Below are 70,396 nucleotides of genomic sequence, written 5' to 3' on the forward strand. Positions count from 1 at the left end.
ACCTCTACATCTAATTCTCAAAACATTCAACTTTCACCAGAAAAGAACAATAAAAAAAATAAAAAAAATAAAAAACAGAATCCTATGTCCTCGTGTATCTCCTTACTAAATAAAATAAAAACAGAAAAATCGCGCGATTTGCCCAGCATCAATTCAATACGAAAAGAAGAAAGACTAATAGTAAACCTATCCTAATTGAGCAATCACGCAATAACGGATATTCATCTTCCCTTAAATTACTAAAAGAATCACTTTTTTTTTGGCCAATTTTATGTTCTTATTGGCTTTCTTTTCCTTTTTCCCTTTTGCACTTTTTATTTATTTATATATTTTTATCTACCTGAAGCTTCTCAAAATGCTTTTTTCCGGGGGTCTTGCCTACAAAATCCTCCCCTCTCTATCCCCTTTCCTCTCTTTCTTCTTTCTGGTGCAGGGCGGAGACTCCCCCGTCATCTGGCTTTTCCCTCCCTTAATTATCGGCGGCGAATGGCTTCGAATCAAGCCAGTCTTCTCCTCCAGAAGCAGCTCCGAGGTCCGATTCTCGAATCCTTCCCGATTTCGTCCCCTCTCTTGTAGGGTTTATCCTTTTTCGCTTTCCCTTTTTTTTTCTCGGGGAGGTTGATGATCGCCGTGATCGCCCGCAGATCTTTGCAGGAACCCGGTGGATGGGTTCTCCGCGGGGCTGGTGGACGAGACCAACGTGTTCGAGTGGAGCGTCTCCGTAATCGGCCCTCCCGACACCCTATAGTGAGTTGGGAATGGATTCCTGTGGATTTTGTTTTGAGCTTGGAGTGGTGCTCTTTGATGGTGTTTTTTCTTTTCTTGGTTGGTTTTGTTCTGGAAAGGTGCTTGCTTTTTGCGTTGCGCGTTTCGAGATGGTTCGAAGAAAAAGTGGGTCGCTTTCTATATTGACCGTAAAAAGAGGTTTTTCAATTGGGTGGCTGTTTAGTGTCATGATGCTTCGGCTCCGACTATTCTTCTGTGCGTGTGCGTTCTTGAATCGAAATTTGGTAGCTGACTGAGGAGATGTGTGTTTTCTAGTTGTTTGAGTGACAAAAATTGGCGGTGGGTTGCGTTGAACTGTGGAAAAGAAGCGTATGGCTTGGATACCGCATGCTCGGCTAATGGTTTGATTGATGGATATTACTTGATTTATTACTTTGATTATACGTGGTGATGGGGTTATATGAATTTCCTTGCGTACTTTTCCCAACTTTGATGGGTCATTTCCTTGACTAGATATATAATTTGTACCACAAAAGGTAGTGCTTGTGTTTCAACAATCTTATATCTTTGTTCAGTGAGTGTTTTCTTTGGGAAATTTGCTCAATGCTCACAACAATTTGGGCAGAACAAGGATTTTTGCATTTGATTTATTTTTCGGAGATTATTGTTATTATTTTATTTCCCTTTGGTTTGTCACTATCTGGCTTAATCATCAAACAAAGTATTCTACATTTATGAAGTCAGACTATGAGCTTGCTGAAGAACAATAATTTACAGATGCCTCATAGGTAATCTTGTTTTTAATAGTCTGTTGTTATGTCCAATTTAGCCCTTGTTTTTGTTGTTCTTTTTAGACTGTACTACTTTACTTGTTTGTTTGTACTTAGGTTAGGTTTTCATGAGGATTAAGTCTGTATGCACGGGAATCCAGTTCTTTAAGCATTTTTGTGAGAGTAAATATCTTATACTGCCTGTTTAGTTTGGGTCTTAGTCTTCAAATTCATGTTTATTCAACTCATATCATGGTTTTGGTGCCAAGAACACCAGCCTATAGCTTGAGATCCACGTGTGGCTTTTAGAAGGAGTATTAATATGTTTTGTATTCATCAATTTTGTTACCTTGTATTTATATGAAATGGAGAATTCTTTTTATGTCCTTTAATCTGTTTTACTCAGTGAGCTTGTTACTCTGTGGCTTCTCACGTCCTCTGCTGACTTAGGGCACTGGCACATTTATCTAGCATCTTTTGTTATCCCAACTGCGTTACATACTGAAGAAAACTCTTGACATTGTTCTGCTATTCACATTCTTATGGCAGTGAAGGTGGTTTCTTTAGTGCGATAATGAGCTTTCCACCCAACTATCCTGTCAGTCCTCCAACAGTGAGGTTTACCTCAGAGATGTGGCATCCAAATGGTGAGAGTCTTCTCCTACCATCATGAATGTGGCAATGCTTTTACTGTTATAAGCTGTCTAATTGTCTGAACATTGCCATCTATGACTGTAGTTTACCCCGATGGAAAAGTTTGCATTTCGATTCTCCATCCACCTGGTGACGATCCAAATGGATATGAGCTGGCAAGCGAACGTTGGTCTCCCGTTCACACGGTATGTCTTTGAATTTAACATGTTCTCTTTGTGCTTCATAACCTTCTTTCTCATTAAATTTACCTATGCTTACTTATATTCTGTTAACCACCTTCCATGGTATTGCCCAATGGAGAGGCATCGACTCTGAATGCATGACTCAGTTGCGAATCTCAATGAGTGAGCTTTATATCAGTCTTTCTTATGGTGTGTTTAAGGATCTTCTTTACCTAGGGTTTTATGCGATCAAATGCTGCAATTCTTTCGGTATGTCTGTTTCGCGGAAAAATGAGTCATTTGGAAAACATTTTCTGAAAAATAATTGCTTGAATTGATAACAAAAATGAATGAATGTAATTTTTTTCATCATCCACAAAAATAGTTAGGCATAAATTGTTATCGATAATGAAAATTTTTTCTGTTAACTATTTTTTCTAAATGATATAAGCAATCATTTGTTGGAAAATGTTTTTCAAATCAGTTATTTTCTGCGAAACAAACACACCCTTAAAGAGCACCCTGCTGGTGTTGCTACTTAATTTTCTGTGGGAAAGGAAAATAGCTGCTTGCTGGAGACATTTTCAATTGCTTTTATCTGTACTTGATAGGAATCTCTAATTGAGTAGGCCAATGAATGTCATAACAAGCTGAAAAATGACATATGATGCTGCAACAAGACCCAAAGCTTTTGATGGGAATGCATCGTTAAATTCATGGCTTCACACTGACATCGACATGGCGTAATTGCCTCAAAATTCTTTTACCTAAATGCTTTTTCTCTCAAAATAGCTTACGTGCTGAAGTCCATCATCCATCTCATGATGAATGTGGTCTACCAAGAAACATTTGCTACCGTGGATATAGGACTGTTGTTTAAGTCCTTGACATGCATCAGATGTATGGGGTGTCAGAAACTCTCCCTGCGCGACAGTTTTTGATCTGTTCCATTAAAAGATCTTCAATTTGGACTTGAGATGCTTTCCTGGCTGTACGTCAGATTTGTCAGAATTCAGAATACCTATCTGGGAAAGGCTATGGAGTTGTCTGAGTGAGGGTACTATTTGGAAACAAGCCATGTTTGGGTAGCTCAATTCTATCATCCCTAGATTTGGAAGGAACGCGAGGGTTTAGTGGCTCATATGATTAAAAGGTAGTGAGCCTACAGTTTAAAGAGGGGGATCCCGTTTAACACTTGCATTTGGTGGAAGCAGGGGCTTAGTCATCCATGGCAAAGTGTATTCTGCGAAGATGGATGCCATAGCGAGCTGTTTTGTGGGTGCTTTGCAAATATGCTCAAGAAAAGTACTGAGGAACACAAAACACTGTAACGTCACTATTTTGATTCATGCAAAGCACCGTACTTTTGCCATATTGTGGATGACAGAAACAGATGTGAAAATCATTTAGTTTTGCACCAGTTGCATTTGTGGAAACTTAGCAAAAAACACGTCCAGTGGAAATGGTGGAATATATGGGGAGTGTTATATTGGGGACTTTGGGGCATCTATTTTCCTGTGGAGGAGAGAAAATTAAGTTTTACCGATGACCTATTTTCTTGAATTGGATAAAGTATTTAACATTTTACGCTCAATTATTGAAGGTTCGTGTTGCATTTGCAAGAGCAGATGATACTGAATTGAAAGATTTCGACAAATTTCCTACAATGTTTGTCATGGTTCAGGCCTAGGAATACTTTCAAAAGTTTGTGTAGCCTTGATTTCCTGTTTCCCTGGTCGACTTGGAGACACCAAAGTTAGGATTCACTGCTTTTATTACTGCCTTGTCCTCATTCTCCTTGCTTTGGATCAGAAAACACTTAATAGCTATAGATGATTAATGTTTTCATAATGCCATGTAATGACTGATGTCTCTCCATTTGGCAGGTTGAGAGCATAGTTTTAAGTATTATATCGATGCTTTCCAGTCCCAATGATGAATCTCCAGCAAATGTTGAAGCTGCGGTAGTTTTTTAATGCTTTTTTTCTTATTCAATATGTTAAGACAACCATGTCCAGTTTGGTAGACATTGACCTGCATGGAGGAGCAAAGTTTTTTCTGTTCTAAGGGTGTCTAATGGGTAATGTGGTCATAGTATTGGTAGTTGACTTGCATGGAGGAGCAAAGTTTTTTCTGTTCTAAGGATGTCTAATGGGTAATGTGGTCATAGTATTGGTAGGAGGGATGGTAAAACTTCTTGTGTGGTGGGGCCCAAATCTCCGTGATTTATGGATGGACTAAGTTGCTGTACGTTTTGGTTGAAACTTTTATGTATCATATTCAAAAGGCTTTCAGCTAGATTTTCTATTTTTGAGGCTAATATGGTAGATTGAGATATGCTTTTTTGAATTTTTTGAGTGATGTTTGGGGGTTTGTGGTAACTCTACTTGCCAAATTATTCAGAACTTATTTTTGCGTCATTCTAAACTTGTGCTGCAGAAAGAATGGAGGGACAACCGGAATGAGTTCAGGAAGAAAGTTGCTCGCTGTGTTAGACGGTCACAAGAAATGTTATGACCTCTTACTTTGCTTCTTCTTCTTCTTGGTGCTGTTTAGTTTTGTCTCCTGTAATGTAAGACTTCTTCCTGGCAGGGAGGACTTTCTGGTTGCAGCCAATTCATAAGCCTGTGTAGAATCTTTCATTCAATGTAACATTCATGCAGTTTACTCACATGTTGAGCAATCGTCACATGCAGTGATGCTTGCCTAGGGTACTTATACTGGTCTGTGGCTCAAATTGTGCAATTGTGGATGATTTCCCCTATTATGGTTTTGGTTTCCTATAAAATCCGGATTGAGTTTGGGAATCTGCTAGGTTCAATATGTCCCAGGTGTTTTGCCACTGACCAAGAAGAACTGTTGAGGTGACGGCCAACTAGTGTCACCGTTGCCTCTCTTGTATTCTATTTGGGATTCATTTGGTTTCTAGGTTGGGTAATATAATTTTGTTTTCAATTTTTAGGACATTTGCTCACCTGATACCTAATCTGAATATCTTGGTATTTGCTGCCTAATCCTGTAAACTTGGACATTAGATTTTTCGGTCTTCATATTGTTTTTTCGAAGTGAAAAGCCAATGCTTGAGAATTTAAAGTAATTGCATTGCATTGCCCTTTACTATTTTGTGCTTGGTCCGCAACGCTTTTGCCTGCCTAGAGGGGTGGATTCCTTATCTCCCTTGCCGTTGTGATCGTTAGAGATCTATGGAGCTTTATAGCTGTTGCGATGATGGGAGTGGCTGAGAGTTCAAGAGGAACCACTGGCGCGTTTATAGGTATTTTCTGTCATCCCGTCCTAATGTTATTAACACATTTGCAAGCTCAGAAACACCAGCATAAGTCAATTTATAGAAACACAAGAATGGTGGCCATTGTGAGCTGAAAGCAGTTTACTTGCCCCTGCAGATGTTTTTTCGCTGTGTCGTTGTAGTCTCGCAGATTTGCTTCTCGATCTAGTTTTTCATGTGATGTTGCGACTTTGAGATGATTGCAGAAGAGGTACCATTAGCATCCGTCGGGATGTTGCAACTTTTATTTCAATTGGTCGATTTTTAATTTATAGATAAGATCCGATTCCTTCAGTCTATTCATTCACAGCTATAGCGGTGTTTGCCGGGTCTCAGCATTATTCTCGGATCCCTATTGACAGTAGTCAATAATATGATCAACTACTAAGTTGACTGGACCCGAAAGAGATAAAAACTTTTTTGCAGGGTCAAATGCGGCTTTTTAATCAGTGGCGTTAAGGAAAATTCTTCCTTTTTTGTTCACATTAATTAAAGTCCCGCTGAATTTACAGGATGAAATTTTGCGTTCTATAGATCTAATTTTTGTAGAGTTTGACAAGCTTCAGTTCATATATATTTATGATGATCATAGGGACTGTAGATAACGATGCCGTGGCTGGACCAGATATAAGAAACTGGGCTTGTGTTGTGACAACCCATCTATTCCTCTTTCCATTCATTCCTTCCACCATTCCATTTCCACCTCATTTCGATTCCTCTTCCAAATGCCTCCATTAGGAAGAAGTCGAGTTTAAATTTATCCGACGTTTAAGTGAATTTTGAGCTTATAGATATATATCATCTCACAAATTGAAAAATGAAATTCCTTTTACGATCAAAAACTTAAGCTAGAGATTGAGTTTTGAGGCAAAAGTTTGGATAGTGAATCTTGCTTGAGCTTAAGAAATAAAATTTGTGAGTTCAATGAGATTAACATGGAATCTTCAATTCTCAGTCAGAAAGTTTGTGTATTGGCTCATGTCAACATGACCTAACTCTGCATTCTTATTCTCTTCACTGACTTGCTGAATGTCATCAATATCATGTATTTTAATTTCTCATTGAGAATGCCAGTTTTTTTTCTCTCTCTTGTGACGAAAGATCGATCATTGTTTTCAAAAGAAGTAATGTCAAGAATAGTCCTTGTATTATTTGTCAATTTAGTCCTTGAACTTGGCTTAAATTTAATTTAGTCATTGAACTCCTTGAATCAAACTAACTTAGTTCTTTTAAGTCAATTTTGGTACGAGCTATGTAATCAATACCTAAGCTTTAGGCTCCCATTGCTCATCTTCTAGGACAAGACTGGGGCTTCATAAGGGGTTGACGATGGATGGATGAAACCTACCTTTGGCAATTCATTTAGATTTCGTTTGTTTTGCGGAAAATATAGTGTTTTTGGAAAATATTTTTTAGGAATCCAATTTTCCAGGAAAAACATTTCCTTCATGTACTTTCAATAATTATTTTATTTTATTTTTAATATTGATTTTTAGATATTTTTAGGCCATGTTTGGTTCAATTTTGGGGATGAGCATTTGGACTCTAAAGTCCCTTGGCTAAATACAAATGTGTTTGGTTCGAGCTTTTGAGCGATTTTGGCAAAATACAATTGCATCTCCAAAGGGGCCCTTAGGCCAAAGTAGGTCGAGGTCCTTTGGAAACTTGCATTTCGGAATGAAAATTCCGGTGATTTGTTCATTTCACGGTTCTTGTTCATCCATGAGGAAAACCACCGCACGGAGGCCGATGACCATTGGCCAAGGGGGTTGTGCACGCCGGCGACCGCTGCTTGAGGGTCGCCTGACCCTAGCGATTGTCGCCGGACCTCAGGCGACGCCTGGGTCACGCGAACCCAGGCGACCGTCGCCTGGGGTCGCTCAACCCGGCGACCCTCCGGAGGCCGAGATCCGGCCATCTTGATCGCCAGATTCGGCAGTCCGGCCGCCGGATCCAGCGGTCTGGTGGTCGGACTTCAAAAAAAGAAAAACGTATTTTTGCTTTTTTAATTTAATAAAAATTAATTACAAATTCAAATTTTATCAAACGGTATTTTGGCCAAAGTTTTTTTTTTTTTCAATGCAAATTTTACCAAACGATGTTTGCATTTCGGAAAAATCCCTTCACCCAAAAGTATTTGCAATGCATTCCCCAAAAGCCGAACCAAACGGGCCATTATTTTTCTTTTTTCTTCTTCTTCCTCGCCGGCCACAAAGACGACTAGCGATTGACTATAGGTGAGCTCGAGTCTCACCAATCTATGGTGAGGGTCCATCTTGCTTAATCTAACAAAGCCTAGATCCAACAAATTGGGTGAGTCTTGCCAGCTCACCCAATCTAGCTAGGCTCACCTTGCCCGACAGCCTTAAGTGAGCTTAGGCCTTACTAAATCCGATGAGGTCAAACCTCACCACAGGCTGGTGAGGCTTGACCTTGCTGGAGTCTCGCGAGATGCAACATTGTTGGCATGTGGCGAGGCTTGAGCTTGCCTATGGCTGATCATTGGTCGCCGTTGTGGTCGGCAACTAGTTGAGGAAGAAGAAAAAGAAAAAGAAAAAGTAAAGTAAAAAATAAAGAAAAGAGAAGAAAAGTAAAAAATAATTGAATACTATATATTTAACAAAATAAAAAATAAATGAATAGAAAAAAACATAAAAGGAAAAGGTTTTAGTAAATGAAAGTGAAATGAACAAAGATACGAAAAATGTTTTCCTAAAGTTGTTTTCCACGAAATGAACAGATGTTTAATTGCTTCCTTAGCTCAGCTAGGTCCGCAGGTGGTTTGGCTCCAAGCATGAGCTCAATTTGATGATCTCATTAATCCCAATGCAAAGTTCCTTCAAAAGTTTATTTGGCATGACAAATTCTTCGTTGAGTACCGACGGCGCATCATGGGGTCGCAACTTTCTCTTGGCCTACGCCCTTGGTCGGCGCAGTGCATGGTCGATGATCCCCCATGAACAGCAAAGAGTCCGCCACTGACATTACTGCAGCACTCGGCTTGTCTTGGGAACTCGATCCTTAGAATGATTGACAAGTCATCCGAAGGCACATCCATGAATGCTGGCTCAGCAGGAAGCGCTTGTAAGGCCCCCATCCTGGAGCCATTTTCCTCCATGCTCGCTCTCGCTATCCGAATCGGCATGACAGCGCGACGCTCTCTTCTGAACCGCCTTTCACTGCACATTTTTCGGGAATCCCGCAGCTCTAGGAGATCCATTGCACGTGAAGTAAACTAGCTGTTGCTTGCCAATGTTTATTAGGGTGTTTCCTTTCTTGCGGTACTGATTCCGAGGTGTGAATCGTCGATCGAATTCACTGCTTGCTACTCGGGCTCCCGACTCTCGCGTTGGTCCTGCTCGAATGACTTCCCACCGCTCGAGTTGGAGACACTTGATTTCTTATGTTCCTTGTCGATGGAGTAGTCCGTCGAGCTGATCGCGGCTTGGGCCGAAGGTAAGTCTCACCTGCTGCGCCTCCAGCTCGATTCTGGTCCATGGCTTCAAGCCTTCCAAAATGTAAAACAGCCCATCCGGCTTATAAACATGTATCACGAATGTCCCTCATTAGTGCCCGGAACTCATCACCTGTGAGTTTCATCTCACATAATGCCATTTGAGCATTACAACTCACATGCCTCGTGTTGTTGTTTCATGTGAGATTTTATGAAATTATTGCCAACAGTCATAGAAACTTAACCCATTAAATGAAAGCTTAGTTTAATAGTTAATTATTCTATCACTCTCTTATGCTTAGTCTGATCTTTTTACTTAGTACTAAGGTGTGGGCATATTTAATCGGGCATGCAACTAGAGCCTAAAAATATTTGAATTAATGATCTCCAACTCTAATACCATTACAAGTGAGCATCGGTCTTGGGTTGCCAAGGTAACTATAGACCAACCCTAGACCGGCCTAACTAGCCACATAATATATAGCTAAACCCTAGCACCTCCGCCTCTACTCCTTCTTATGTGGTTCCACCTTGTAAATATAAAGTAGAAACACAACCTTGATTCAACCAAAAAAAAAAAAAACATAAAGCCTTTTTTCTCACCTCACTCTGTTCACTCATCTCTCTTGGCCTGTCTCACAAACGCAACTCAATAATGACAAATTGAGATTTCCATTGTTGTCTTATCTTAGATTTATGTTCAATATGTACTAATATTCACAATTTGATTGTTCAATGTCGCATTATTAATAAATATGAAATTTGAAAGAGTATGTTTGTCCTTTCAAGAAATATAAAAAATGTAACAAAAAGAAAAATAAAAATTGATTGGTCTTGAGTTGATCCTAGAACTAGATAAGATCCATTGAGTTAGTCTAATCCTTGGTCCTAAGCTCAATAGGAGACCAACATTGTGCAGGTTGGTTTCTAAAGTTAGTTATTGAACAGGCCCAACTTGAATCATATTTACCTCTATATATCATGTGAGATTTTGTAGAACCACTCTCAATTATTTCAAAAGCTTAAATTATTAGATGAAGGTACACTTTAATATTTAATTAGTGGAACTCAATAGACTTTGTTTGCCATTGATGCTTGTTGACACCTAATTTTGGCAAATCTAGGAAAATAAGGAAAATAAAAATTGCATTGGAACAAATAAAAGGAAAAAATGAAAAAAATAGGGAAAATTGATTTGATTGATTATGCATGGAAATTTGAAATTCTGATGAGCATTCGGATTTTGTTAAATGCGAAGCAATTTAAAAAGGCAAAATTTTTGCAAAATGGAAGAAATTTGAGCAGGATCGAGCTGATTGCAAAATCATGCTCTAATTTACTGATTTGATTTAATGTGGCAAGAGATGGAAATTTGGAAAATGCCATAAAAATACAGCAGTCTGGAACCACTATAAAATAGTGCTGCATTTTTCAAGAGAGAACGGGAGGAAGGCCACACAATTGAGAATATACGGCCACGGCCACGGCCACAAATTCGTGAAATAAGAAATCACGTAAGAGAGAGGGAGAGATGAAGATCTCGGCCAGCTTTCAGCGGAGACAACTCTCCACGCCAGCGCCCTCTCCGCGAACAGACCAGTGGTTGCACCTCCGACGCGATTGCCTCTCACCACTTCTAGCAACTTCGCAACAAAGTAGCCAGTCGCGGCTTCACGTTGTCCCCTCGGATCTCGCTATGCTCCAACGGTAGCCGTGACGTGTCATTGCTACTGCTCTCCATCGCTCCCATCTCCAACTGGCAAGCACCGCCATAGTGTCATCGATAAGTTGACTCATCCAAGTTAAAAGTTGAAGACCGTGAGTTCAAGGGGTGGATTTTGTTCCCTACTATCAAAACTGTCGACCAAGGTTGAGAATTCCAAGTCAAGGAAACCCATCACGTGATCTTGTAGAGGATAAAAAAAACAACAAAGAGGGATGTGGCTCTTGGAGATCTGCCAATCGAGGACACGCCCTGTCACCTCTCTTCATCACCAGCTGTTCAATCCGAGTCTTCGCAATAGCTGGTCATCATCTCTATCCTTGGATGCGAACTTGCTCGACCGTGTCTATCCTTGGCGTGTCGCCTTTACTGCCCCCGCCGTGTTCAAATAGCCCGTGACGACCCGTTGCTGCTTTGATCTGTGCCACGCCCAACGACGAGTTGCTGTCCATTCGAGCCGTAAAGCTTCCGTTCCCATTCGCATCCGAACCAAGTCGATCCCGAAGTTCTTATTTTTGCAGGTTCGTTGACCGTGAGCCCACGGTCATCCTTTACCGAGAGATCCCACCATCACCCACAACGCACCATTATCAATCTGATGTCAACTGGGTGAGACTCTGAGGATTGCGAAACGTGGAGAACAAGAGCTAAAGAAAAGAATATAAATCCTTCGGAAAATCGTGCATGATCCACGCTGGACAAACGCCACAGGCGGCCTTCTCTACAGCTCAAGAAATTTCTGCTTTGTAGGTTTCCTTAAAACCCCACCGAGCTCACTCCTTGCCGTGACGACTCTTACGTGAAGCGTCGTCCCTGTTCGCCGTCGAAAAACCGGTCGCGATCTCGGTCCAATTGCACTTGGTCCAAATTTGGGAAGAATATCATCAAATATATGTCTATTTATATCTAGTTTCATATCCGTGAGTGATAGACATAACTTTCAATTATGATTTATTCTTAATTTGCAACTGCACTATGATTTTTTATTCCATCTATAAAACTTTAGATGAAATAATTAATCAAGCGGGAATAAAATTGATATTTTGATCTTTAAGGCTTAAGATCAATTTATCGATTTTGTTAGCGAGATATTATCCTTTGATCTAAACAATGTATGATATCTTTAGTGATTTTGAATGGTCTGATCTTGTCTTGATTGCTTTATCTTGAAATATGTTTGGGTTAGAATATTGCATGATCTAGGGTTATTTGCATGTTTAGATTCAGCATTTTGTTTATCATGAATTTTCGAAATAAAAAATGAATCTAGGATGTTAGATTTTTGTTTCATTAGTTTAAATTGCATGTTTAATTATTTGACATTTTAAATTAATTAAAAAAACAAAAACAAAAACCATCATGTATATGTCATGTAGAATTATGGCATATTTTGTACGTCATTGCATATTAGGGTTAAATTGCACTTAGTTTAATTTTAGATAATATATTTCTTAATTTATTATAAGTTTAGATAACTCTTTAGATAGATTGCATTTTAGTTAGGATTTCTAAGTTAGGGTAACATCCTAGTTTGAATTAGGATTTGACTCAATTTCATTCCGATACAAATTAAATGATATTTTAATTTAGGTAGATAATTTTAACATTTTTCTAATTTCGAATTTCATAAAAAAAATACAAAAAATGTCATAGGCTAAATTAGTTTTATTATTTAGGATAAAATGCATTCTTTTAGGAAAAAAAATGTCATATGCATGTCATTAGGGTTAGATTCATTGAAATGCATGTCATTTAGTATTTTTGCTAGGCTCATTTAATTAGAAATTACATGTCATTAGAATTAGGTCATTTAGTTAATATTGCATTGCATATTACATGATTTTCATTAATTAAGTGAAAAAAAAATTGCGTATTAATTAGAAACCATATCCGGATGTTAAATTGGTGGATTGCGCACCCGCATGATAACCTTGCATGTTAGGGAGATAAATTAAAATCAATTCAAGCTACTTGCAACATATTTTTTCAAAATAAAAAGGAAAGGTACCGAAAGGGCGTTAGAGGAATCTAGCATAACCAAGTCCCCGAACTCACAATCTCTAGTTAGTAGGAGTAAAGTAAATCTCCCATTACTTTACTTGATTTCTAATCGACCAACCAAAAATATATTAGTGGCGACTTCTAGATAAAATTTATTTGCATGTTAAGAACTATGAACTTAAATCGCGAATTGATATGGCAGTGTGAGCCCGAGATTAAATCTAGGCTTAATAATCCATTAGCTTTTTAGGTGGTTCACCCGAAACGTGCATTTATGCACTGAAATAAGCCCCTTCGTTCTTGCACCTTCATGCGACATCTTGAAGTTGTATGCATTAGCCGTCGCTCTCGTGAGCACAACTTATACAATCGGTTCGCACAACACCTATATAGTCTCTCAGGCATCTTTCTCAAAAGATACCATTTCGATGGCCCATAACACGACACATCCCTCAATAAACTCGACGCGCTTGCTGAGTTCCACGAATGATGTCCCTAAGCCATCTTGGGCATTCATCGTAATCTACAAATCATTAAATTTGTTGATCTAGCGTGGAGTACGATTCCAAGAAATCTTTTGCCAAACTCAATCTCTTTATACAAAACGTCACGATTTAAACCGAGACCGAGGGAGAAGCGCTATCCTGGGTTGCCCTCCAAGTATTCCGTCTGCCCAATCAACCGCCAACCAGAAAAGCAACGAGCGAACTTATAGCCCCGTGCATATCCAATGATGATTCGATCCCTTCAAATATTTATTTGCTCTATAATCTTTCTTCACTCAAATTTATCTAAATTCATTATTTTTCTTTATTTGCCTTTTTTTTGTTTTTTTGGTTGGCTTTCTTTTCGGTCTCCTATATTTGTTCTCTTTTCAAGCTTCTTCTCAACTAGCACTTTAGGTCTTCGTCTCCAAAACCGGCTCCGTCCCCATCGCTCGACGACGGCGAAGAGGACTCCACCGCCGGTTCTTGCTTCCCCTGGATAATCGGCGGCCGATGGCTTCGAATCAAGCCAGCCTGCTCCTCCAGAAGCAGCTCCGAGGTCCGATTCTCGATGAAATCCCCTTCCTGATTTCGTCCTTTTATTCTAGGGTTTTTGCTTCGTTTCTTCATTTTTCGCCGCCGGTGATCGCGTCGGTGTCTGTGATCGGTGGCTGCAGATCTTTGCAGGAACCCGGTGGATGGGTTCTCCGCGGGGTTGGTGGACGAGACCAACGTGTTCGAGTGGAGCGTCTCCATAATCGGCCCTCCCGACACCCTATAGTGAGTTGGGAATCGGCTCTCTGTGATCTGTCGAGCTCGGATTTTTGTTCCCTTTTTTTTTTTTTAAACTTTTTGATGTGGCAGCGTGAATGGGTTGGTTTTGTTCTGGCAAAGGTGCTTCCTTTCGTTGTGTCCGGTTCCGAATTGGTCTAGAGAAGTGGATCATCTGTTTCGATGGTTATAGAAAGATGGTGTTTCGATAGGGAATCTGTTTATTGGGAGCTGGAGTTTGTCTCGATTGTCGTGATGCTTTGGTCCGACTATTATTTGTGCGTTCTTGAATCAGAATTTGGCTGCTCTAGTTGTTTGAAAGACGAAACTTGGCAGTGGGCATGGCGTTAAACCGTGGAGAAGTGTGTGACTTGGATACCGCATGCTTAGCTAATTGTTTAATTGATGGATATTACTTGATGCATTACTTTGACTGCACGTGGTGATGGGGTTGGATAAATTTCCTCGCATACTGTTCTCAACTTTGACGGTCAATTTCTTTGACTAGATGTATGATATGTGCCATGAGAGGTAGTGGTGTGTTTCAACAATCTCATATATTTGGTCAGTGATTTTTTTTTTTTTTGTTGGGAATGTGCTTAATACTTGTGACAATTTGGTACATTTATCTAGCATCTACAGTGTCTGGACTGTATTATGTATTGAAATTTAAAACTTGACATTTTTCTTCTATTCATGTACAATATTATTATGGCAGTGAAGGAGGTTTCTTTAGTGCGATAATGAGCTTTCCACCCAACTATCCTGTCAGTCCCCCAACAGTGAGGTTTACCTCAGAGATGTGGCATCCAAATGGTGAGAGCCATTTCCTACCATCAAGACTCTGGCATTACTGCTGTTAGTCATACTTTATTTGGCTATTCTAACTGCCTTCCTTCTGGAACTTTAGTATATACTGATGGAAAAGTTTGCATTTCGATTCTCCATCCACCTGGTGATGATCCAAATGGATACGAGCTGGCAAGCGAACGCTGGTCTCCTGTACACACAGTATGTCTTTATGTATTAACATGCTCTCTCCATGCTTTGTAGTCTTCATTTTCAGAATTTTTGCCTATTCTTGCCTTTATATATCCTTAACTACGGTCCACATTATTGCTTGATTGAGAGTCATTAAGTGTGAATGCACGATGTGGTTGTGAATCTCAATGAACTGAGCTTTTTGAGTCTTTCTTGCGGCGCACTCTAGGATCCTCTTCACTTAGGAATATCTACCCTCAAAAGCTGTATTCTCTCTGCTTATTTTCTTGTGGAAAGCAAAATAGCAAGTTGTGAATCTTGATGAGCTGAGGTTTTATCAGTCTTTCTTGCCAGGCACCCTAGGATCCTCTCCACTTAGGGATATCTACCATCCAAAGCTGCATCCTTTGTTGCTTATTTTATTGTGGGCAAAATAGCAAGTCGCTGGAGACAAATAGAACTGGTTTTTTTCAGTTCTTATAGAGACCTCCCAATGACTGGACAAATTAATGCTATTCTCATTTGAAAGACTAGTAACCTCTTAAGGACTTCTCCTTTAGGCCATAACAAACTGAAACTGTCATAGATCCCTGCAACAAGACTCAGGCTTTTAATGGGAACGCTTTTTAATTTTTTTTTTTTTTTTTAAACTCCCATGGTAGGAAGGCTTAATTGCCTCAAAAGCATTGTACTTTTAACAGGTTTCTTGAATTTACCTTGAACATTAGAACTTGCATTTTTTCCATGAATTAAGGTGTCCATTGCAATTTCTCTCCATTTCTTAGACACACAAACATGTTTTATTAGATGCTATATTGCCTGAATTGGTTTAGTCAGATCTGCGACCCACGAGTAGATTCTCATAGATCTTGGTAGCTCATGACTAAACAGGTGTTGAAAACTATCAAGCTGTAGTCGGTATCACTTGCATTATTCTTGCTTTGCAAACCTTGTATCTTTTGACAGTTTTTCCTTTCTACCCTAAGCACCTGCCCTTTGGGATTAATTTCTGGTTATTTAGTTAGTCAGGTTGGGTCTGCGGCTCATATGCAATGAATACTTTGAATCGGATACTTATACCTCAAACTCTAGAAACTTCCTTTTTACCATGAGATATGATGTATGTCAATTTATTCCATTTCTAGTGCACATTGCAAGCATATTTACTAGATGCCCCATGCCTGAAGCATTTCAGTTGAACCTCGGGCACTTGAATAGATCTTCATCGATTTTGGTAGTTAGTGAAGACAGGTGGGAAAACTATTCAAAATGGAGTAGGTATCACTTGCATTATTCTTGCATTTGCACTATCTTCCAGAGAATGGGGGTGTTTGGGGTTCTTCAATACCTGCTTTAGCTCTTTATTTCAAGTTACCATTTGCTTTTTGGTATGTTCATTATATAATCAAAGTTCTATTGTTCTAAAGTTTGTGTCACATTAGAATATGACACCTTGTCAGCCATCACATCAGCAATTAACGGTTGCATTAACCATTTGCTCAGGCTGCATTTGGGAATCATTTTCCTAAAGGCCTTTAGTCCTCAAAAGGCCCTTGGGCAAATGCCAGGGTGTTTGGCATTTTCTCTTTCTGGGCAGCATTGGGAAGATGCATTGCACGTCCAAAGTCCTCTAAAGTCCCTTAGTCCAATGCAAGTTCTACTCAGCTTTGGGCTTTATTATTTCCGGAATGCTAATGCATTTTTTCCTTCCAAATTTGCCCACGCTAAACTTCTGAAATTCCAGTCTTATCCTCACCATTTTCACCTCTTGTAATGTCACCGGCGAGCTCAAATCTGACTGCTGGCAAGGCTCGCCTGAGGTCGCAACCTCAGCTTGAGCTTGTTGGTGCCAAATCTGGCTCGTTGGCATCCGGCTGTTGCTGGCAAGGGCAAGTAGATTTTCTTTTTATTTATTTATTTAGTTAAAATATATCTAAAGTCCTCTACAAGTCTAGTTTTTTCCTAACAGTATCTAAACTAAAGTTGATTCCCCAGGCAATTTTCAATTACGCTTGGCCAAACACCATTTGCATACCGAAAAACCCCTTTAACCTAAAGTATTTGCAGTTCCCCCAGTAGCCGAACCAAACTCAGGCTCATTGTGGTTTAGGATAAAAAACCAGGGAGTAGGATTGGAAGATTTGAAGTTTAGATGAAAATTGAAGAAGCCCTTAAAGTGTAGGGTCTTTTAGTTAACTGAGCCAATAGTGCATTGCTTGAAATATCATCAGCACATTTTGCAATGGTTGGATGCTTGGGATTGAATGAACCCAAAAGATGAATTTTGCTTTTTCTTTTAATTAGCTGCTTTTCACTGCTGATCTTTCAAGTTTGAATGAGAAGTAGACGCTGGTGATGTTGTGGCATGCCAATGCTGAAGTATATTTATCATCTCATAATGAATGCAGTCTACTAAGAATTGTATGCTGTAGTGGAAGTTGGACTGGTGCTTTCGGTCCTTGATATACATCCAATAAATGAGGCGTCAGAAGCTCTCCATGAGCGACACTTCATCTGTTCTGTTAAAAAAACATGAGTATTTGTGCATAAGATGCTTCCATGTTTGGACATTAAATTCAACTGAATGTCTATATGGGAAAGGATTTTGACTTGTCTTGAGTGGGGGCACTTTTTAGAAATAAGCCGCGGTGGGTTTCTTAACTCTATGATCCTTATAGATTTGGAAGGAATGGGAGGGACTCTCACATAAAAAAGGTAGCGAGGTTCTATAGAGTGGAAGGGGGACCCCCTTACAGACATGCGGATGGTGGCCCCAATGGCTTTCTTATCCTTGGGAAGTGCACAAACCTGGGCACTATTGCTAACTCTTTCCATGGGTGCCTGGGAAATATGCTGTGCTTTCACAATTACTAAAGCGATGGGACACTGTTGCTAACATCAAGTTGGTTCATTAAAAAGCACCATGCTGTTGCCATATTGTGAATCACGAAAAGCTGGAACAAGAAAGATGAAAGTTGTGTTAATTGGTACAATTTTGCGCCAGTTGCATTGCTTTGAATGGAGAAACTTAGCGGAAAGGGCGTCTTGAACAAATGATGGAATATGTCAGAAGTGTAGTTTCCTGGGACTTTGGAGCATTTGTTTTCCGTTGGAGGAATAAAGATATAAGTTTGCATAGAAGGATTTGACCCGTAATCTGGTGACCTAGTTTTTTGGAGTAGAGAAGATATCCATAGTTTCACATTGAAGTGTTGAGCGTCCATCTTGGAATTGCAAGAGCAAATGATTGTGAACTTAAGGTTTCAGAAATATCCCACAATAGTTTGTCACGGTTCAGACCTAGGAGGCTGGGACTATCCTCAAAAGTTGTATACCAATGTTTTCCTCTCTTGGCTGATTAACTTGGATGCGACGGAGTTAGGGTTTTGACTGTTCATTTAGGCTTTATCCTCTCCTTCTTGCTTAGAATCACAAAACACTAAATTGATCTCTATACTTGGATTTTCATGTTTTCATACTGTCATGTAGTGACTGATGTCCCCTCCATTTGGCAGGTTGAGAGCATAGTTTTGAGTATCATATCGATGCTTTCCAGTCCCAATGACGAATCTCCAGCAAATGTTGAAGCTGCGGTATGTTTTTTAATTTCCTCTTCTGCTTATCCAAACTGTAAGACTACTATACAGCTAGGTAGATATTGATCTGCATGTAGGGATGAGGGGTTTTCAAATCCAAAGACATTAAATCGGAAATCTAGTCATAAGTGGTAGGAGGAAGATGTTGGAAGCTATATTTTCTGATTGTTGTGGTAGCAGTAAAATCCTGTTTCTTTGCCTTTGTCTGAATAGGTGGAGTGATCTTCTTTGCATTGAATAAGAATTGAATAATGTTTAGCTTATAGAAACCTTTTTCCCCCCTAACTGGAAGGTGCATCTGTCCTGGTTGGCAAAACCTCAGGTTGTGTCCACAAGTCCGATATACGGATGGACTAGGTTGCTACATGTTGTGGCTGAAGCTTTTGTGAACAAATTTAAAGGCTTTTTGCTAGATTTAAATTTCTGTTTTTGAGGCTATATGGTAGATCTGTAAATGCAATTTTTTAATGTGATGTTTGCGGGCATGCAGTGGGCTCTACTTTCCAATTATTGGAAGTCTTATTTTAGCATCCTTCTAAACTTGTGCTGCAGAAAGAATGGAGAGATAATAGGAATGAATTCAGGAAGAAAGTCGCTCGCTGTGTGAGACGGTCTCAAGAAATGTTGTGACCCATTATCACCACTTCTTGGTGCTGCTTAAGTTTTGTCTTCCTGTAACGTAAGACTCCTTCTGGGAGGGAGGAGGGATTTCTGGTTGCCGCCAATTTATAAGCCTGTAGAATTTTTCATTCAATGTAATGTGCATTCAGGTCTGCGATGCATTTTCTTTCCATGTCAAGTAATCATCACTTAAGTGATGCTTACCTATGGTACTTCCGCCGGTCTGTTGCTCAAACTAGTGCAATCGCCATGATTTCTTTATATATGCTTTCCCTTTTCTGCGAATCTGGATGAGTTTGACAAAATGCTAGGTTAATTGTGACAGATGTCTTTTGCCATTAGCCGCTAGATCTGTGCCTTAACTCTATGCTTCATTGTGATCTTTTCGACTTCTTGAGTTTTGAAGCAATTGCAAAATATGCAGCCATTGTATTGAGAGGGACGTCCGTTGGCATGGGCCAAAGGGGTAAAATTCTAAATGGGGATAATTCTTTCTCAAATAAATTTGAAGGTACGGATTATGGACAGAAAAGAACAGAGGATGATTGTAGAAAGCTCAAAGAAAGCTCTCCATTCGGGCCCTTAGACATGATTCACTTTAGGCCATCAGCTTTTTCTTTGCTCAGCTTTTCGGCCCTTCCTTTTTCTTTTCCCCCCTTATCCCACAGGTTTTTGTATTCTCTTGACCTTCTTGATAAATTGAGGAAATTGGTGTTTCGCTTGATTGGGTCTAAACACAAAATTTCAATGTTAGACCCGACGAAATCATCTTCCTCGTTTTCTTTTCAGTACAAAAATATGCCCCGAGTATTTACATTCACTCAAGCGGTTTTGGAGTGTCAATGGGTAGGTTTTGTTCGGGTTTTTAGAAAATCCAAATCGGTCTGAACCATTTGGGCTGTGTTTAGTAGTTTGAATTTGAGTCCGGATAGGATAACAAATTATTGCATTCGGTGTTTGCTGACGTTTTCCAAACTCGATAAATCTAGATATGTTTGGATAAAATGTTGGAGAAGAAATTCGAAGAAATTCGGCGTAGGGGTGAGATAAATGCAGATTGAATATAAAATTTTAAAGAAATAATGTGATGCATCATATATTGCTTCCTTTGTAGCACTGCATGAGGATACAATCAATTTGATCATTGTCACTTTCGACCACCACATGATCATTGTCACCTTTGATTAGGACAATCAATTTGATCATTGTCGCTTCTGACCACCACATGATCATTGTCACCTTGATCACCTTTGATTAGGATGGTCATCACCGCCAGTGATTGTGTTCCAATCAGTGAGGATGAAGGGGGGGTTTTTAAAGACAATGTCTTGCTTGGTTTGCATAAATCATCGTTGCCACCTGGATTACATACGTCTTTCATGTCGAGCTTGACTGTTCATGCGTGATTCACAAGTCGGCTGTACACTTGTTGGTTGACAAAGAATGGCCAGCACATCATTGGCTTTCTGGGGACCTCACTCTCAAAAATTGAGTTCCACTTGACGTCCATCAAGAACGACGCAACGGCACCATGGTGCAAAGCCTCCTTCGTAGGCCCACCCCGCGATGCACACCCACAGGATGTGCCTCTCACTGTTCGCGAGTTGTCTTGAAATTACGTGAACTCGTGTCGGTTGAGAGCCTTCATGCTCCGAGGTCGACTTTCCAGATATGTAATTGGAAGGGTTTGAATCTTCACATACAGGAGGAGGCAATAAGAGACGTGCATTTCAAAGAGTTTTAAAGACTTTCAAAAATATTGAATTCTATTTTAGGTTATAGATTTTAAAAAAGCTTTAAAGCTTATTTTTCAAAAATCTCAAATCCTATCTTAGGTTGCACCAAATATATGATGGGATATCCTTACAATCTTGGAATGCTTGATGGACTTCAGATCTTTCTTTATCCAATCCTGTCTCAATCCGAGCCCAACGACCAAATCCAGCCTTGGAGATTCCATCAAGGCGCCCCGATCCTTGATCTGAAATGTTTTGACCCGAATAAGCCCGAACATAATGGTACAGCTTGGGTTAGCGACGCACGGGAACATTCTTTCAGGGAAAAGAGAAATTTCTCAAGAAGCTGATAAAACAAATTGCATAATTGAAGCTGAAGGCAAGAAACTATCCGCAATCATACTAGCTATGGCTCAAAGAAAGAGAGAGAGAGAGAGAGAGAGAGAGAGGAGAGTTGCCTCATCACAGGTCCTTCACTGCAAGCCTCGCCCGCCTCCATCTGCCTCGCCGGAAGCGGCACTCTATCTCCGATTAGTCAAACAGTTCTCAACTCGCGTGCTGGTCATGGTAGACAAAACGGTGCCATAGTGGCCGCGGAGTTCGGTTGAGCCCACATCACATGCATCGCCGCCGACCACTTGCTCAGGATCCTTGATCTTTTGACGTTGAGATCATATCATAAAGATGCAAACCAGCTTCGGCTTGATTTGGGGGTCGGACGATGCCCATGGTCGGCGTCAATCTCTGATTTGTTGCGAACATTGGTGACTCATCGAACTCTCAGGTCAAGACTCATGATATTCCAAAATTTTCCAAAAAAAAAAAAAAAAAAATCAGTTTTATCTTCGGCAGAACTTCCCGTTTCAAACTGGCTTTTCGTTTTATACGGGTCAAAATTGGTCGACTTATGTTTAACACCGAAACCAAATCTGACCCGCTTATGTTGCTTTGCTTATGCGACCTGAAAAGTGAAGTCCTCCCACCCGAACCGAGAAACACGTTTGGGTCGGATTTTCAGGCCTTCCGAATTTTCTTGACAATCGAAGACACTGACACTGTTATTTACAATCTTCAGAGTTCATTTTTGAATGTTAGATGTAGTTGGACAAGGTTTGGTATTTTGTCAATTTAACTCATAGTAGTCATGTGGCATCTCGTCATTTGTCAATTCCTATTAGCATTTATCAATAATTTTATGTACTGCAATGACAGAAATGACAAGATTAAGCATTTGTTGGCACATGATCACGCCATTATTCAATTGTCTATCTCCGACAAATAATAGAAAACAGCATAGAAACTCCAGTTTCAACGTTATATAATAATAATAATAATTATAATTCGTTTACTTGCTCCCACTGACAAGCAACTTAATAAGAACAACACTGAAAAGTCAAAAAGATGACTTAAAAACTAGTTGTGTCGATTGAAAATTTGGGTCTGTACGGTTAGAGTGAATTTATTTTGATATTTAGTATTATTTTCGACTTAATGAATTGGAAAGGATAGGTATGTTCAGTCCAGCTCGACTGCCCCAACACTAAAATTTTAATATAACCTTTCCCTTTTTTGGGCTTTTCATACTTCCTTTTAGGAAGATATCAAACGTTTGACATAAATAATTTTAGATTTTCAATGACACTGGTCACAATAGAAAATATAGTCCAAAAAATCATAAACTTATTATATAGCGGCCAATTCAATCATGGACATTTAGGCTTTTCTACTTCTTTCTTTTTATTTTCACCAATAACCAATTGAAGGTCAACAGTCATAGGTGAGGGTCATGCTCATTAAGCCTCGCCCATATGAGAGCACCAAATTTGGTGAGGCGAACACTTGTTGGCCCTCATCCTCACTAGATCTGATGAGGGTGGCCCTCGCCCACATCTAGGCGAGACTTCATGGGGGCAGTCCTTGTTGACTCTCTCTTATAGCTAGTGGCTGACGATTGACAAAAAGAGAAAGGAAATAAAAGAAAAGAAAAAAAAATAAAAAAAAAAAAAAAAACTTATAAAAACTTCTAAAAACCATCCATTTTAGTGTTAGTCATGCTAGAGAATATATCTCTCAATAGCAAAACAATCCCAAAAGTTGCTCTTAGTCAGATTAGAATCAATCAAGCAATTCTCATACTCTTGGCAAGTGGAGCAAGAGTTTCAAAAGTTGATAAACTCATTTTATCTAGAGATTTTCATCTTTCCATGTAACAAGGTCGTAACTTAGAAAGTTAATAGTTATTCCAGTTAATGTCTTTCTAAAAACCATTAGTTACGTTATACTTTAAATGCACGTAAGAAATAACAGTGAAGTGTACACTGTGCAATTTCTTCATGGTATTAAAATCTATTGCTCATAAGCCTATCATTCAATTTTTTCAACGACGGTAGAATCCTCAAACACTAGCGCTCCTATGATGATCACTGGCCCCTCTTCAAATGCTTGTGTTGATTGACGTAGCCGTGCAACTCCTCCTCAAGTTAACATCAATGAATTATCCCTCATTGTTGGCTCAATTTAATTCTATGCTCCTAGGCTAGAGTATGTAGATGCCATATTATGTTCATTTGGCACCATTACTATTGATGGCAAAACTATTGCCAATCCATCTTATCCTCATTAGTTACGCCAACATCAACTATTGCCTCATGCAATCGTAGCTTCCATTTTAGAATCAATTGTGCCTCTCATTGCTTTTGCCAAAACAACACATTAGGCTTAGAACAAAACTTTTGCATCTCTTTGCCAACAAGATATATCGCATGTCATGATTCTCAAGAAGCGTTTAATCCTTACAAAACGTGACACTCGATTAGTAGTTGAGTATTTACAAGTTATCAAAGGAATTGTTGATGAACTTGCCGTCATCTATTCTCCTATTAGTGATTACGATTTAATAATTGTGTTATTTGTAATCACGCACACACACACGAAGAAGGAGAAAAGGATTTAACATGGTTCAGTCGACCAAGGAGGGGACCCTTAAAAGCCTACATCCACGATGGGAAACTCCCAATTCTTCATGTCACCTTGGGGATTTCATTATCTTTAAAAAAAGATAGAATACATCTTTGGGGATAGACATGAATATCTATTGGAAAGACAAATACAATTGTTATTTCTTTTCTTTTTTCGATTTGAGTCAAATTTCCTACTAAATTTGGACTCTATTGACTAGTCATCCTTGTCTTTCCAATCATTTGGAAGAGCAAAAAGCTAGGTGTGGTAGCTAGGGGAACAAATGATAACCATTTTGGTCAAAAATTAATTTTTGAAACAAAATTGATTTTTTTATTTCTATTTCTAGAGTAAAAGTACATGTTTGCTAACACAAAATTTCTATTTACAAAGTAGAAATTCATTTGATGAGGACACAAAAATTTCTCCCTCCCAGTCGACGGGGTGGATGACGACAATTGGTAGTGGGAGGCAACTAGTGATGGACCAGCAACGGACAACGGGTGGCAGCCTGGTAACCGGTGACCCACCAACAAATAGCAAGCGATGGCAGGTGGGCAATTAGCTAGTAGAAAGGACAAGTAATGAGAATAATTTTTATTTTTCTTTTCTATTCTAGAATTAAAGAAGTGGAACATTTATACTTTTCATTTCTATTCCAAACCTATTTCTATATTGTTCTAGAATTAGAAAAATGAAATCACGTTATCAAACGGATCTTTGTTCTTAATTTTTTTTGGAATATAAAATTTTGGAAGAGAAGTAGAATGTTTATCGTGTGCACCCTGGATCAAGTGCAAAAGCTTAGTCCAAAGCTATGGCTTAAACCACAAGTAAATTAATTCTCTTTGTTTAGTATAGCAAGATTTGGGTCTTAATAAGCTTCAAATTCCTACAAAATAATTCTACAACAATCAAATAGCAATTCAAAATGCTTCAAATCCGGTCTTTCATGAAAGGACCAAGCACATAGAGGTTGACTATCATTATATCTGTGAGAAAGTTCAAGACAAGACGAGTGAGACTCCATGCATCATAAGTGAAGATCAACCGGTTGACATATTTACTAAGGCTTTGGAATGGGTGATGACCAAGCTGACCTTTGATGACATCTTTGGCCTAGCTTGGAGGAGAAGTGTTGGAAAGACAAGGACGACTGGTTAGCAGAGTCTAAATTTAGTAAAAGATTGGGCTCAAATCGATAAAAAAACAAAATAATGACTCTATTTGTTTTTCCAAAAGATATTCATATTTATATCATAGATTCATTCTATCTTATTTAATAATAAAGAAATCCCCTGAAGGTGACATGAAGAATTAGCCATTATTACAAGAAGAAAGAGATGATCAAGAGCTTATCCGAATCAGAATAAAATGAAGCAGCAACTAGTGACTTTGATAGCACAGGCACCACGCTTGAATCTCGCTTTGATACCATGTTTTCTTTGTAATCACAAACACATGTGAAGAAGGAGAAAAGGACTTAACGTGGTTCAGTTGATCAAGGAGAGGACCCTTGGAAGGCTACATCCACGATGAGAAACCTCCCATTTTTCATGTCACCTTGAGGGGATTTCATTATCTTTAAATAAGATAAAATACATCTTTGAGGATAAACATGAATATCTATTAGAAAAGCAAGGCAAATATAATTGTTATTTCCTTCTTTATCAATTTGAATTAAAAGTCCTACTAAATTTGGACTCCGTGGACTAGTTGTTCTTATCTTTCCAACAATAATATATGTTCTAAATGGACTCGGCTTCAAATTCAAGGAAATTTTTGTTGCCATCAGAGCATGTAAATCACCAATTTCGTTCAAGAAACTCCCTTATAAAATTGTTGATTTCGAATAATATCTAAAAGGGAAGAGAGTTAGAGTGAATCGACTCTTGTCATTACAAATCTTTTTCAAATGAACACCAACTATCTCATTTTAAATCGAGGCTTGAACTCCCTCCAGCCAACTCGATAGTCTCATTGATGAAAGAGCAACAATTATGGTCATAACCAGTCTATTCAACACGAGTTTGGTGCCAACAATGTGAATATGCAAGCCACTCAGCCAACCAATGCTATCAGGCTAAATAATATTTCTCCTTTCCTCCTACGATAAACAGCACAGTGTTATTTTGCCAAGCCAAGTATGGCTTATGAACTCTAGAGTGTCTCATCAATTCACTTCGATTTTGAAAAATCCCTCTCTGCATTCTAATTATGAAGGCACAGTGGTGATGGCTCGGGTTTGCAAAAAATGCACATAGGTTCAACTAAATTTCTCTCTACCATTGTTTCATATTCATTGTCGGATGTTTTGTGTGTTCCTGATATTAGTAAAAGCTTGATATCTATTTCAAATTTTTGCAAGACTAACCAAACACTCGTGAAATTTTTTCTCAACCATTTTTTTGTGAACCATTTTCACACAAGGCGACTCTCACACAAAGCCTCAATAACGCTATGATTAGTGCCCATGCATCCTCCAATGATTGGCATCAACGTTTTGATCATCTCTCTCCTTAGATTTTAGAGTTTCTTTTAAAATTGAAGTCAATTCCTTCTCTTTCCAAGTTACGTTTTGGTTTTTTTGTGTAATTTCATGTCAATGTAATAGAAGTCATAGGCTTTTTTTTAGGTGCTTTTATGTTGTCTAGTTGATGACCTCTTGAACTCATTTGTAGTGATGTTTAGAACACTCTAATGAAATTAATAGAAGGTTTTTTTTTTTGTATTATGTTATTTTTATTGATCAAACTATATTAGATACATCTAGCTCTACCCAATCAAACAAAAATTTGACATTCTCTTTATTTCCACAATTCAAGAAACTGATGGAAAATTACATTCAAAATCCCATAGTATCAATTTACTCTAATAGTGGTGGATAATATAAATAACTAAAGGTTTTTCTTATCTCATGGGATCACACATTTACAAACATCTCCACATACACAACCCCAACATAACGGGACAGTGGAGCGTCGTCATAGGCATGTTGCCAAAACATGTCTTACATTACTTCATCAAGTGTTTCTTCTATCCTCGTTTTGGTCTTATGCTTTTCAAGCCATTGCATTTCTAATAAATTGTCCACATATACTGGTCTTAAGACTCAAATCTCATTTTGAGACTCTCTCTGACTCCTATCCAAATTAATCAAAACTTTGAATTTTCAGTTGCTATGTATCCTTAGCTTAAACCACATGGAAAGCACAAACTTGAACATCGATCGAAATTTTGTATTTTTCTTTGTTACTCTTTCAATCAAAGTGCTTACATGTGTTGCGACCTCAACAAAACAAGGTCTTTGTCTCACATCATGTGGTGTTTGATGAGTCAATTTTTCCTTATTCCAAACACGCTAAATTGCTCCATTGAGTACCAGTTCTCAATTCTTGTCTCCACCACCTCAAAATACCTGTGTGCTCCCATTTTTGATAAAGATTTCAACCACCTCTTCCAACACCAAATAGCTATGCCATACCATTCACGATCAAGCAGGTCTTTCAAGTTCAATGGTTAAAGGAGTTCTAGATCAACATTTGAATGGCCTTACAACTTTGGTAAAGAAAACCAATTTAATGTCCTCCAATGCAAATCCATTTAGCTACTCAGGCTCCATCTATGCCTTCCACAGATCCCAACACTTCATTCAACTCCTTGACCACAATTCCATCAGTGTCAACACATTCTCATCCGATGATCACTCGCTCCCAAAATAACATTTACAAACACAAACATATACATTTAGCCACTAAACATCCTTTACCTCCCTCATTTAAACCAATGTACGTTTCCTAGACCTTAAAAGATTCAAAGTGGTAGGCTGTTATGTTGGAGGAATTAAATGTAATTCTCCGAAATGGTACAAGGTAACTTGTACCACCTAAGCCTCATCATAATCTCATTGGTTGTAAGTATATATTTTGAGCCAAACAAACTCAAATGGTAGCATAACTAGGGACAAGGTATGACTTGTCCCCAAGGGATTCTACCAACAGCCAGGACTTGACAGTGATCATATATTTAGTCCAACTATTAAACATGCCACGATACGAGTTATCCTTTTTCTGGCGTTATCAAATGGTTGGCTCCTTCTACAATTGGGGTCAACAATGCCTTCTTACATGACACACTTATGGAGGAATTCTATATGTATCAACCATCGGTTTTGTGGATTAATCACAGATCTTAATCACATATATCGATTGAAGAAGGCTATTTATGGTCTTACGTAGGTTTCTCATGCATGGCATCAAGAACTCATTTTCTTTGTCATTTCTTTTGGATTCATCCAATCCAAATCAGATTCCTTGCTTTCTATATATAACATGATGGCATCATTGCTCATTTCTTGGTTTATGTAGATAATCTGATATTGAAAAGAAGCGATACATTTTTTTTGCAAAAGTTTGTGAAAGCACTTGTAAGTAAATTTCCTCTGAAGGAATTAGGAGATCTACGTTACTTCTTAGGAGTGGAATTGATACACACAACGTCCAGTCTCTTTCTCACACAATACGAGTACATAAGGTACATTCTTGATTGAGCAATCATGTTAGCCTGCACTTGTAAACCGATCTCTCTACATTGCTTCACACATTCTCTAATGCTAATTGGGCAGGCAATTCGGATGGTTGTAAGTCTAGGTAGCTTATATTGGCCAAAATATCATATCATTGTGCTCTCAAAAGCAATGATTCATTGCTCGTTCATCAACTAAAGTCGAGTATTGGGCAGTTGCTGCAATAGCTTTTCGACCACCCCTAGCATCTATTTTGACAATATTGGTGCAACGTATGTGTACATTGATCCCGTTTTTAACTTAAGATGAACACATTACCATTGGTCATCACTTTGCGTGCACCGTAGTTAACAGAGGTCAATTACAAGTTTGTCACATGTCCACTCATGATCAACTTGCAGATGCACTAACAAAGCCCCTTACATGACGACTGTTTTTTCATTTATGGTTCAAGATTAGCATTCACGATGGAACGCATCTCTTGTGGGGGCGTACTGGAGAACATATCTCCCAACGGCAAAACAATTCCAAAAAATGCTCTCAAACAAATCACAACCATTCAAGCAATTTTTGTACTCTTGACAAGTGCAGCGAGAGATTCTAAAGTTGATAAACTCATTTTATCTTCTTTTTTTTTTTATATAGAGGATTTTATCTTTCCATTTATAAAAACTATAACTCATAAAAGTCATTGTATTACGGTTATTCTAGCTAATGTCTTTCTATAAACCATTAGCTACCTTGCACTTTAAATACATGTAACTAATAATTGTAAAGTATATCTTGTCTAATTTCTTCACATGTTGGTGACTTCCGATCAAAATTGATTGGAATAACTAAATTGATAAATTGTTAAAAGACTTAGTACTAACTTGGTACAATTGAAAAAATTAAGACTTTTTGGACATTATCCTCCAACTAAACATTTGAATTGAAATACTCATTATTCATCTTTCCATCTTGTTTCTTCCAACATTTCAGTTTTGCCTCGTTCTGAATCTTGGTATCAAAAGTGTCGTTATTAAGTAGTTGAAATCAAATGTTCCAATTCTCATATCTAGTTGGACTTATTATATAATGCTTGATTGTAGTAATTCACATTAGATTTATTAAAAAAATTTAAACATATTGCAATTATGTCAATTCATGTATAAACTTCTTTTTTTTGGCTAATTTTATCATAAACCTTTTGCAATTATATCAATTTAGTCTATCTAGATAATTTTGGTTGGTTGACGCTAGTTGTCTGTTTAGCGACGTTGACGTGGACAATTTTCAATAATATTTTATTTTTTGGAATTTTTTTGTTAATTTTTATTTTTCCTTTTTATTTTACATTTTTTTCTCTTCTTCTTCTTTATCTTTTGTTCCCCACAGTGGCTGGCAAGGCCACTAAGTGAGGGTTGCAAAACCCTCACCGGCTGCCGGCAAAGGTCACGGCCCTCACCCAAATCTAGGCAAGATAGGGCGAGGGTCACGACCTTCATTGGTAGTCGGTGAGGGCTTCATGGCCCTGGCCTAGCGGTAGATGAGCCTTGCCAACCATCTTGCCAACCATTGTGGGAAACAAAAGGAAAAGAAGAAGAAGAGAAAAAATAAAAATAAGAATAAGAAAAATTATTAAAAATTATTCATATTAGTGCCGACCGACCAAAATTAACTAGATAGACTGAATTGACATGATTATGAAAATATTTAGAATTGAGTTGATAAAAAAGGGTTTATGACTAAATTGGCTCAGTTACAATAGATTTATGACTTTTTTTAGTAATTTTTGCACATTATTGAGTAGCTAAATCATGTTTATAACTACTCAAGGTAGTGAGTCTTATTTGAGCGTAAGAAACGCAATTTGCGAGTCCGATGAAATTAGTGTAGAATCTTCGATTCTCAATTGAGTGTGGCCAAGTTCAACCATTGAGTCATGTCAATAGGACAATGCCTATGCTCTTAAACTCATCATTGGTCCCTGCTGAACATCCTAGACATCATCTTGAAAATACTCTCTCACCGAGACCATCGGTTCTTTCTCTTTCCCTAGAGACTACAACCAATTGTTGTTTTCGAGAATAATATATTTAGTTGTAAAACTGGATTTTTAATTCCATTTGGTCATGGTACTCTTTATTTTCAACCCACTTAGTCCTTTTCAAGTCAGATTGGTTCCGTTGGCATCTAAAGCAACATTGATTCCTATGTAAAATCCACATTTGGTGATGCGATCGTATATGGTAGCAGCCTTATCGTTAATTTTAATATAATGAAAAGAAGATAGGAGGAGAGAGAGAAAATGGGGATGGAGCGCCCTCCTCCATCGGTGAGGGCCGACGATCCTTTCCAATGGAGGAGAGGTGGCTGTGCTTCTTGGAATATATCATAAGTATAATAATAAACTTGTTACTTATTTATTATTTTTGTTGTTTATATTTTGGTGAAAGATAATGTCCCTTCAAGGACGTGCTTCTTGACCATTCGTATCACTTGTGTTTTGAAGAGATTTGAGTTCATTTTCTTTCATTCAACTCGCTCGTTTTAAGTAATTGGCTACCAAATAAGTTTCAACCTGCCTATGATGGCATCATTGCTAGGGCTGAGATGTCGAATTTTAGATGTCTTTGATCCTATGTCGCTCAGACATGAGCTGTCGTGGTATAATCTTAAACTGACGTGTGGGCTGGTCATAAAAATCTATATGCTCACAAGTAAATACAATTATGTTTCACCAAAATTCAGTACTGATTAGAGAGAATTATTTCTAGAGACACTCTTATGAAGAAGAGAAGTTTGCAATCTCAGATACGGAGGATGATGGTCTAGCCATAAGCTGACGTCTGAATGATGAAATGACAGCGCTGGCATTAGTCATGAGCCATGATTAGTGTGAATCTGTAGGCTGACCGGGGAAGATGAGGCTGAAAATCTTGGGGTGTGGGATTGAATGATTTCAAACATGAGAAGGCCCCCTTCCTTTTCAAAAGCTAAAGAAGGAGGAAAATCCACACGGAAAAGGAGAAGTGGTTAGGGCAAATCATGAGAGCATAGAGGGCCCCCATTGCAAGCAATCAAACTTTTCAAGTTGACCAGGCTTTTCCAAGTCTCCACATGCACAGTCGTTCTTTCGCCCTAGCTAATCCTACATTCTTGAGTAAATCGTGGTAGTCAACGACCGCCTTTCCCATTCCCATGACTTCTAACCACCACCGACGTGGTGTCGCTATACGATTTAATTTCTCTAATCTAGTGATTATGTCCAATTACTGGTGCAATTAAGAGAGGCCGACCACATTGGGAACCTGACAATCAATATTATACTAAAATCGCATTTGTTGTATTCATAATCTAACAAATTCTTTTTTCTTTACCAAAATTTTTTTTTACTATGATTTGATATCTTTTCAGTAACAGCCACCACTTCATACCTCACTTGTAATTATAGGTAGATCTGAGAGTTTTTCATCAATCTCGAAAACTTTCCAATCTTCTATGCTGGAACTCTATAGATTTCTTATTTGGTAATCTACTTGAGTTCTAAATAAATGTTTGTGTTTGCAAATGATGGTTATCGATTATATATTTAGGCTCCATTCATTAAGTGGAAAATGTGGCGTTTTTTTTTTTTAATATGCTTTAAAAAGTCATTTTCCATAAAAATATAAGTATTTTCTAGTGATCGACCAAAACCGAAAAAGAAGCGGAAATATTTTTCCGTTGTTCAGTAATGAATTTTTTTTTCTTTCATGCATTCTTTTTCAGCATTTTATTATTATTTTATTTTTAAAAATATAATTTTAATTATTTTTATATTTAAAAAAATCGATTATTAAATTTGTTTTATGTTTTTATTTTTCTTTTCTGCGTTTTTGTCTTCCTTCTTCGGCCGGTCGCTAGCCACGGCGATGGCTAATGACTGGCCGAAGGCCTGGCCATTGCCAATCTCGAGTTTGCCCGATACTAGCAAGCGAGCTTGAGCTCGCCGCTCGCTAGATTGACAAGCTTGGAGGCAAGTAGTAGCGAGCTAGGGCTCAAGCTTGCCTACTCATTGCCAATCGAGCAAGGGATGAGCCTTACCTAAGGTCAATGAGCTCGAAAAATTCGATGGTCATTTTTGACCAAGAGATAAAACTTTAAGAGAGAGAGAGAGAGAGAGGAAAAAAAACGAATTAAAAATTCAATTTTTTAAATAAAAAAGAAAAAATAATTAAGAAAATGAAAATGTTAACATGGGTGTGAGATAAGAGAAAGTAATTGAAGAAAATATTTTTTTCAAAGTGGAAAAATTTCCCCTATCTTAGAAGACTTTTTTTTCTTCATGAAAAATGTTTTCTTAACTAATTTATTTCCATAAAATGTATATCGGAAAATTTATAAAACATTTTCGTGGAAATTATTTTCCGTGAAATGACTAGTCTTAGTGAAAGATAATTTTTACTAAAAAAAAAAAAAAAAACACAGCGAATTGCAAGTAGCCAATAGATGATACTCAACTACTTTAAGACGGGATTGCCATAGTATGTCAATTTGTAAGGGTTTTTTTGGCAAACTAGTGGAATAAAAGAAAGTTATGCTACTGATTTGAGACGACATGAGCTATTCCAAACTCGTCCCACTTCTACCCTTGTTAAATGTTAGGCCTAGACATCGAGCCTAAAGAGTTTTCTACTTGGGCTTGTTTTTTTGTCAGTAGCCTTTTTTACATTCTTTTTTCATGTTTTGCAAAAATAGCTTTTCCATCCACGACTTTGTTACTTATCAAGATTTTTATTGGACTTCAAATGCAAAGCTCAAGCAAGCCAAAAGAGACTCAAGAGAAAAGGAATGGAAAACATTACTTTCTAGGACATGTAAACTATGCACATTGAAATGGAGATCATTTCAATTTTGGTAGGAACAATTTTAACTTTTATATTTTCCGTGATGATTGTTGATTAACACACCTGAATAAACAAAGCTTCGGCTACCTATACAGTTTTGACTTAACAACAATCAATAGGAGAGGTGATTATTTTTCCAGATTAGTATTAAGTCTAGTTATAATTTTGCAATCGAGTTGTCACATGTTAACAGTGACAGTGTATCCTTCTATTTGTACCACTAGACCAATGATGAACCTAATAAAAATGCTCATTATTCTTAGTTTTGTATGTGGGATTGTTTGTCTTGAAGTATCGAAAGTTTGCTTTCCCCTTAAAATTATATGTTTTTAATGAAAAAATTAAAAAAAAATAACTTTACATGTCAATATTAAATTATGAAAAAAAAAATTATATAATTTTCCGTTTCAGTATTTATACATTAGAGAATTTCGGATATACGAAAAAAAGAAAAAGTAAAACCCTGCATTTGAACTCTCTCTCTCTCTCTCTCTCTCTCAAAGTACAGGCGTCTCTGGCTAACGTCTCTCTCTCTCTCTCTCTCTTCCTGCTCTGACCTCTCTCACTTCCTCACCTTTTTCCCCATTCTCTCTCTCTCCTCCCTTTTCTCCATCCACAGAACCTTCTCTCTCTCTCTCTCTCTCTCTCTCATGGAAGTCTCGCCATGTCCCGTGACTGCAACTCCCTTTTCCATCTCGCCCCATAACTCCTTCCTCCACTTTCTCCTCGCCCCTCTCATTCCTCACACGCCTGCATAATCAGCCTCCCTCCCCAAAACCCCAATCTCCCTCTCTCTCTCTCATGACTCAACGCAGAACCCCGCTCTCCTCCCGCCGCCCAGCACCATCGTCGTCGACGACAGCAGCAGCAGCAGCAGCATGCGATCCCCGCCCCTGCCCTACCACTCCCCCGCAACGGCGACGCCACGCCTCCCCCCACCACCACCACCACCACCACCACCGGCAGTACCAGTCGACGGTGTCCGTGCAGAAGCTCCGGCGGTTCAACTGGCTGATCCTGGTGCTGCGGCTCGCCGCCTTCTGCTTCTCCCTCGCCTCCTCCATCTTCTCCGCCACCAACTCCCGCGGCCCTTCCGCCCCGCACTGGTACGACTTCGAGGCTCTCAGGTACACTCTTCTCCCTCTCCCAACACAAATTTCCTTTCCCCCCTCTCCTTTATCCTTTCCTTTTCCTTTCCACTCGCTTTTCCTCGCCTCCCTTTCCCCCTTTTCTCAAAACGGGAAAATGAAAAAAAAAAAAAAAAAAAAAAAAAAAAAAGATAGCTTTTTTGCCCGTGGAATTTACTAAAAAAGAGGGGGTTTTGGAGAAAAACGGGGGCCGCAAGCAGCTCGCCATTTTCGCACCCTACCGAGCTCGATCGACCGACCATCAATCGAGCATGGTTAAATCGATCTGATCACGGCGGATCTGCTGAAATCGGGAACTGGGTGTGGGGGTTTTGGGTGCAGGTACTTGTTCGCGGCGAATGCGATGGTGGCGCTGTACTCCCTGCTCGAGACGGCAGCTTCGGTGTGGGAGATACTGAAGAACGCCACATTGTTCCCGGAGACGTTTCAGCTTTGGTTCGATTTTAGCCACGACCAGGTTACAAACTACCTCGATTTCTGGATTCTATCTTCTTCTTCCTCCTCCTCGGCTTCTTCGAAGTAAATGGCGCTGTCTCTTTGTGATATTTATGAAAATAAATAGTTTGGAATATCTTGATACAATTAATCGAAAAAAAAATAATTTTTGTTTTTTTATAATTCAAATAATTCATTATTCGTGAAACGAACTTTCTAAAACCCTACCGCAGTCTTTTCTTCACCAAGTTCTGACGATAGAAGTAAAATTTGCAAAAATGTTGATTCTTTCTAGGATAAATTTAGGGTTTAGTCTAGGATTATCACTAAATGGATTGTTTTTTAGGAATATAATCGAGTTCACATAGCGACGCGAGGGTTTGTGTATGGAGTGTATTTTTTCTCATAATCGAAGTCTTCCACGTGCCGCACGGCAATGGACCCAATGAAAATTCTTGGTTTTTTAGATATATGGTGGTTGTTTGAAAGCTCAGTTCTCATGACGAAATTGTCGTTCGGGCCAATCGTTAGACAAATGATGTGGTCGGGACTGAGAATTTCTACGTAGTTAAAAGTTAGAAAATTGGTAGATCTCTTATTCGACACGCTAGGAATATGCCTATAAAGGACTTGATTTTTCTTTTTTTCTTTTTTTTGAGGTTTAGTAAGTTGAAGGAATTTTATTTAGTACTAGGTAACTCAAAACGTTGCTATTTTAGTTAATCGGTCCGTTTTTAGCATTAACAGATCTATGTACACGTTAATAAAACCTGTCGGACCACGTCTAAAATTCCCCTCTCCCTCTTTATTTATGAAATTTAAAAAAAATTCGGATTTTTTTCTCGAATTTTGATCCTAGCTTTTCCTCCTCATTTCCCAAACATAAGATTAAGGTTTTTCGTTGCGACTTGCTGAAAATAGCGTTTGATTTCTTGCACCGCAGGTGTTCGCGTACATACTGATGTCGGCGGAATCGGCCGGGACGGCACTGGCGAGGACGCTGAAGGGATCGGCCACATGCACAGCGTCGAGCGCCTTCTGCATCCAATCGGACATCGCCATCGCCCTCGGGTTCGCCGGCTTCCTCTTCCTCGCCTTCTCCTCACTCCTCTCCGGCTTCCGCGTCGTCTGTTTCCTCATCAGCGGCTCTCGTTTTCCTCATTAGAGATCGCGGAAGGTGGTGGCGGGAGGGTTGTGATTTTTTATTTGATTTTATTATTTTCTTAATATCAATGGAAACTATAATTATATATTGCATTATAAATTGAGTACATTCTTCTGAAATTCCGATCGGCCTTTTCTGAGAAGACTAGCGTTAGCATCTTTTCAAACTACTACGCATATCTAATTAGCTCAGGCCTTCATGGCTACTGAGCTCAGTGTCTCTCCTTTACGCCTTCGACGTCCTGAAATTCTTTGTCGAGGAAGCACTACATCCCAGACTGATCAAATCCAATGGCTAAGCTTAATTAAAGTTTAATTGAATTTCTTAGGATCGAAACTCGGGTGGTTTAAAGAATTTGTGAGTTTCCAAAGCAAGACCCATAAATTGTGCCTGAACTCATAATCAATCGGTCATTTTCTGAAAAATTCCAAGTGCTATCGCATGAAATGCGCAGCGAGAAAGAACGTCCGACCCAACCCTCCCCTCCCCTCAACAACATAAGATTTGATTCCTAAAAGCTGTCCGCATCATAGGCGTACTTCGCCGAAACGCCAACTTTATAGCGAAACAGAACCGACATGGTGCATAAAACACAGAGATTGGGTTCTCCAGAACCCGATTCTCCAAAAGAAAGACACCCATCTGCTAAACAAGACAAAGAAAGCTGGGCTGATCATTAGTTGCCTTGTCTTATGTTGCATCCAATCGGGGGTAGAGAGTGCCTCCCAAGATTTTCAAGCAAAGTGCATGTTGCATCAGCACGTAAAGTAAAACTGATTTATGGCGAAAAATTCTTAACTAAGAGCATCCTGAGAAGTACGTGATTCGAAAGCCATTTTACCCTTCACAAACACGACATTCACCTCATCGAACAATAACCCCATCAGCTCACTCCCTGGAATCTTTGATGGTGTCTAAGTCTTGGCAAGTCATGCTGGAATATCACATGAGACGGGTCACTCACTGGAATCTCGATGGCATCAAAAGTTTTAGCAAGTCATACTCAAAATATCACACGGCACAAGCAAGTGGCACACACAAAGCACATACAGCCTTCAGCAGAGGGATTGAGTGGCATTTCCATTATTGCTTGCGCTAGTACTCAACTTTACGAGGGGAAAAGATGTTGGATCACATCGCACCCTCATATCATGTCATCTCCAGCACCCTCAAGTGTCACCTTTCTTATGCTTTGATGCCACAAGGATGCCTTTGGCATCTGAAGGGTTCACACTTCAAACCAATACCTCCCCAAAGGGCCAACGCTTCCGAAGCACGCACTCATCTCCAGACTCAGTTTTTTCTTTGCTTACAAATCATGACAGATTTCGCACTAGGCAACAAATGCGGAAAAGCTTTTCAAAAATGGTCCAACCATCAACGTCAATAGAACAAGCAACCAATCATTATACGAAACGTAATTCACTCTATGCTAGTATTGTCACAACAAACCTGTCCAGTCATATTCTATTAAGCAACTGAAAAAGGTGTACTCCGTCTAAACTGTGAAAGTCTACAAAATGTTTCAGTTGCCTTCATATTTTGGGTCAGCCATCACAAAATGGTACGCGATTACCAGGAGAAAGATGAAAATACCAAGAAAGTTGGCGAAAAAGCCAAGGTCCTGATCATCAATCATCTGCAATAGTCATAAAATAATGCATGAGTTCCACATGGAAAAAACCACTACCACAGGCCAAAACAAGGGACATCTTAAAGAGAATTAAAAGAAACATATTTGTCCAAAACACACTATTCCATCTTGGTCCATTGCTCAACTACAACACAACGTAATGGGGAGGAGTAAGAAGGAGAACCAAGAACATTAGTCCTCTACTCGCTAAGGTTACAATTTATGAGGAATCGATTGAATTAATTTCACTCAACCTGCGATCAACCCCTCTGAGATATTTGAGGTCAGTGTCTGTTTGGGGTGACTTCTACTTTTGCCATCATCTTATAAGTACGCACTGTGACTTTTATTTAATGTATTTTTGATACCTTTGAAAATGGTCATAGATTAACATGTCGATTTACATATGCTCATTTCTTAAATTAATTAATATTCTAAATAATTGGTGGGAAATAAAGAAGTTCTGAATCCAGGCAACCAGACTACTGTGAAAAAGATTATGAGCCCTAAATCCATAGAAGCCAATAGCTGGCTGTGGCAAGTAATCTACATTACAGGATTAAAAAGTACAACTTGGCATCCATTTAAACTTACTAAAATACTCAACATGGATCACATCATGAAAACCTACACATATATTGACCATTTGGACTGCAAAAGATCATATAACTTGTGATATCTGAAACTATATGATGATAGGAGAAGAAACCTTCCACTGCTCAACCTATAATCCTTCACCACGGCAGTTAGTCGACTCTAGATTGATACAGGCTAATTATCTTCTCCATCATAAAGGGGCAAAATATATATATATATATATATCAAGTTGAGATACCTTTATTTCCCGATAACCAAAACACAACATAACATTATTTTCTTAATTCATCCAAGCACTCATCAACATAAACAGGACAGTCCACTACCAACTTTTCACATGAACAAATTGATACTAAACAAAATCAATGTGTTGCAAATATCACAGCTGCAAGACAATTTGGTATCTTAAATGTTATTCAACTTTCTATTCACAATCCAAAAATCATTTCCCAGATGGAGAGATTTCAGCTGTTTCCTACATATGGGATAAATCGATCCTCAAGTTGTCAAGTCAATGTCGAAGATACAGAACTATGTTGCTAAGAATAGTTTGTTTCCTAGTACCTATGCTCATTAATTAAGATTCCAGTATGTTGTGACTGAGCTTTGATATCACTTAGAGTTTTAATAGACTTGATAGTCAATTTGGCCACATTATGAAAATTCACAAGATAGAACAAGTAAAGATTAATATGCAAAACTGTAGAGGATAGCACAAACACTAACAACCAGTATTTTCCCAACAGGCGTGTGAATATTTGAGCAAAAAGCAAATTGCAGCTTAACTTCCAGGAAGTTTATAATCAGAAAACTCATGGCACCATCGTGACACACAGAGATGTTCATGCTTCGCATGCAGATGTACTTGTGACACATAGACCAAATTTAGTATCATATGGAGTTCGAATTTCTTTGAAAAGAGGGGACATTGAAATTGTCAAGTTTCTTTTCAGAGGTCAACATGTCATCGAGTATATATCACCCGGATGAGATTCAAGGAGTGCAAGTTTTCCTTCGTCAATTATTAACCGATTCGAATGAAAAGAGGAGGCTGAGTCAAGACAGCTGTTCTTTACTTCTGACTTTTCTGAACAAGTTTGGAATGGATTTATCCAGTTGTTTGGCATTTATAGAACAACTGCTAACTGGATTATTGAGTCTGCTTGGGAAATCCAGGAGCTACACCCAAGGAATTTTCTTCAAGAAACTATTGGAATTAGCTTAAGTTCCACTCTTTACTTCTTGTGGAAATATCAAAATCAAGTCCAAGAAGAGGTCTGTCCACACATAGAAAGAGTTGTTCAATAGGTGAAATTTGCTGTCAAGACAAGATTTAAACCAGTTAATAATTCTTGTAGAAGATTTCATTTTGCTGGTCATAGAGAATTGTACACTCAAAGTCAATGGAGTGTTTCTATCCTTGTTGTTTCATGTTAGCTGGCATTCGTATGCTAGATTCAAGTGGTTAGTTGGGTGCCACTGATCCTTCTTGATGATTGATTGTGGTAGCTGTCAGCGATTTAGAAGGGCTGGTTGGGTGTGTGTTGCTCTCCCAATTTCAATGTTCTATTGATGAAAACCTTATATATAAACATGTTCTCGATAAAAGGAAAGTTAACCCGAGTATTTTATTTTTATTTTTTTGCCTATATACACAAACTAACCACCGGCCGAGGGACCTGTCAAACATGATGTATGGAATTATGGAGATTCTCCTTATCCTGTAAGCCCACAGCAAAGCTCCTAAAAGTTTTCTCATCAACAGCTGTTGCAGCTGCACTAAATGATAGAAATTGAACAGCTTTGGAAAGGGAAATAAGCTTGAAACCGTTACCAATGGAGCTGCATCCCACATCTATCTTATACTTGGTCCAGAGATGGCGTAAATACTTCTTAAGGTTCTTAGATACAGATCCATAATGCATAGAGAGGGATATGTGAAAAGGCTAAAATTGTCCTAAAATCAATCATCTCCTTCAGGAGGAAAATATAATCGGATTTTGAGGTCGACACAATAGAATCAGGGATGAGGCACGATTGCAGGGGTCATCTTATCAGTGATGGAAGATAACATTAACGTTGCAAAAGCCAAAGTAGTAAGAAAGACTATTCCGATGGATAAAGAAAAAGGGTGGGAGAAAAACTGTAGTCGAAACAAACACAACAGTAGTTTATATATGCATCAGTCAAAGATAGGACAACAACTGAAAGAGTGAACCCTTTACACAAAAAAGACTTTAAGAGCACATTAGATTTCGCTTGTGCTAGACTTCTTGTAATCAGGAGGAATGCTAATGAAGTAGCCAATTGGGCCACTTCTCAAATCAAAGGAGAAATCCCCTCCCCGCCTCCCGTCAAGTCTTACATATCGAAATGGCCAAAGCAAATCGAGGTGCGCATTTTCCCATCACATAATTCGACATCCGCTCTCAAAATGCATCAACACGCACAATCCCCAGCGACCATCCCGACAGCCGCGAAAGTTCACAGTTCAAATCCCGGGTCACTCGCACTCGATCACGGCAACCCAACTCAAATACACTTCAAGCTTGACTCCTAACTTAGATGACATCGAATGCAGAAGAGTCGTAAAGACACCACAGATTCGCACTCCAGAATTCCGATCCCTGACACCGCAAACCGACTAGAAGGGTCCTATTTCCATCCTAAATCTTTCCTTTCCCGCATGCAACATCCATGAATTTCACTATATTTCCGTTGCAGACACGTTCAGGCGACGACACTGCCGTGCTTCGAGAAAAAGGAAGTGGCCTCGGAGATCAAGACCTCAAATGAAGAATCGACCATGGAGGGATCTCTTTCTAGAGAGAGAGAGAGAGAGAGAGAGGTACCTTGGTGGTCCTGATCGGAGGAGGAGGAATTGCCGACGGAAGAGAGCGATCAGATCTCCGTCCGAGGTCGAGCGAAGACGAGCGTCTCGTCGTTGCGATCGCGAGAGAGGTTGGGATCCTGCACCCGCCTGGTGTACGACCTTAAATATAATCAAGGCCATGGATGGGCCCGGCCCAAGGCCCGGTCATCACGGTCTTCGCATCTTAAAAAAGAAGCCCACTTATAATGATGCCAAAAGTAAATGAGAAAATGACGCCAATGGTCTCTGAACTTTTGTTTAATGTGTAATGTAATCTATGGATTTTTAATTTATTCAACGTGATTCCTAAAACTTACCTCAGTGTGAAATGCCATCCTTGGATCTTTAAGTTATTCAATGTAATATCTAGACTTTTAGTACATGTTTAATATAATCTTTCGACTATAAAGATGTTCAAAGTCGTCTTTGATCTTGAATTAATGGAATGCTAATATTATAATTTTTCATATAATTTAGGAACTACATTATTGAATAAATTAAAAATTCAATGATCACGTTACACACTTGACTAAAGTTTAGAGACCATCGGTGTTATTATCCTAGAGTAAATTGGATAACACAAAAGAGTATTACTAAATGAAAAATATTTTTAAAGTTAACAAAAGTATTTAAGTATAAATTGCTTTCAAGAATGAAAATATATTCATTGACTAATTATAAGATAATATTTTCTAAATTATTCATTCTTCGTAAAACAAATTGGTCGAGAAATTAATACTCTAATCAATTTGTAAATGCAAATGTGAATCGCCATTAGTAGTGACCTAGTGATATTGGTTGAAATTCTTAAATGTGAAGTCTTGAGTTCGGACTAGCCTACAGTAATAGCGCTGCCTAACTCTCATAGGCGAAGAGGTTTTAGACCTCACATCTTGACGGGGATATGGTTATTGGAGATTGCACGTGTCGGATCGGTTGGTCGTGAGCGAGCACGAGTGACAACCTCTATGCAATCTTAAATTTGAATATCTTGTGGTGAACGTCGTCTCTTCATGATAACACACGAGAAAATTTAGAGTATGGGACGATAAGTTAATACACCTTAGAAGGCTTCTCAAGAAGCAAATATATTCCATCATGCATCTTTGGCATTCTCTCTTGCATTATGTCCTGCATTCATCATGTTTGGATTTTGCCCGTAATGGGCTTGATCCGGGCCCAACCCACAGGATTTTGCCCATGAAAGTTCCCTTGGTGGGAATGCAAGTTTCGAGAAGGTGGGGTGAGTGCTCCAGTGAGTTGGGCTCGAGTAAATGAGTAGAGATCCCCCGAAAATTGCAAGCAATTCGTCCTTTGAGAGCACGGGCTGTGAACATGTGGGAATTAATCCGAGCACTTGATTACATTCTCGACCCGTGCGGATACACAGGCATTACACGGAGCAATCTCGGTTACTGAAATTTAAGGTGCGATTCATTAGTATTAGAACATGCCGATTATATTCCCTTCCTTTTAAAAATTTGTTTATCATGTCCAACCAATAGTTCTATTTCCTATTTTATATTTCCATTATACTTTTCACTCTCAAATTATATAGTTAAATTAAATATCAACAAATAAAGATAACTAAAAGTAACCCATTTCATATTAATATTTAAATATATAACATGTTACTCATTCTGTACATATGTAAAGAATAAGATAAAATGGAGAAAATTTAAGGAAGTGGTACAATTATGTGAATTTTAGTGCCGTACATAATCTAGATGAATTTATATACTTTCGTAAATTGATAAGTCTATTATTATTACTCACAAGATGAGCTTTAAAATTGAAAACCAATTTCGAGACAGCTTTCTATCATGTGTGGTTTTGAAAATTGTTTCGACAGATCACATTGATTTCTTTTTTCTTTTCTTTTATCACGAAAACTTTTTTTCTTTTTCTTTTTCTCTTAAGTAACTAAACTGCCTTTAAGTTTGTTCCCCGTTTTCATTTCTATATGTTTTCGGGCTGGGTTAAAAAAATTTTCAACCTCGGCCTTTTGTTGAGTTGCCCACAGCTGGCCTAAAAGTTAAAGGAAGAAATATAAAAAGTTAGAAAAAAGAAGAAAAAAAGAAAGAGAGTTGTGGCTGCTGGGATTCGAGCCCAGGTCTCCACGGCCACAACGTGGAATTCTTACCACTAAACTACAGCCACATCAGTTGTTCTTCCGGTTGCAGAAAATTTACTTATTTATTATACAGAATGAAAAAATTTCGGTCTTGACATCCCGAAATATTACTTCAGAAAAATGCTTTCGCTCATCTATATCACTTCGTTCCAACTTCGTTTCGGCCAAGCATCTCGTGTCGTTTTAGTCTGAATAAATTAGGCAGAAAGGTTCGCGCCTTAAAGCATAGTTTACGTTAATAGCCTTATTAAATAGGTGTTATTGTTCCCTAGCATTCCCTAATTCGCAATATGGCCTTCTTTTGTCATATAGATGTCTTGACGCTTCCATTTCCTCGGCTGATGACTAGAATCCTCAGGCCCCCTCCTTTCCAAGCTGATAAAAGAACAATCGCCCATCCTTTTTTTTTTCTTTAATAAAAAACTCGTGGAGCAGGAAACAAAACAAACTAGAGACTAGAGGTAATCTTGACCTGGATTGAACTAGTCCAGCACCTAACTAGGAACCAACCCGCACAGTATTGATCTTTAATTTTTGGGACTAAGGACCAATCAAATTGAACTTGAGACTAATGATTGGACTGACCCTATGGGTTCGGTCCGATTCCGAGGTCAACTCAAAATTAATTGATAATTTTTTTGTTTCATTTTTTGTATTTGCTCAAATGACAAATCTATTATTCCAAATTATATATTCATCAATAGGGGTAAGCTGTCGTGAGGTGAGTGGCGAACGATGAGCGTTGCTCACAAGCCAAGAGGGTTTCTAATAAGGACTTTGTTTCCTTCTAATTTACTTGGCAACAAGCAAGGCCACTGAAGAGAGGCGAGTGGTGCGTGCATTGAGTGGCGAGCGCATCGAGTGGTGAGTGAGGCAAGTGTCATGCAGAGCGAGTGATGAGTAGGGTAAGGCAAGGTTTGTCCTATATCTTTTGGAAATTTTTATTATTCTATTTCAATATTAAAATGTTGTTGATTACAGATAAGGACCCCCTAAAATAACACATTCCAATTGACCAACAAATTTCTTCTCTTCTCATGATTTTCCCAATATTCAAAGGTATAGATTAACATAAAAATTACAATAAACAAGAATTTATCATTAGAGTGGTTTAGTTATCTTAGCTCTGCCAGTAGAGTGCATGGCTTTTAACCATGTGGTCAAGGGTTCGATTCTCATGGCATTTTTCACCACTATCCTCGTGATTATTGTCACCTCCTCCTCTGCCCAATTGCCCATATTCCTTCTTTGACTCTAGGCCACATCCTTGATCACCCATCACCATGACCATTTGCATTGAGATCGTGACTCTTGGCCACATCTTCAATCACCCATTGCTATCATTAGATTGTGACTCTTGGCCACATCCTTGATCACCCATTGCCATCACCGTTGGCCGATTCAGAATGTTGGAGGTTACTATAGAGATCAAGCAAATAGAGGCTAGGAAAGAGAAGGAAAGAGATCGACTTTTAGTAGGGTTAAATGGGTTTATTTTAAAACCCATTTATTGTGTGCTTCTTAATTTAGAACCCATTTATGACTCATTTATGACCTATTTTCATTATTTTGGATTAAAATATGGGCATGTAACTCATTTTGTAAAAATGTTCCCTAGGGTTTTTCCTAAATCAACTTTACTCACAACACACAAAAACACAAAATCTCTAAAGAGAGAAACTCTATTTGTGATTGTATTTCTAAGCGAATACAAATGAGGACAAGAGACCTCTATTTATACGAGAACCCATTAGATCACAATCGTTGATCTTTAACCTAATCCAATGGGTGGGATTGATGACAAATCTCTAGGATACAAGTATATTTCCAATTTTACCCTCAAAGAATGCTCTAGAATGCTCTTGTGTACATCTCCCATATTACCCTAAAAAAATATTTTATTAAATTCAAGAAAGCTCCTTAAAAGTTTCAAGACTCATTTGGTTATCTTGGATATTTCCTTGCACTATTTTGCCTTGAAAACATTTCAATCTTTACAATAACATGTGAAACTTGATTCGATTTAGTCTAGTGGCTATACAAAATTTATGAAATTTAAATCTCTTCAATGCAGTGAAACAAGTCAATCATAAATGAGTGACTTGAAAATTATTGTTGTGTAGAATGATATGTATTTTACATGGATAGTGTGATAAATTGATTATACCATTGTTAGCCGTTTCATCCTCATATAAAAAAATTTCTCGCATGCTAGACTTCTTATTGCCACATTGCAACTGAGAATTGCAGAGTCATCACCTCTCAATCCTAGCAACTTTTGCTTCTCCCCCTCGAAAGGCCCGTTTGGTTAAGCTTTTGGGGAATGCATTTGCCAAAATGCAAATACCTTTGGGTGAAGGAGGTTTTCCAAAATGCAAATATCGTTTGGTAAAATTTGTATTTGTAAATAACTTTTATTAAATTAAAATAACAAAAAAAATTATATTTTCTTTTTTGAAGTCAGGTGGCCGAATGGCCGGATCTAACCGCCCGGGTCGCGCGACCCCGGTGGCCGTCCCCTGGGGTCCCGCAACCCGGGCGATGGCCGCTAGGGTCGCGCGACCTGGCCGGGTCGGCTCGCCGAGGTCGAGCAACCTAGGCGACCATCACCGGGGTTGCTCGACCCCGGCGATTGTCGCCTGAGGTCGCGCAACCTCAGGCGGCCGCCTGGGTTGCGCGATTCAGGCGAAAGCCGCCTGGTTTGCGCGACCCAAGCGTCGCCTGAGGTTCGGCGACGATCGCCGGGGTTGGGGGACCCTTGGCCGGTGGTCGCCGGCGCATTGCCAGCGTGCAACCCCTTGGCCGGTGGTCATCGGCCTCCGATCGGCTTCTCTCCGGTGAAGATGAACAATAGAAGTTGCATTTCGAAAATGCAACTTCCCAATGGACCTCTCTCCCTGCATTCCCCCAAAGCCCTTTCAACCCCCTTGGAGATGCAATTGCATCTCCCCAAAGTCCCCAAAAAAAATGAACCAAACATCACAGCATTTGGCCAAACCCCTTTAGAGCCCAAATGAGCATTCCCAATGCTGAACCAAACAGGGCCGAAGTATTGAAACGGTTATTTTTTAGCACTTTTGCTTTACCCTTTTTGGAATCAATCTATCATGAGAAATTAAACACTTGGCATTACTTTTCAATGTTTTGGAAAATCCGTTCTATTGCAAGTTAGTACTGTAAAAAAAAAAAAAATTAAATAATGCTATATCTTATCGGCTAGATGAACTATAAGTGACAGCATTAATTGATTGAGTACGATCGCTCTTAATACAATTAAATTAAATTTTGAAAGAAAGCTAAAAAGAATATGTATTATTTATGTATTTTTATTTTCTATACAAGAGCTGAGCAACTCGAGACTCCGTTCGTTTCGCGGAAAATAATTTCCATGAAAACGTTTTTAGATTTTACGACGTTCGTTTCATGGAAAATGAATTCCTTAGAAAATATCAAAAGAAAAAGTCTTCTAAAGTAGGGGAAAATGTTTTCTACTTTTGAAAAGTGAAAACATTTTCGTCACTCGATCTCTCTTATCTCACATTTCTACAAATCATTACTTCTCCCTTCCCTTTCTTCTTCTTATTTTTTTTTTATTTGAATTAATTTTTAATTTTCTTTTTCTTTTTAATTCGAATTATTTTTAATTTCCTTTTTTTTTTCTTTGTTTCCCAACTTCTTCTTTCTTGGCTAGTTGTCTAACCAAGTGAACCTCAAGCTCGTTGATCTCAAACTCGCGCTCGTTGATCTAGCGAGCCTCAAGCTTGATGCTCACGCCGCCAACTGGGAGAGGAAAATATTTTCCTTATCGAACACTTTGGAAAATATTTTTCAAAACATTTTCAGGTTTTAGCTGAACACCAGAAAATATTGTCATTTTCCTAGAAAATGACTTATGGAAAAATATTTTTAGGAAATGGCCCATTTTCCAAGAAACGAACGGATCCTAAGTATAGAAAATATGTGCAATAATAATCTACTTGATATAAAAAAATTGATTTATTTACAACAAAACTAATTATATTAAGAAGGTATATCCATTGAACTTAAAAAGTATTTGAACGAAGAGGATATTTCTAAAACTTTTGTCATGGTTTCCTTATGGTTTTATTACTTCAGTCACACCAGGGTCTTGGAAGATCAAGTTTCAACATTAGCATTTTATCGACAAATGTAAACTCAGATGTTATTTTCATCATTCTCATGGAAGATAATTTTCTTGATATATGCATAACTTTTCTAGATGTCGGTCACATTTTATTGATTTAATACTCTAAAGTGGGTTACAAGAAAATATGTTGTCGGGCCTGTTTTATTTTTTTTGTAATCTAATAAATCACATATAGTTTGTTCATAAGTTTTTAAGAATCGAATAAGATTTTAACTTGGATCGGAAAACAAAGAGTTATTTTTTGCTTCTGCTTAGGTGTAAATAAAGAGTCAACTATCGGCCTAACAAAATTTCCACGCATGGCCAGGTAATGTTTAGTGTGCATGAACAGTTGAACACCAAATAAATTTTTTCTACTAAATTTCTTATCTAAATGAAGACGAGAGAATTTCAAATACTTCTCCTCCACTCGAGTCCATATTTGCCTTTGTTAAACTCGCCGCAATCTTGCATATCATATGAACAGTAATTGGCAATATATAGTGCCGTAGTTTAGCGTATGCAAAAATACAAAGACAAACATAATTTCTCAATTGGGTATAGCTAATTTCTGCACCATTTAGAATCCTATCAAGATAACACACCGTTTGCTCCTTGTTTTTCACTTTTTTTTCCTAATAAAAGTATGTGCTTCTTTACCTTTTTCTTTTCTCTGGATTCTATTGACCGAGGAGGTCGGTTGGTTGCTGAATCTGCTACCTTTACTGCGATACCCTTGCACGTCCAAGAATCCAAACTGGAAAAGGCTAGTTTTGGATATATTGCACCCAAAAAGTTCATGAGACAACTAATTCGAATTACCCTAAAAAATGTTAATGAATTTGTCCTGTTGACCATATTTGACCAGCATCCAATCATTGCTACTTCAGATTGAACAATTTGTTACACTCCAAATCCATCCTGCATTTCCTCGTCGGTGAATGCAGCAGGGGTGCACAGTACACATCATCATTTTATAGCAATTCCCTTTGCCCTCAATTTTCATGGTAAAAAAGATTGCTTGCTATGGCAAGAATAACACTGTTCAATGCTCATTTTCTTGATTATTAGTATATTCCAGGATAATTATCTAAAAAGTTCTAAATCTTTTATAGGAAAATTATCAGTATAGTTATAAACATACCGCACTTGTTAGTTCCAGCGAGATCATCCTTTGTCCATAGTTGGTGAATCTGCTACCTTTACTACGATATCTTTGTCCGTCCAAGAATCCAAACTGGAAAAAGCTAGTTTTGGACATATATTGCACCCAAAAAGTTCATAAGACAACTAATTCGAAAAACCCTAAAAAAAGTTGATGAAGCTGTCTTATTGACCAGATTTGACCAAAATCCAATCATTGCTACTTCAAATTGAACAATTTGTTACCCTCCAAATCCATCCTGTATTTCCTCGTCAGTGAGTACAGCAGGGGTACACACATCATCATTTTATAGCAATTCACTTTGCCCTCAATTTTCATGGTAAAAATGATTGCTTGCTATGGCAAGAATGACATTGCTCAATGCTCATTTTCTTGATTATTAGTATTTTTGGGAATAATTGTTTCAAAATTCTAAACCCATTATAAAAAAAATTACTAGAAAAGTTATAAACATATTGCACTTGTTAGTTCCAATGAGATTGCCCATTGTCCAAAGTTGATAAGGCTGGCCCTCGTTGGCCTCTCATGAGGATGAGCCTTGTCCCTAGCTAGCAAGGTTGCCCCTTGCCAGAACCTGGAGAGGATGACCTCGCTTGAGGCTAGTGAGGTGCCTTGGCCTAGATTTGGGTGAGGGCTACAAAGCCCTTGCTTAGACTAGGCAAGGTTTGACCAACGACCTCGCCGGCCCAGAATAGAAAAAAATTAAAGAACAAAGAAAAAGAAGAAAAAGAAAAGAAAAGAAAAGAAAAATTTAATATTTTTTTAAATAACAAAAATTGTCCACATTAATGACACTATTGTGGGATGATCAACATTGAATAAATCACCATGTTAACAATTTTTGACAAATAATGACTAAAATGCCTAAATTGACAAAATTGAAAAGTTGAGAGCTTAATTAGCCACCAAGTAATATGTTTTAAGACTTTTTTGAGTTGATACACTAATAAGATCAAGTTTTACCGTGGTATGGTTTTAATATCTTGCACACTCTATCATATCATCTTATCATCATTAACTCTAGAGTTACTAAACAAGAACATAACATTTCAAGCCTTTTTCCCCTTAAACTACATATCTTGAGACGGTATTTGTTTATGAAAATTACCCGAAACATACTTTCAAGAATTGAACCGTCAATCTTTTCCGTTCTACATACTCTCATGAGTCCATCCTCCGTTGTCATGTTACGAAGGTTCAAAATAAAATTTAATGAAATTTCTCTTTTTCCATCAATTGATTTAAGTTTTATTTTTGTCTGGTTTTTTTTTTTTTTTTGACTGATGGGGAGGCCCAAACGGGCCCGCTGAGCTTGTTCGTCATTATCGACCGGGCCTGGCCTTGTCTATGGATGGATTCAAGACATGGTCCAGGCCCAGCTGCTTGATGTATCGGCTCTTCGCTCGACATATAAAAGGCTTCCGCTTCATCGTTCCCACCAGCGAACTAGGGTTTCGGCTTTCATCAAACCTCGCCGTCGCGCTCCTTGCCTCCGCCTGCTCGATCTCGCAAGCCCTGAAAATGGATGCCCAGGTACTCTCTCTCTGTGTGGTGACTATGGGGATACACTCGATCATTATGCGCTCGCGCGAGCGCAGGTGGTCGCTTGATTTAGCTCGCTCGCTTGCACTGTTGCACTGACACAGGAGCTTGTTAGTCGGGATTTTGTCTGGAGTCCTGCATTGCTGAATTGAAAACCCTTTTCCCGTTTCACTCTTTTGCAGACGGAGAAGGCGTTTCTGAAGCAGCCGAAGGTGTTCCTCTGGTGAGTAAGCCTCCTTTGGTAGTCCTAGACAGTCGGTCGTTGATCTTTTAGGGCGTGTAATTTGAAGCTCAGGAACGTGGGTTTCGATAGAAAGGCTAGTGCCGCATTGTGCTTGAGAAAACGGAGGACTGCTTTTGCGTTTCTTTAGATGCGTGCAGCTTATGGGGTTTGAATGAAAATCATAGATTGGGAGGGGCTTGTCCTTTAGTTAGCACGAGTTGTCTTGATTTGGTTGGTCACTTTAAGCGTTCGTTACAAATCAAATGGAGGGTTGAAATGTTTATGGCGGCGTAATGTCCGCGATTACTGTTGTTTGAGCTAGCGATGGTTATTCGTTGACTTATTTTATGGGAAATTTGCAGCTCGAAGAAGTCGGGCAAGGGTAAGAGGCCCGGAAAGGGTGGGAACCGTTATCATAAGAGCGTTGGGTTGGGATTCAAGACACCCAGAGAGGCAATTGAAGGTATAATCATCTCTGTGAATGGGATTCGTTAGAATGGTTGTTCTCTACTGTTTTGCACATAAATGATATCATAGACAACTGTATCATGAATCTAGGCATTTTGTTGTGATCTATAAACATCAGGTGTGACTTTCTTGTGGCCAAGTATGCATGTTTTTTGGGTGGACGTGTTTGTTGCACCAGGTTTGCTGGTAACAGAACCACCAGGCTGAAAAGTATTCGGCTGAATCAGCTGTTACAGTTTTGGTTTTGTAGAGCGTATTGATTCCCAGATCAGTGAATGTCCTTTTGGTACTCTGAACTAGATCTCGAACAGGACCCATGTCCTAGATACTCTGAGCGTGGAAGAATCTACTTGGGTTTATTTCGTTGTTTTTGTGTTATATACTAGTCAGTGACTTGTTTTGAGCCATCTATCACATATCTCCTTTACTGCAAGAGTTGTGATGATCTCAGTAGTTAGCTTGCATGATAAGAATCTTGCTAGGTAAATTTTTTCCTTCCTGGTCATATATTTGTAACAATTGTTTATGTTGTCCAATCTACTTTTTATTGGACTTCTTATTTTCTGCAAGCCATATCATTTTCATCAACACTTTGAACGTGTGTAGGAGAGAGAAGGTTGTGGAAGAGAGAGGTAGTGTGAAGAGTGAGTTAATAAGTTGAGAGAAATGAAGAAGTGAGTTTGACCAAAATTGTCAGTCCTTACGAGTACATGGTTATTTCAGTCTTTAAGTTTGTGATACGGTACTTTTGTAATTGTTTAACATCTTTAAATTTACAAGATGGGTAATTGTTGGACAATAATGAAGGATGCAAATTCTAAGATATTGAGTAATCTATTGGATGTTTGGTTCATGGAATGAAAATTTTCTTTTAATTTACAAAATGGGTAATTGGTGGTCAATAATGAAGGATGCAAATTCTAAGATATTGAGTAATCTATTGGATGTTTGGTTCATGGAATGAAAATTTTACAGGACGTAAAATGAAACTTTACCTGAACTATTGTGAAGCTCTTTTAATTTCTAATGCCCTTATTGCATGTTATTTTTGCATTTAGTTTTGGTTTATAATGCTGGTGAAAATAGAGCATAACAAATTCTTTTAATGACCTTGTATGTGCTTCTCATGCTTCTCCCTCAGCCAATTCTCCTACACCTTAGTTGCTTCCTAAATTTAGTGGATAAAAGCAGTTTGTTCACAGTTATTGGCTTTATGTGGTTGCAGGTACCTATATTGACAAGAAATGCCCATTCACTGGGAATGTTTCCATAAGGGGCCGTATACTTGCCGGTACTTGCCACAGTGCCAAGATGATGAGGACGATAATTGTCCGCAGAAATTACCTTCATTTTGTTAAGAAGTATCAGAGGTTGGAACCAACTGCTTTTAGTTGGTCCTCGATTTTATGTATTGTCTAATTGCCTGAGAAGAGGCTGTCTGTCATTCCAGTACTATCATTCTTTTTGTTTGCATGGTTGTGTGGTATAAGACAATGAAACTTGTTGATTAACGGGGTTTATTGGGGTTTATCCTGTTGTTGTGTAGGTATGAGAAGAGGCACTCAAACATTCCGGCTCACATATCTCCATGTTTCCGTGTGAAGGAGGGTGATCACGTTACTGTTGGCCAGTGCAGGTTTGTTTCTTCATGCAATTAATATGTTCTGGTGACATTTAACCATAGGCCTTTTCTCTAACTAGATTTTTCTATGTCAGGCCGTTGTCAAAGACCGTGAGGTTTAATGTGTTGAAGGTGATTCCTGCCGGATCATCAGGCGGCGGTGGGAAGAAGGCCTTCACTGGAATGTAATTGAGTCAATTTTTACATTTTGGTTTTACATGTTGAGAGAAGATACTAGATTTGCTCTACTTGGAATTTACTATTGTTAGCTATCAAATTTTTGTATGACCTTTTCTACCTCTTTCTTAATTGTCGATTTTTGGTTCACTTTTGGCCGAACCTACAAATTTTATGACATGGTGAATTCGTGTTTGTCTGATTTGCTTGTTATGTGGTGTTTGCTGTGATCTTTTTCTGGAAAGAGTCATGAAAAATCAAGTATTGCCTGGAATATCAAGCAAAATAAACGAAGATGGTACACTTAGAAGTTTTTTAGGCTGAAGTGGCAATACCGAGGATGTGTGGCAGAACATTTATTGTTTTCTCGATCAAGATGCTAACGGAATTCGTATTGTCTTTTACTTGGCTAAACCCCCTAAAGGTGTTCCGATATTTATGTCATAGTTCATGAATCCTGTCCGAAATTCAATTGTTGCATGTTTTTATTTCTTGAATTCTCCGGTGGACCCTTTAGTTTTACTTGGACATGAAAAAATGACCTCATTTCTATTAATTGGGTGTCTGTCCATCCCTAGCCTCTTTGGCATATTTTATATTCGGAAGTATGTTTACCTTAACTATGTGCCTGCTGTATTAATGAATGAAAGTAATCACCTGTTGTTTTGTGACCAAAAAAAATAAAATAAAATCTTGGAACGATTTCTCTCAACAATGTGGCACCAATTAAATGGCCTGCTGGATTAGTTTGCCAAGCAAGCCTGCTTATCCGATGACTTTAAAGATGAGGTGATGAATTATAATTTTGGGTAGTTTGATTTGTTGATGGGTGTTCTCTGAAATGAAGAAACTTTTGCAAAAATGATGGAGGCGTGTGCACTTTTCCATGAAAATGAAAAGGTCATTATGAATTACATTTGTTGATTTCTTAGGGTGTATGAGTTTGTCTGCTGAATATTTTACTAAAATTTGCAATAACTTGTATAAAGTAGAAACCACTTGACCCCTAACCAAACATAACCCTTTAGTTTTACTTGGACATAAAAAAATGACCTCATTTCTATTAATTGGGTGTCTGTCCATCTCCAGCCTCTTCGGCATATTTTATATTCGGAAGTATGTTTACCTTTATCACGTGCCTATCGTATTAATGAATGAAAGTAATCACCTGTTTTGTGACCAAAAAAAAAAAACCTTGGAACGATTTCTCTCAACAATGTGGCACCAATTAAATGGTTTGCTGGATTAGTTTGCCAAGCAAGCCTGCTTGTCCAATGATTTTAAACATGAGGTGATGAATTATAATTCTAGGTACTTTGATTTGTTGATGGGTGTTCTCTGAAATGAAGAAACTTCTGCAAAAATAATGGAGACGTGTGCACTTTTCCAAGAAAATGAAAAGGTCATTGTGAATTACATTTGTTGATTTCCTAGGGTGTATGAGTCTGTCCGCTGAATATTTTACTTAAAATTTGCAATAACTTGTATAAAGTAGAAACCACTCGACCCCTAACCAAACATAACCCTTTAGTTTTACTTGGACATAAAAAAATGACCTCATTTTTATTAATTGGGTGTCTGTCCATCCCTAGCCTCTTCGGCATATTTTATATTCGGAAGTATGTTTACCTTTATCATGTGCCTATCGTATTAATGAATGAAAGTAATCACCTGTTTTGTGACCAAAAGAAAAACCTTGGAACGATTTCTCTCAACAATGTGGCACCGATTAAATGGCTTGTTGGATTAGTTTGCCAAGCAAGCCTGCTTATCCGATGATTTTAAAGATGAGGTGATGAATTATAATTCTGGGTAGTTTGATTTGTTGATGGGTGTTCTCTGAAATGAAGAAACTTCTGCAAAAATGATGGAGGCGTGTGCATTTTTCCATGAAAATGAAAAGGTCATTATGAATTACATTTGTTGATTTCTTAGGGTGTATGAGTCTGTCCACTGAATATTTTACTTAAAATTTGCAATAACTTGTATAAAGTAGAAACCACTTGACCCCTAACCAAACACAATCCCCAACCCCCCGCGGGCCTTCCTCCTGAGAAAATATTGGGTGGTCGGGACCACCATGTCAGCGTGGTCCCGGACCACTCATATGGCGCCACATATGAGGGGAGGGGACAAAAGAGAGAAAGAGGAGAGAGAGCGTCAGAGAAGTGGGCCCCGGTTTTCGTCCTTTGTCTGCGCTCCCCATACACGTGGCGCCGTGTGAGTGGTCCGGGACCACGCTGACATGGCGGTCCCAGACCACCCAATATTTTCCCCCTTCCTCCTATAGGAAAAGGCGTTTGATTGTCAATGCTAGTGGAGCTTTCCTTTCAATTTCTCAAGTCAATGCATAAGATCTTGAAGAGTTAGCAGCTTCCTCAGACTGACCTAATAATCAAATTTTCTTTTTTTTTGGTCAGAACCTGATAATCAATTGAGGTGTTGACAATATGTTTGTTTTTCATACCGAGATATCTCTCTCTCTCTCTCTCTCTTTTGCGGCAATCCGCTCCCATGCTGCAGAGAGTCAAATCTGAATGGCTCTGTTAATTTAAAAAAAATTGAGAAAATGCTAATATATATATAAATTAAAGTTAATTTGTAATTGGGTGACCAAGGAAGAGCATAGAAGACTTTTGAGGTTATGTGATGATGAACTGAGATATTTCTCAAGAGTTTTGAGTTCATTCTTTCCTTTTTATAGAAGTACCTCCCCTATTGTAAAGGTAAGCCCCTACACCAAGAGCAAGTAAAGCATATTCTTCTTCTTTTTTCACATTAAAGTGGTTGGATTATTTGAGTGTAAAATGAGTAATCCATAAACTAAACCTAAATGTGCGATCCATATCAAAATTAAGCGAGTCCTCTCGTCCGCTCTGAATAAAAGTGAAATTCCTCCTCCTTTCCCCCCTTTTTTTTTTTTTTTTTTTTGTATATAAAGGAAGATTTGAGGGAAATCTCGAGTTCCTAAATCCGATTTTTCCCGAGAAAAGAAATTGGCTAAAACAAGTTAAAGCGGTATCCTAGACAAACTAGGGTTGGTGGAGAAGCCGTGCTTGACCTCCTAATTTCCCTTTTTAGGATCAAGGAAAACACGAAACAGTTGGCAATTGCTATATGCGACCCAGACATGAATTGAATTGGAGTTCCTTCATTGTGTCAAGATAGTTAATTTTTTTCCAATGGCACAAATAGCACACAATGCAGTTGAGATTTCATTATAAGGACTTGCGATGTTTAATTTAGGCGAAGATGTGGTTCAACGCTATAATTAATCTTCGATCGTTTTATTAATACGAAGGGAATATCTGTTGACGTGGGCTCCCTTTACTCGGTTGTAAAAAACACCCAACTTAATTCTTTTAATAATTTTTTTGAATTTTTAAGTTCGAATTATGTTATGCTAAACGGCGCTGATAGCTAGAATTTTTAATGGTACTGCTTTGACCAATAATTTTGAGTTTGCAAGAGGTGACAACCTATGTAGCACGGATACTCTCCGGAAGCATTCGTGTCGTGTCCGACACTTTGACACGTGTCCGACACGCTCCGACACGTCCCGACACGCTCCGACACGCGGTCAACGAGTGTCGAAAAATCTGACACGTGGTCAACTCTTTCCGACACGCTCCGACACGCGAGTCAAGAATTTCGACACGCGATTCCGACACGCACGGGGTCAATTTTAAAAATTTATAATACTTGAGGGGTCAACATGGGCGAACATCTCCGTTCAAGCCCTTCAGGGACAACCTTTTAGCAGGAAAAAACTCAGCCCTTTAGTTCAGAGCCTAGAGACACTCGATGGAAACGTTTCTAACCTACCCAAGCTGCATTTCTTGAAGGATCCTACCAGGTTGGAGAAGAAGAGGGAGTTTAGAAAGCCATGGAGAGATTTTCACAAGGCACACATTTTACTTCAGGGGACTCTGCCCAAAACATTACACCCTCCTCGCCTTATATAGGCAATAAGAGGTTACAAAGACACACAGGGACCTAGCTCACGGGTCCGGAAACAAACAGGGGCACCGAAAGGGAATTATTCGCACACTATGAACAGTGACTGTACTGTGAACAATGATTTGCTAGCCTAGTGCTACAGTAAAAGTGAACAGTGATTTGCTATAGTGAAATTGTACGGACTCAACGGTCTCGTCCGTCACGAGCATTGTAGCTACACACTGAGTCATCCGAGCTGTCTTCTAGGAGATGTGCCTCGTACTTCTGTTCAAGGGCTTCAAGGTCTTATGGTGAGAGGATTTGGTTCAATCTTTGTGACGAGGATGCTTGTTCATGAGCCCAATGTGATGCTTCTTCTTCAGCCCAGTTTGTATTTTCATCTTCTTGAAGGTCAGGAATTCTTGGCTGAGGCCAATTGGATTGCTCTGCATAGAAGAATGTGTCCATGCTTTGGAATTGTTCGTAGGGATCCTGGGACAGAGATCCTCCAAAGCGTGCATAGGGGTCCTGGGTGGATTGGACGATGTCATCTTCGCTTGTCATTTCAGGCTCTTGGGACGACGAGGCTTGTCTGTATTGTCCGAGTGCTTCATTAGCTTCTGGTGCTAGGTCATAATGGTCCCACGTAGTGGGTGCATTATTCCAAATTTCTTCGGGAATGGTCTTGTTTTCCTGGCACATGATTCTTTGGAGTTCTCGATATTCATTTTCACAGAGTCGAACAGATCTAGGATAAGATCTGTAAATTCGAGCTTCTCGACTGTTTAAGTTAGGTTTATAGGATGTGGTTCCTATTTCTAGTGGTGCATCGAGAATGCTTCCATTATTTCTGCAAAAATTCCAAGGACGTCGAAAAAAAGGATGGTATGGACTTCGGGGTTTGGCGTCATCGTTCTTAGTTCTTTTTCTAAGTCTTGTTTCCAACATGTAGGGGGATAGAACCAATTTAGAAATTCTAAAAGATTTCTATCACATTCCTTTTCAATATTTCTTCCGAGCAAGAATATCCTTGTGAGGTTTGTAATGAATCTTCTGGTTGGGATTTCAAAAGCTATTAGATATTTATTGGTTAAGTACCATAATAACGTTTTGAGCTGCTCGGGAAAATTATCTTCCTTCCGGATAAGAGGATGAATGAATGGATAATTCATATTTAACCCAAAAGGATAAAGAATCGAACCTCCATTGAATCTCGAATAGGTCCGTGTGGCTTTGCCACATGAGGCTCTCCAAGTTCTCAGCAAGGCTGTCGTTTTGGATTTGCTGAATAATCTCCTGGGGGTATTTCCAGCTCTGTGAATCTTTGATGTTCTCGATTTTGTATTTTACTCCATGGTTGAGCATATGGAAAGCAGGCCTTTTGATATACATGTTGATCTCGGCTGGTGCCTTTGGCCTTGATAAGAAGTCGGCAAGTACATTCTTCTTTCCGGGAATATGCTTAGTTTCAAAGGAGTATTTTGAAAACCATTCAGCCCATCGAAGCGAGTTGAGAATTTGGAATCTGTTTTTGTTTAAACTTGGTCATCGAGGAAAGATGCCATGTCTAATTCCACCGGGAAGTGGTGGCCAATGAGATGAAACTCAAACTTTTTGATTCCATTTTTGACTGCTAGGATTTCTTTGAAAGTGGAATGGTAATGCATTTCAGCTTGGGAAAACTTTCCACTTTTATGAGCACAAAGGAGTCTCTTACCATTAATTTCTTCAAAAAGAACAGCCGCCTAGTATTCATCACTGGTGTCAGTTTGGAGAATTCTTTTGCCTGTTGACGGTATTTGTAATGGTGGGAGATTCTGCATAATCTCTTTGAGCTCAGCAATTGCTTTGGTCTGAGTTTTTCCCCAAGGTGGGGAATTCTTCTTCAACATGGATTGCAAAGGAATCGAAGCTTTGCAATATTTGGGACAAAAACCCCGAGATAATTAATTATCCCAAGAAATTGCTGGACCTGCTTTGTTGTGAAGTTATCCTGAGGAAACTTCAATAATTCTTGAGCGATATGTGGCCCTGGGTAATATGTACCTTTGTTAAGGTGCATACCAAGAAATTCAATTTCTGTCTGGGCAATATTTATCTTCCTTTGCGAGAGCATAATACCATGCTTCTTTACGATTTTTGCAAACTACTCAAGGAGTTGGCAGTGTGACTGTTCATCAGGACTGTAGAGCAGAATATCGTCAATGTATACAGCTGCACTTGATAGAATTGGTTGGAAGATGCGACACATGGCCTTTTAGAAAAGGGATGGTGCTACCTTTAAGCCAAAAGGAAGAACTTTCCACTAGAAGTGTTGGTTCGGAATACAAAATCTGTTTTGGATCTCTCTTCAGGATGGATGCCCAATTACCAAAATCCAGCTTTGAGGTCGAATTTGGAATAGATGTGGGCCTTGGTTAAACTAGTAAAGAGTGAGTCTCTAGATGGTAAAGGGAATTTATCGTCTTGGAGGAAAAGATTGAGGGGTTGATAGTTGATTACCAATCTCATTTTTCCTCTGTTTTGCTCGGCACGCTTATTGACATAAAAGGCTTCACAAGCCCATTGTGAGTCAGAAACTTTAATAAGGCCTTGTTGCAAAAGTTCCGAGCATTCCCTTTGAGCTAAAACCAAATGTTCTGGTTTCATTCCCATGTGGCTCGCCTTGGTTGGGTTTATGTCTTCATTTTTTTTGAAAGGAAGGCGAACAAAGAACTTTGGGTTTTTCCATAAAGGATGAGAGCACTTTTGAGCAAATTCTGCATGGGATTCTGAACAAGATTCTAACAATTTTTGCATAATTGGATCTAGTAGACTCATTTCAATGGAAAACAGTCTCTGGATATTAACAAACTCAGAGAATTGATCTTTATATCTAAGACCTTTTCCAGGAATGATGCGAAGCTGGGAGATTTGAGTCATGATGTCCCACCCAATTATCAGATCTTTATTGGGAAGGTTAGATCCAAAAATCTTTGCAGTTATGGAACACTGCGGGAAGAACTGGACAGTTACAGGAGTGGTTCTGACATTTGTGGAGAAAGTATCTCCTGACGCAGAATTGAAATATCTGATGTAAGGGGTCCAGAATTCTTCAGGAAGAATTTTGGTATCTAGGATAGAACAACTTGCTCCTGTGTCAATGAGAGCAATAACAGTGATAGGCTTAGCAAACTTTGATGTAAGGATTTTCACAGGGAAGTGTGGACAGTGAGTTTGGCTCGAAAATATGTCCAGATTTGGTTCTGGGGATGATGGTGATATGTGGAAAATCTCTTCAGACTCTGAGTCTGACTCAGTTTCACTGGAAGTTTGGTAAGAGGGAATGTCACAAAGAGTTTGGTCAGATGGTTCTTCATCAGCAGAGAATAAGGATTCAATATCATCATTTTCGAGAGAAATACCTATTTCGTTCTCAATATGATGGATTAGATGATTCTGACTTTTTCTCGCTTGAGGGCAACTTTTGGCAAAATGTCCTTTCTGATTGCAGATGTAGCAACGATTTGATTTCTTGTGGCTTGTGCGATCCTTTCTTTTGCGTAGGTATCGCTATTTCTTCTTTTTTTCCGGAAGTGCTTGGTACCGTGCTTAGATTTCTTTATCCAAAACTTCTTGTAGTGTTTCTTCTTCCGAGAATATTTGCCACATGTACCATCACAGTCTTTCTTGGAACATTTAATTTTCAACTTTTGACGGGAGCAGGCTGATTCTAGGCGTTTGTCATCTGTGATGTATGTTTGCACCATCTTGCGTTTTAAGCATAATTCTTCTAGGCATAGATGGATTTCTTGCTGTATTTCCCTAAGGGAATATCTTGTACCCGCCTTTGCTTTCCAAAGAACGATCTTTCAACCATCTAGGATAGCTCCTTCGGGATAGAAGTAAGGAAGACATGCTTCAAATTTGGGTCCGCTCCAACTTGATAAAAGGTTTGAAGCATTAATTTAAAATGCTTATCAAGATGTTTCTTCGGAGGGAGCAGCGTCTTCTTTCAAAAAACTCTCTTCTTTTTATCTCTATGAGATCACCGGGTTTTCCCACAAAGACATGATATAAGAGAGTAAGGGCATGGCTGAAATTAGGTGACATCAGAAATGAATCTGGTCCCGTTGAAAGTGATTGCCACCAGAACTTCAAGCTTCCTGTAAATCTTGTAACAAAATTGTACAAGACATCATTCATATCATGATTGGTGATAGACTGGGTCTTCAGCCATGTATGAAATTCTTCAAGACGGTGTGGCCATTTCTAGTAAGGAATATCATCAATGGTGAAGAATTGTTTTGATGTAGTGGATACATGGGGAGTGGAGTTGCGAGTAGGATTGCTTGTCGACCCATTTCCATATCGAATAATCGATTCCATGTCATCATCACGGTGGGTCGGCCATAAATATGGATGAAGTGACTGGTGCAAAGGGGAGGGTATCAACTGTAGGATTTGAGAAGGATGAGGAGGAGGAAAGGGATATTGAAGATTCTGTTTCAGTGTCATGAGAAGTCTGCTCCATTGGGAGCAAAATTTTGGGAGGATCAGGTTGTTCAGCCGCCGGATAACGCAGTCGTTCTGGGTGCCTAAATCCTTTAGAAAAGATTCTAATGGATTTGATAGCATCATCCGTTCGGCTTTTCTCTTATAATAATGGAACTTGATCTTGTAGGTGATGCTTTTTCGGGTGATGCATTTTCTTTCCCCTTTTCCTTCTATAGGGTTTTGATACAATTTCGTAAGTTTTCCATATCCGGTTCTCTTCTATAAGGATCTAGTGGAATAGTGGCAAAAATAGAGGTTTGAGGTGGTGGGGGTAAATACCCAGTTTTAGCAGGAGGTGCTAATGGGTCAAATGGTCTGAACCTTCCTTCTTCAAGAAGCTGGAGCTGGGTTTTGAGCTTCTCTATTTCGGTGTGGATTTTCGAGATAATGGTACCCAAGATGTTGTCTCGATTCCAAGGCGTGAAGCCTTTTCTCGGAATTCAGAAAGTATCTTCTTGGTACTTTCATCATACCTTCGGAGGTCTTGTTGCACACTTCCAATTTTGGAGTCAATTGCCTTGAAGGCATTGTTATGTGCTAACATAGTCTCTGATTGCCAATTTAGAACAGCTTCGGCTGCAGAGGTTTTTTTTTTCTGTTTCCCATGTTCATCTATATCAGTGGGAGTAGGAATTTTAGGAACATGGCGGTATCTGTCATGAGGATCAATAAACTCTTCTGCAGCAGGGAATGAGAGTTTAGAACTTTCCTTGACAAGAGGAGGAAAGTCAGTATCCTGAAACATAGCAATAGAAGAAGCATATGGTACTTCTTCTGGAATTTCGAGGGGGTAAGAATGCTTCTTAGCCCATTTAAGGATTGGCTTATAGAATGGAGAGAGGACTTGCTTTTTCTGGGGAGGAGATGGTGGTGGTGTTTTTGGTAGGTCTGGTGTAGTTTTAGACTCTGGTGGTGGAGGTGGTGTATAAGAAACCATGAATTGGTATTTGTCACATTCACCAAGAGTATCAATGGAGGAATCTCCGTCTAAGTACCTTTGGAATATCTTATCCTTTGGCATTTTCCGTTGAGGTGGGGGTCTTGCAAAAGGATCTACCTCATCGGGGGAATTTGTACAGTGAGAACATTGACAAAAAGGATCCCAAAAGCAATGACCATAATTGTCTTTATAGTAATGAACATGATGTCCATCACCATCAAAATGCCTAACATGCTTCTTTGGATTTGGCTCGGAAATAGATTGAGGAACACATGGTTCAATCATGAAGAGGGTTTGGAAGATAGAAGGACTTTCTTCCTTTTCCTTGCCAAATTTAATGGAAACAGTTCCATCTTTTTTCCTTACGAACTCTGAGTTCGTAGACTGGAAAGGCTTGTTGTGCTGATGTAGCTTTTCATAGTTGGTAATCCAGGTTTCTGGAAGAAGTGTGGCCAACGTATCCTTTGGAATTTGTCTAGGAACATGGATACAAGATGCCTGGTCATTTTGCATGGATATGAACAAGGCATCTTCATTACCATTGTTGAAGTAATAAAAATGCTATATATGATAAATAAATAAATTTAAAAATATCATTTCAGCATTTTTCTTTAAACAATGTTTTTTTCCTCTAAGTTTTGTATATTATTGTAACAAATTAAAATAATGAATGATATTATTTAATATTTTTTGTGTAAATTAATTCTAGGCTATTATTATTATTATTATTATTTATTTATGTATTTATATATAAAAATATATCTAATATATAACGTGTCGGAACGTGTCGAAATTCTCTATTTTTAAGAAATGACGTGTCGACGTGTCGTGTCGTGTCGTGTTGTGTCACGTGTCACGTCCGTGTCGGTGCTACATAGGTGACAACCCAAGGTGGGTCCTTATTTTTCTAGTTTATGTAAGTCATAACATTCAAGTAATATGATATTCATAAGAAGTTTGAGTGTGACTTTCAGATACGTGATGGACGTTTCTTCACTAGATAATAACAATATTTAATGAATGATAACATCTACCTACCTTTTTTTTTTTTCTATTTAAAGATACGGATTTAAGTGATTACATTCAAATAATAAGATATTTATGAATGTTTCAACTGTAACTTTTAAAATGGTAGATACTATTTCTGCCAAAAATCAATTTCGACCGATATTCCTTCAATTGGAAAGAATATAAAAGCTAAGAACTCGAAGAATGCAAGTGCAATTTATACAGATTCTCGAAGGTTTTAATAATATCCGCCAGATAATTGTGCGGTTGGTGCTAGCGCTAATCCCATCGTCAAAATTCGAAAATTACCTAAAATAGAAAAGGTCAAATTCTTTCGAAATCGCCAAAGATCACTAGGAGAATTCCATAGATAATGACCCAAGTCCGACGGTTTCTTTTCCTAGTGATCAACAAGGTGGAGTGAAGGCACCCGTTCTTATCTCCTCGTCTTCCTCCCTCATCACTTCTGTATAAATCCAACCTCCACAGCCTGCAGACACTTCACAGTTCACCCAGCCTACGCACAAGCCCCCTTCTCAGTTCGTTCCCGAGACAGCGAGAGAAACCATGTACAGGGTTGCAAGCGCCTCCCAGTACCTGGTCATCACCGGGGTCGGCATCCCCGACATCAAGATAGCGAAGAAGGGATGGGTCCTTCCCGGTCAGTCCTGCGCCGTCTTCGACGTGTCGCCGGTCAATTACATGTTCGAGGTGCAGGCCATGAGCGCCGAGAAGCTGCCCTTCATCCTCCCAGCCGTGTTCACCATCGGTCCCAAGGTCGACGATGATGAGAGCCTCCGCAAATATGCCAAACTCATCTCCCCCCACGACAAGCTCTCCAACCACGTGAAGGAGCTCGTCCAGGGGATCATCGAGGGGGAGACGCGTGTGCTGGCGGCCTCAATGACCATGGAAGAGATCTTCCGAGGCACCAAGGAGTTCAAGGGGGAGGTGTTTGAGAAGGTCCAGCTCGAGCTCAATCAGTTCGGCCTGCTGATCTATAACGCGAACGTGAAGCAGCTGGTGGATGTCCCGGGGCACGAGTACTTCTCTTACTTGGGCCAGAAGACGCAGATGGAGGCGGCGAACCAGGCCAAGATCGACGTGTCTGAGGCCAGGATGAAGGGCGAGATTGGGTCCAAGAGTAGGGAAGGGCAGACCTTGCAAAACGCAGCAAAGATTGACGCGGAGACGAAGATCATCGCGACGCAGAGGCAAGGGGAGGGGAAGAAGGAGGAGATCAGGGTGAGGACGCAGGTGAAGGTCTACGAGAATGAAAGGGAGGCCGAGGTCGCGGAGGCCAATGCCGAGCTGGTGAAGAAGAAGGCGGGTTGGACCAAGGAGGCTGAGGTGGCGCAGGTGGAGGCCGCCAAGTCGGTGGCGCTGAGGGAGGCCGAGCTTCAGAGGGAGGTCGAGAGGATGAACGCCCTGACACGGACCGAGAAGCTGAAGGCCGAGTTCCTGAGTAAGGCCAGCGTAGAGTACGAAACCAAGGTAAACCCCGCATCTCTCTCGCCCCTGCAAATCAAGGGAACAAGGTTCCTAAACTGTCGTGTAATCCGCGTAGTCTATTGATAATGTCAGGATTCTCTTCAATAGGATTTCGCTTTCAATGCGATTGCATACCCTAGTCATTGTCAAGAAAGAATTATAGGTACAACCAGATAGAACATAAGAAACGTCATGCTTTATTCGGTTTACATCAGAAGATGCGCTTGATATTTATGAATGACATTGCAATGTTGGTCATGATCAAGGACCGATACACCTTATGTCTATAGGCTAATTTTTTGACATGTACGTGTAATATCTAGTAAGGGTACAATAGGTTAATTTAAAGGTTCGTAAAAGCGAGCGTTGAGGGCATATAGCCCGACATGTCGATTTGAAATGTTAGTGACCTTTTAGAGGCTCAAAATATTTGGTTATATGCTGGAATGTTGCTTGACAAGAATGTTGATGTTGCGTTTGGTGTTTAAAGAAGAGTCAACCATAGTCTGTCAAGAAAATAGTTGCTTGAGTGAATGGAAATTTCGGTTAAGATTGAACTCTCTCAAGTGACGCTTCCTTTTTGGAACCTGGATCTAAGGTACAAGAAGCAAACTGGGAGCTGTACTGGAAGCAGAAAGCCGCGGAGGCAGTCCTGTACGAGAAGGAGAAGGAGGCGGAGGCCCAGAAGGCGATCGCCGAGGCCAGCTTCTACTCGAGGCAGCAGCTCGCCGACGCGGAGTTCTACGCCAAGAAGAGAGAGGCCGAGGCGCTCGTGGCATTGGCCCAAGCCCAGGGCACCTATCTGCGGACCCTGCTGGAGGCGCTGGGGGGCAGCTACGCCGCCCTCAGGGATTACATGATGATCAACAACGGCGTGTTCCAACAGATGGCGAAGGTGAACGCGGATGCCATCAAGGGGCTGCAGCCGAAGATCAGCATTTGGACCAGCGGCGGAGAAGGGGGCGAAGGAAGCGGGAGCAGGACTGGCAACGCGATGAAGGACGTCGCCGGGGTTTACCGGATGCTGCCTCCGCTGTTCAAGACGGTGGAGGAACAAACGGGGATGCTTCCGCCGGCGTGGATGGGCAGCTTGACCGACTCGTCCGGTCAGACCAGTCCAAAATAAGTGGGAGCCGATCGAAGGCCAAGAGGTCGTGCTGCTTCGGCGCCATGTGACTCGAATGATTATTTGAGTTTTTGAGATTGTGTTAATTAGGTAGGTCTTTTGGTTTTGTGAAGTAGGAGAACATATTGATGGAATATTTTCTATTTGCGCACTATACTATCCTGTTCAAAGTTTTATTGCTTGAAAAGCTTTCAAGAATTTAATTTTCGACGGACATATTCTGTGGAAAATTAAGAGATACCGTCGAAGCTTTCCTAGGAAAATTGTCTACCTTTGATCATGACGAAGATGGCGGAGCATCGCATTACCGATGTTGGTAAGCCGGCTTCAGTCGTGATCATGCCTAGCGTTCCACACCTAATTGTCCGACACCTCCATCCAATACAAAAAAGTCATGCGGTATATGTTTCCATCTCATTCACAAGAATTGCTTCTTTTTGTTAAAATATATTTCGAATTTAAGTCTATTGAACGATATTCAATCTAAATAAATTGGACTCACCGATCTCATGATTTTTATTGGAATGTGATTCAAAAGTAGGGGTCTCGCTCTCTAGTAAACGCCCCTGGCCCCATAGGGCTTTTATGTTAAACCGTATTTTATTGATAATTTGGGCTTAGGTCTATCAATAGTTGCTGCTGCCTATACATGATATATATTTTTCTTATATTTGAAAATTGTAACATAGAGGTGGAATGCACTAATTATACTGGTGGACGTAGCCCTAGTTTAAGATGAATCAAGATAATCTTGTGTTTGAGTTTCTCTTTCTTACTTTTGTTGTCTAATTCCATGTGTTTGTGCGTCAATAGTTTTAACAATTTTGCGGCACTTATTCTTCGGTCCAGCTTTATTTATGTTCAGCCCACAATTGTCAGAAGAAGAAGAAAAAGAAGAATGCGTATGGATTTTTTCACTTTGCATTCATTTATCTGTATGCGTAGAAGATAAAGAAAGCAACGGAGAGAACATGGATTTTTCACTTTGCATTCATTTCTCTGTATGCGTATGGATTTTTTCACTTGCCACTTCACAGAGCTGAAACGGCTGTCAGAGGAGAGATCTGCTCCGCCAGCAAATATGGAAATCCCACTCCATGTACATTAATTGAGACTCATCTGCTTACTTGCTATAAAAATGTGGAGAGATGTGATTAGAATTTTATATACTTCTTTTACTAAAATTTTACTCGAAATTGCGAGGGATTAAATACTGAATGAGTGAGTAGGTGTAATTGGAAATCGAAAAACATTGAGAGAGTATTTGAGTGATTGTAATTTCTATCATATCGCTTGTTTCTATAATAATATTTTGTGTTGCTCTATCACGGACATAGATGCTGGTATTTGGACCGACCTATGTTTCATTTCCTACGTTCCATCTATTATTTGACTTGCTTGTCGTCCCAAATTTTCGTAATACTTATCACGTAGTAAAGATTGAAAAATCCTACAGAAAATCCTTTAATTCGTCAAGACCAATAATCTATCTGGAAAAATAAGGAAATTTGGGGGGGGGACCTACTGAGACCCAAACAAAAATACGAATGGAGTGTTAAAAAAAAAAAAAAAACAAATTTGCTCTCGTGGCCGAGCCGGGCCTCGAGGCCCCGGCCAAGGTCCGCTCCGTCCACTGACCGGGCCTAAAAAGTTTAGCCCAGTTCGCTCATTTTGTGGGCGGGCCTTTGACGGTTCATTGGGCATTTCTCTCTGGGCCCATGCAATTGCCTCACGCCCGCCAAAATGAGGGGGATAAGTTTATTAGAAATTCTAATTCTTGATCATGATTCATGTGTATTTTGGATTGCACATTCTAACTTTTAGGAATCGCACATTTAAAACATATTAAGATTCGATTGTACGAGTAATAAGTTTAGGCCTTTGACGGTTCATAACCCGTTACAAAGTGTCGTGTCGTCATTTTCTCTCTAGCCTCGGTTGGGTAAATATTGATCTGCCTTTGGCCTCGAATAATAAGGCAATGAACTGGATATTAGTATTAATTCAGTCATAAACCTCTCAAGTAAACCAATTTAGTAATCGGTACAAATTTGGTCCATTCAACCAAATTTGGCCGGCGGTGCTAACATGGTCGTCGATCGGTTGACAATTGCCAACGTGGTAATTTTTATTTTTTATTTTTATCAATTTTTTTCTTTCTCCTTTTCTTTCTTCTCTTCTTCCTCCTTGGATTCCTTTAGTGGCCGGGTAGCTGGCGAGCCTTTGGTGAGGCTTGTCGACCACTGAGCGAGGGCCACCAAGCTCTTGCTAGTTGTCGAAAAGGGTTGCGGCCCTTGCCTAGTGGCCAGCGAGCTGCTAGAGGCTTACTGGCTATTGTCGGAGAAGAATGCGTAGAGGAAGAAGAGGAAAAGAAAAGGAAAAAGGGAAAAAAAAAACAGAAGAAAAGGAAAAAATGGCCATGTTAGCATTCGTCAGCCGATCGACATTCACGTTAGAGTTGATAGGCCAAATTTGGCCGGATGGACTGAATTGGTATTAATGTAAAAATATTTATGACTAAATTAATCCAATTAAAAGATTTATAACTAAATTGGTACCAATATCATAAGTTTATGACTTTTTGATACTTTTTCTCCATTTAGTGTATTTCTTAATATAAATTAACTTCTCTCCAACCACGCCATCACTTAAAAGGGTGGTGCAAATCGTTTTGCCAAATGCCCCGTCCTTATTTATTTGCCCAGTCTTTTTGGGAGATGCCAATAGTCTCCCTGATGTATAGATGGACTAGGTTGATATGAGTTTTGGTTGAAGCTTTCGGGAACAAACTTATATATATATATATATATAGCTAGATTTACGATCCTATTTTTGAGGTTGAATAAGGTATATCTCAAAATGCATCTTCATCACCAAGAAAGTTGCTCGTTGCGTGATATGATCACTCGAAATGTCTGGTGACCTCTACTCCCCTGATTAAGATCTAGATTTGGGAGTTTTTCTTCACTAAATCCATCCAGGCTTCTCCTATGCCTAGCCGTCCACCACCTCCTCCTCATCCGATCCCAACCCTTCATCCTTCTTTGACTACATCGATGAGGTTGATTATAATAGGCGTTGATCGCCAATGATGACCGAGCTCAATGACCATGTCATCCGCGAGCTCTTCGCTACGCTCACCACCAGATCACCACGTCGCAATCCCTACGAAGCCGACCTGTTCCACGGGTTCACAGTGAAAGACTCACGTGGTTTGTTTTGCAGCCTCCCGTGTATCTCTCATGTATCATTTGAGAAATGAATAAAAATTCAGACCGAAAAAAGATCTTCCGAGATGCTCAATTTTCCTTCATCAGCGACGTCTAAAACATAATTAACATTGCGAATCAGAACTCGAGCTCCCAAAACAGAACTCACCAAATGCACATTAAGAGGGAACATATGGGGGCGACGACTAAGATTTCTTCCGCAAAAACAATTCGCCTCTATAATCGCTGAGTTTAGTGCAATTCAAAGACCATATCCAAAAGCCATCACGCGGTTGGACGAAAGTTTAGAAGAATCGCACAAGCAGCCTCGGACAAGAACATGGGAAGAATTTTGGGATATTTTGTTGGCTGAATACCACGAAAACCTCATGCTGATATATATGTGACAAATTTATTTTAAATTAATCTTTCGATAACAAAAAAAACCCCAAACTAGTATGTCTCGACAAATTTACCCTCTATAAGTCTTCGTTAAAGCTTATAATCATATTGCTTAGTTAGTTGATATTTGGTAGTTGATGAATGCATTAATTTGAGGTTTTACCATACGTTTGTTACGAAAAAAAAAAAAAAAAAAGTATTAGTTTGAGGCTTTTTGTTGCTGAAAAATTAGTCTGGGCGTTCCCATTTGAATTCGAGGATCCAAGAAATTTGATTTGCGAATACAAACCTAAGATTTCTGTTCTTTCTATTTTGTCCTTTTGTTGGGCGCTTTTGGGGAGAATGAATTGACGAGATTGCACATTTATCTTTGTTAAATAGCTTCTCTCTATACTCGTAGAATTCCATTCTCATTTTTTTTTTTGATTTTTTTTTCTGTGTCTCTATGTATAAGTGTTGCTGCTGATACTTTTTGTTTTGAAAATTTTCTTTTTATTTGATGGGAATTTGCAGGTCGCTCATGATTTATTCAATTTTTTAAGCGGTGGTTGTGAAATTTCTCATTTGGTTGGTGATAGTTTCTTAAATTTCTCATTAATCAATACTTTTTCAATGGACTTAAGCAAGTTCTTAAATGCTACATTTGACGGTCGGGATAAAATTTAAGATAGTATAAAATTTATCCTATCATGCATTTGGTACCTACTCAAGATATAATAAAGTCAAATATAAATGGGATATAACTTGTATAAAATTATCTTATATGAGAGGTGGGATAAAAGTGGATAAGATTTAGTTTTTCTCAAATAACAAATTCCCTAAATAAAAAAAATTATATTTCAATATAAATAATATTTCATTTCTAATTTAAGAAATTCAAAATAACAAAAAAATAGTTTTTTTTTTAATTTAATCTTATTTTTATTTATATATTCGAATTTAATTGTATCTTATAATATAAATTTTAGGTGTTTATATATAAATATATATAATATATAATATATAATATATATAATTTGTACTAATATACCTAAAATACTCAAACACCTAAAATATAATAATAATAATAATAATATATATATATATATATATATAATTA

The 70,396-nt window shown here is 39.0% G+C and overlaps 6 protein-coding genes and 1 non-coding gene across 8 annotated transcripts; 5 read left to right on the plus strand and 2 right to left on the minus strand.

Moving 5' to 3' along the window:
• The first annotated feature begins 358 nt into the window (after window positions 1-358).
• Window positions 359-5,125, plus strand: LOC104420906 (ubiquitin-conjugating enzyme E2 14). 2 transcript variants are annotated; one of them, XM_010032682.3, is made up of 7 exons: window positions 362-532; window positions 645-747; window positions 2,046-2,143; window positions 2,235-2,335; window positions 4,198-4,275; window positions 4,751-4,821; window positions 4,904-5,125. In XM_010032682.3, exons 1-7 carry the CDS (start codon window positions 487-489, stop codon window positions 4,932-4,934), a joined length of 528 nt encoding a protein of 175 aa, XP_010030984.1. In that variant the 5' UTR covers window positions 362-486; the 3' UTR covers window positions 4,935-5,125. The 2 variants fall into 2 exon arrangements, with proteins under 2 accessions (XP_039159818.1, XP_010030984.1); XM_039303884.1 differs by lacking the exons at window positions 4,198-4,275; window positions 4,751-4,821; window positions 4,904-5,125 and adding an exon at window positions 3,526-4,184 and having other exon boundaries at window positions 359-532.
• An 8,498-nt stretch (window positions 5,126-13,623) lies between these two features.
• On the plus strand, window positions 13,624-19,514 carry LOC120285857 (ubiquitin-conjugating enzyme E2 14). Its single transcript, XM_010032684.3, has 6 exons — window positions 13,624-13,819; window positions 13,938-14,040; window positions 14,750-14,847; window positions 14,942-15,042; window positions 18,528-18,605; window positions 19,161-19,514. The coding sequence occupies exons 1-6, from the start codon at window positions 13,774-13,776 to the stop codon at window positions 19,236-19,238; spliced, it is 504 nt and encodes a 167-aa protein (XP_010030986.1). The 5' UTR covers window positions 13,624-13,773; the 3' UTR covers window positions 19,239-19,514.
• Window positions 19,515-33,902: 14,388 nt separating this feature from the next.
• On the plus strand, window positions 33,903-36,186 carry LOC104420908 (CASP-like protein 4C2). The gene is made up of 3 exons (XM_010032685.3): window positions 33,903-34,446; window positions 34,789-34,924; window positions 35,846-36,186. The coding sequence occupies exons 1-3, from the start codon at window positions 34,121-34,123 to the stop codon at window positions 36,065-36,067; spliced, it is 684 nt and encodes a 227-aa protein (XP_010030987.2). The 5' UTR covers window positions 33,903-34,120; the 3' UTR covers window positions 36,068-36,186.
• A 1,205-nt stretch (window positions 36,187-37,391) lies between these two features.
• LOC104420909 (dolichyl-diphosphooligosaccharide--protein glycosyltransferase subunit 4A) lies at window positions 37,392-41,275 on the minus strand. Its single transcript, XM_010032686.3, has 2 exons — window positions 41,150-41,275; window positions 37,392-37,706 (listed from the first exon to the last, which is right to left on the minus strand). Exon 2 carries the CDS (start codon window positions 37,704-37,706, stop codon window positions 37,593-37,595), a length of 114 nt encoding a protein of 37 aa, XP_010030988.1. The 5' UTR covers window positions 41,150-41,275; the 3' UTR covers window positions 37,392-37,592.
• Window positions 41,276-43,257: 1,982 nt separating this feature from the next.
• TRNAH-GUG lies at window positions 43,258-43,329 on the minus strand. Its single transcript has one exon. It is a non-coding gene; the product is annotated as a tRNA-His (tRNA).
• Window positions 43,330-50,029: 6,700 nt separating this feature from the next.
• LOC104420915 (40S ribosomal protein S11) lies at window positions 50,030-52,848 on the plus strand. The gene is made up of 6 exons (XM_010032688.3): window positions 50,030-50,148; window positions 50,340-50,380; window positions 50,743-50,843; window positions 52,074-52,218; window positions 52,395-52,484; window positions 52,565-52,848. Exons 1-6 carry the CDS (start codon window positions 50,137-50,139, stop codon window positions 52,656-52,658), a joined length of 483 nt encoding a protein of 160 aa, XP_010030990.1. The 5' UTR covers window positions 50,030-50,136; the 3' UTR covers window positions 52,659-52,848.
• A 10,523-nt stretch (window positions 52,849-63,371) lies between these two features.
• On the plus strand, window positions 63,372-66,049 carry LOC104420914 (flotillin-like protein 4). Its single transcript, XM_010032687.3, has 2 exons — window positions 63,372-64,563; window positions 65,159-66,049. The coding sequence occupies exons 1-2, from the start codon at window positions 63,637-63,639 to the stop codon at window positions 65,684-65,686; spliced, it is 1,455 nt and encodes a 484-aa protein (XP_010030989.2). The 5' UTR covers window positions 63,372-63,636; the 3' UTR covers window positions 65,687-66,049.
• The last annotated feature ends 4,347 nt before the right edge of the window (window positions 66,050-70,396 follow it).

Source organism: Eucalyptus grandis, chromosome 10, assembly GCF_016545825.1.
Source record: "Eucalyptus grandis isolate ANBG69807.140 chromosome 10, ASM1654582v1, whole genome shotgun sequence".
Classification (NCBI taxonomy): Eukaryota; Viridiplantae; Streptophyta; class Magnoliopsida; order Myrtales; family Myrtaceae; genus Eucalyptus; species Eucalyptus grandis.

Excerpts from the sequence above, each read along its gene's own strand:
- LOC104420906 (XM_010032682.3), top strand. The coding sequence starts at position 487 with ATGGCTTCGAATCAAGCCAGTCTTCTCCTCCAGAAGCAGCTCCGAG. Across the intron at positions 533-644 it reads CCTCCAGAAGCAGCTCCGAG|ATCTTTGCAGGAACCCGGTG; the intron begins GTCCGATTCTCG and ends GATCGCCCGCAG. Across the intron at positions 748-2,045 it reads GGCCCTCCCGACACCCTATA|TGAAGGTGGTTTCTTTAGTG; the intron begins GTGAGTTGGGAA and ends TTCTTATGGCAG.
- LOC120285857 (XM_010032684.3), top strand. The coding sequence starts at position 13,774 with ATGGCTTCGAATCAAGCCAGCCTGCTCCTCCAGAAGCAGCTCCGAG. Across the intron at positions 14,848-14,941 it reads AGAGATGTGGCATCCAAATG|TATATACTGATGGAAAAGTT; the intron begins GTGAGAGCCATT and ends CTGGAACTTTAG. Across the intron at positions 15,043-18,527 it reads GCTGGTCTCCTGTACACACA|GTTGAGAGCATAGTTTTGAG; the intron begins GTATGTCTTTAT and ends TCCATTTGGCAG.
- LOC104420914 (XM_010032687.3), top strand. The coding sequence starts at position 63,637 with ATGTACAGGGTTGCAAGCGCCTCCCAGTACCTGGTCATCACCGGGGTC. Across the intron at positions 64,564-65,158 it reads GCGTAGAGTACGAAACCAAG|GTACAAGAAGCAAACTGGGA; the intron begins GTAAACCCCGCA and ends CCTGGATCTAAG.
- LOC104420908 (XM_010032685.3), top strand. The coding sequence starts at position 34,121 with ATGACTCAACGCAGAACCCCGCTCTCCTCCCGCCGCCCAGCACCATCG. Across the intron at positions 34,447-34,788 it reads TACGACTTCGAGGCTCTCAG|GTACTTGTTCGCGGCGAATG; the intron begins GTACACTCTTCT and ends TTTTGGGTGCAG. Across the intron at positions 34,925-35,845 it reads TCGATTTTAGCCACGACCAG|GTGTTCGCGTACATACTGAT; the intron begins GTTACAAACTAC and ends CTTGCACCGCAG.
- LOC104420909 (XM_010032686.3), bottom strand. The coding sequence starts at position 37,706 with ATGATTGATGATCAGGACCTTGGCTTTTTCGCCAACTTTCTTGGTATT.
- LOC104420915 (XM_010032688.3), top strand. Across the intron at positions 50,381-50,742 it reads CAGCCGAAGGTGTTCCTCTG|CTCGAAGAAGTCGGGCAAGG; the intron begins GTGAGTAAGCCT and ends GGAAATTTGCAG. Across the intron at positions 52,219-52,394 it reads TTTGTTAAGAAGTATCAGAG|GTATGAGAAGAGGCACTCAA; the intron begins GTTGGAACCAAC and ends GTTGTTGTGTAG.